This window comes from Protomyctophum bolini (assembly GCF_963924005.1).
Source record: "Protomyctophum bolini genome assembly, chromosome: 17".
In the NCBI taxonomy this organism is placed as follows: domain Eukaryota; kingdom Metazoa; phylum Chordata; class Actinopteri; order Myctophiformes; family Myctophidae; genus Protomyctophum; species Protomyctophum bolini.
Window position 1 is genome coordinate 5,336,664 of NC_137878.1, and position 70,124 is coordinate 5,406,787.

General features: G+C 44.4%; 2 protein-coding genes across 3 annotated transcripts in view; both read left to right on the forward strand.

Moving 5' to 3' along the window:
- vps28 (VPS28 subunit of ESCRT-I) overlaps nt 1–2,632 on the forward strand; it is a 14,041-nt gene extending 11,409 nt beyond the window's left edge. For both annotated transcript variants that reach the window (XM_080786970.1, XM_080786971.1), the window contains exon 10: nt 1,248–2,632. In XM_080786970.1, coding sequence (XP_080643096.1) covers nt 1,248–1,368 — 121 coding nt within the window. In that variant the 3' untranslated portion in view covers nt 1,369–2,632. The remainder of the gene's footprint in view (nt 1–1,247) is intronic.
- Nucleotides 2,633–15,738: 13,106 nt separating this feature from the next.
- Nucleotides 15,739–60,574, forward strand: mapk15 (mitogen-activated protein kinase 15; the record flags this gene model as incomplete). Its single annotated transcript, XM_080787043.1, has 14 exons — nt 15,739–16,135; nt 27,695–27,793; nt 29,843–29,872; nt 31,368–31,458; nt 32,986–33,116; nt 38,350–38,516; nt 50,633–50,772; nt 53,756–53,813; nt 54,122–54,259; nt 54,740–54,845; nt 55,548–55,926; nt 56,860–56,966; nt 57,331–57,495; nt 60,389–60,574. The coding sequence occupies exons 1-14, from the start codon at nt 15,983–15,985 to the stop codon at nt 60,572–60,574; spliced, it is 1,950 nt and encodes a 649-aa protein (XP_080643169.1). The 5' UTR covers nt 15,739–15,982.
- Nucleotides 60,575–70,124: the final 9,550 nt, after the last annotated feature.

Here is a 70,124-nt window from a genome sequence, read left to right on the forward strand (position 1 = left end):
AGGAAGGGACTAGTGGACAAGAGATCCAGTATAAGTAAAAGACACAAGTCATTTTACACTTGGTTGTGTGCTGAAAATAGCAGATCTACAAGCTCACAGCGCGTTGCAGCGCGACGCGTTGTGAGCTTGTAGATCGGCTATTTTCAGCAAGTGTAAAATCAGCCATTACGACGGCATCAAGGCCCGCCGAAACACATTTTAGTCGACTAAATCAGAGGTTCCCAACCACCGGTACGCGGACCGGTGCCACTGGTACGCGAGAGGGGAATTTCATGTTTTCCCGTCGTATATAAAAATCCATTTGAAAACACTGAGAAAAGAGAGAGGACAAACACCAGAGCTGATGGCCGTTGTGAGTAGAGCTCAATCACCCGTTGGAATGCAAATGCTTGCCTTTCAGGCTTCCTTTGTATCCTATACTCGTCTCTTTGAACGGCTTCGAGTCAGTGTTACTTCCATGTTGCGTATAGCACTGTGCAATCTTTGGTATCGTTACCGTTCATGTATGCTCTGCGGGCATGCAGCAGCTGTAGGCTATTTTGTCACGATCGCGCTAATGAAACCAAACGCTATACACGGTGACGGTACAGGATTATTATTTCATGTCAAAACGAAAAGATGATGTTATCCAGGTAAAGTAGTGGCCTAAATGCCTAATGTGTCACTCTGCATGTTTAACTAAGTTTTCCACATGTCCAAACTCCAAAGCAATTTATGAAAAAGACATAAGCCTAACCCTTTTTTAACAATCATATACTATCATTGTTGATAATGATATAACGCCATTTAGGTCAATGATATATAACAATAATAGGCCTATAGCAGCGAGCCTATTTAAGGGCCAGTCTGTCTTCCATGAGGACGTTAGACCCCCCCCTTCCCTGGTCCGTGAACATTTTATGAACTGTCAGCCGGTCCGTGACACTATAAAGGTTGGGAACCCCTGGACTAAATCACCTGTAGATTTAGTCGACTAAAACCTTATGATATGTAGTCGACTAAAACTAAAACATGTGACTAAAACTAAATGAAAACATTTCAATAAACTAAAATAGGAATTTGCTTGCCAAACACAACACTGGGCCAAGGACAAGCCTCTGGTGAGTCAACAAAGTGAACTATTTCACTAGTCCTAATCATCCCCCCCGGTCCTTTGTCCTGTATGTTGGACCTCTAACCTCTCTGGCTGTCCTCTCTCCTGATAGGTGGACCTCTAACCTCTCTGGCTGTCCTCTCTCTCCTGATAGGTTGACCACGCTCAGCAGCATGTCGGCCTCAGACGAGCTGGACGACTCCCAAGTGAGACAGATGCTGTTCGACCTGGAGTCTGCTTACAACGCCTTCAACCGCTTCCTGCACTCCTCCTAGACCTGGTCCTACCCCTCCCCCCCCCCCACACACTCCTCTTAAAAGAAAACTTCACCCTTTTTGCAAAAAATATATGTTAATGACGTTTAGAAGATTTAGAACACTTTCCTGGGGGTCTTTATGTGGTTTTAGATATTTTAGATTTTTATCAGTTCCTGGACTACATGTTGTCTCGATAAGACAGCCCTCCCCCCAATGCACAAGGAGGAGCAGTGAACCAAAGCATTATGGGAATTGCAGTCCAGGAAGGAAGTGAGCCCAGTGTCCATGACGATGGGCTCACTGGTGAAATCTAAAATATCTAAAACCACATATTACACACATAAAGACCCCCAGGAAAGTGTTCTAAACGTCATTAACATGTCGTTTTTTGCAAAAAGGGTTAAGTGTCCCTTCAACCTGGTCCTGCCCAACCCAATCCTCCCTCCCTCCCTCCATGCATCTGTCCATGTGACTCTTTGCCTTGTGACATCACCATCGGACGTCCTGTGCAGACCTCAGCGTTCCTGTCAAACGCAGACGCAGGTCTACAAATGGAACACTTCCACTTGTACCGCCGTCTGCGTTTTTAAAACGGAACACTCAGGACTTCACGGCGTGTTTTGGAAATGGGGAACACCGTACTTTTGTTTTGTTTATGCGTCGTCTCGGTGTGTTTGTGGCGCTGTCGGGAATATCGGTAGGATTTACGTCGGGGCTGACGTTGACGCCCATCTGAAGTCGGAACAACATTTATTATAATTTTTCACGTGAGTAATCGTCGGTATATTATTAACAGAAGCTATAGAGGGGATCAATCTTTTGACGCGGTGGTTTTAAGGATAGCCAGGGCGCCACTTTTTATTTTGAACGAACGCTCGCTCGCATTGAGGCGTCTGCGAGGTTATACCGGTATAACGTTTCTAATTTAGTTTCCATACATGGTTTTTGTGTACATTGTTGTGCGTCTCGCACTGTTTAGGGATTATTCTTTGCTCGGATTCTTCTTTAGATGTGAGGAACATGGAAGCGAGGTGTTTTCAGTCCTCGCTAGTTAAGGACCTCTAAAAAAAGAAGCCTTTGTTGTTACTGTTGTTCTTCTGAAAGATGGGAGACGGTGTGCTCGTTGGCGAGGGGAAGCGGTCGCACCATGGACCATAGAGTTAGGCTTTAGGACGGAGAACACCATATTTATTATTTAGAACGTATCACTGTAAATAATTCAACTTTTAATTGAAAAAGAAAGCATGTAAAACCTTTTTAGCAATAAAATAATTCAAAATAATGTCCGCTAAAGACGTGGGATTTGTGTTATGTTTGAGTAATATAACGTGTGTGTGTGTGTGTGTGTGTGTGTGTGTGTGTGTGTGTGTGTGTGTGTGTGTGTGTGTGTGTGTAATGAGACCTGTCCATTCAAACTCTAGAGGGAAAATAATGTATTTAGCAAATATCGAGTGAAAATTGCTTGGTCTTAATCCTATCATGAGGACTTATGATGCCTCTTTTAAAAATATATATTTCTGCAAGGTTAATAATTAATATTAATGATCTATATTTTAATTTGATCTATACGAGTCTAGTGGCATAATGTCTTTTACAGATCAGGAGATGGTGTTGTACCGTTATATGTCCATAGATGGCAGTATAGCACCATTCACAGAGAGCCTGGCCTCTACTCAATTCAATTCAAAGGGCTTTATTGGCATGAGAAAACATCCTGCTACCCTAATAGAAAGGGGTGCATGAGCACCTGGCCGTTCATTCGTGCTCTATCTCCGACCAAGCCACACTTCCACCACACATCTCTCTATGCAAAATAAAACCTGCACACTCCCACAAAAGACATAGACTACATTGCATTCGCCAAAAATGTCTTATTTACTGTTTAAATATTACTTTTCTGAAACACGCTATTCTTGCTCAACCTCAACAGCCTACGTCAGAATCGTCATGTTGGCGTCTACTACGCCAACTACGTTCACTTAATGGGGCCAGTCCTTCACAGTGACACACGCGTTAGATGAACCACGCGACCGGCATGGTTTATACCCCTCAATGTCGTGCCTACTCTACACTGCCATCCCAAGTCCCCTCCCCCTTTCACTGCTCCTGTGTGTGACCTGTGAACTACTCTCTGACTGCACTGTGGCTTGATTTATATGTGCGAGGTTGAAATGTAATGCACATAAATTAATTATAGGTCCAGCAAGCAAATCATGATTGGCTGTTTGTGCTCAATAGGTCACCATCACATTCCGATTTTAGCTGTTGTATTTTGTATGACATTTATTTGGGCCAGTAGTTTCATATCTATCCTTTTTCCGACCAACACAGAACATGCTAACGGTGTTAGCGCGTTAGCATCCATCTTGCTTTTGATTTATATGTGCGAGGTGGAAATGTAATGCACATAAATTAATTATAGGTCCAGCAAGCAAATCATGATTGTCTGTTTGTGCTCAATAGGTCACCATCACATTCCGATTTTAGCTGTTGTATTTTGTATGACATTTATTTGGGCCAGTAGTTTCATATCTATCCTTTTTCCGACCAACACAGAACATGCTAACGGTGTTAGCGCGTTAGCATCACACAGCTTACAGCGTCAGTGTTGCATGAATACTTTCAACCATGACAATGCCGACTACTTTTGCTACACACACTTCCAAAGGATTATGGAGATGTCTTTATATTTTTTTTAAGGTTGAGAAATGAAATAATTATGGTCGTTTCTAATCTCAGCATTTCACAAGAGAAAGACGTGGATGCCTTTCGCTGCGCTGTTGGCGTTGCCATGTCTCATAGAAACAAGTAAATAGGTCTATAAAAATAATCCCAAAACAAGCGCATATAACAGGGGTCTGTAACCTATTTTCAATGAAGTGCCATGTTTTTAATTTCTAGATAGTGAGTCAGCCACAAGCTCACATCACAACAATAATCCATGTAATAATCACAATAACAATACTAATAATAATAATCATAATAATAATAATAACAATAAACTTCTTTGTAAACTCACTCATTTACAAACAAGCTCACATCAGAACAATAATGCATGTAATAATAATAACAATAATAATAATAATCATTATAAGAAAAACAACACTAACAACAGTACAGTACAGTACAGTACAGTACAGTACAGTACAGTAAAGACGTACAGTAAAGTACAGTACAGAGGACAACATTACAGTACAGTGCAATACTAAGGAGTGCAGTACAGTATCCTGCTACCCTAATAGACAGGGGTACATAAGCACATGGCCGTTTATCCAACAGCTTTCTCCCACCGAACCACACTTTCACCACACATCTCTATATGCAAAATAAAACCTGCACACTCCCAGAAAACATATAGACTACATTGCATTCGCCAAAAATGTCTTATTTACTGTTTAAATATTACTTTTGTCAAACACGCTATTATTGCTCAACCTCTACAGCCTACGTCAGAATCGTCATGTTGGCGTCTACTACGCCAACTACATTCACTTAGTGGGGCCAGTCCTTCACAGTGACACACGCGTTAGATCAACCACGCGACCGGGATGGTTTCTACCCCTCAATGTCGTGCCTACTCTACACTGCCATCCGAAGCCCCCTCCCCCTTTCACTGCTCCTTTGTCGCCAACTACGTTCACTTAATGGGGCCAGTCCTTCACAGTGACACACGCGTTAGATGAACCACGCGACCGGGATGGTTTCTACCCCTCAATGTCGTGCCTACTCTACACTGCCATCCCAAGTCCCCTCCCCCTTTCAGCGACTCGAACAGCAGCTCCGTCCGAAAGCCCACAGCACTACTGCACAGCCCCACACATGTCACACACCCAAATGAATCGAATGAATGAATAAGGCGCTTATATCGCTTTTGCTCAGTGGATGGGACATTTACATTAAAAGCAATCGGATGGACGCGTGGATAACGGCATGGTTGTGTGCAATCGGAGGGAAAGCTTCCATAATCCATATAGCTTCCATGCTAGCTGCTTCAGACACAGGGGAGGGAGATGGCCCGGTCTCGAGTGCGAAATAGCGCTTATGCAACAATTACCCTAAAAACACAAACACATCAACTCGATGTCATTGTGAATAAGAATTTCGAGCGACAAAATAATTTTTGGAAGGACACTTTCACCCAGTATGAAGCTATATGTGGTAGCCGTCTGTGTCACACCAAAACTGGTGTCCTATACAATCCTGTAACGATCCTCTCTTGCATCTGGGCTGAGGCACTGCCTGCGAGTTGGCTCCGTCTAATAAGCAAATTTAGAAATTCCTGTTTGAGAGCTAGCTAATTTAAGACATCCGGTTGCCTTCAGAATAAAATAAGGTCATTTAATTCGTTAATTACATAATTATTACATTACATTATTAGTATTATTGTTACATTACAGTTATTGTAAAGACACACATTATGTTCCTGTGTAAAAATAAGTAATTCAATATATCTAAATGGATAAATGCTATTCACTACAGTGCATGGACTTTAAAAAGTGGAAATTATACTTCTGGATTTGCAGGCCTGGCGCCACGGGGGGGGGGGAGGGGTGTTTGCCCCCCTAAATCAACCTCTCTGCCCCCTTACATCAAAAGTGGAAAAAACTCGACAGTTACAGACAAAACAATTACAGGTACATTTCCAGGCATTCAATTAAATTCCCTTGCTTGAAAGGAAGGAAGTAAGGATGCATCTTAATACAGGATCCAGCAGCATCTTAATGATCTCCCATCTACAACTGGAAAAACAACATTCCTCACCTATAGGCCATCCTTGGGGTGGGGAGGGGTGCTAATGTAATTGTTGCAGTGGTCAGGGTGCTTAAGTGGCCAGCTACTGTAACTAGCCAGGGGTGCTAATGTCATTGTGCTGGGTGTGGTCAGGGTGCTTAAGTGGCCAGCTTAGCTAACAATAAGCTTCTTTGTAAACTCACTCATTTACAAACAAGCTCACATCAGAACAATAATGCATGTAATAATAATAACAATAATAATAATAATCATTATAAGAAAAACAACAATAACAACACTAACAACAGTACAGTACAGTACAGTACAGTACAGTACAGTACAGTACAGTACAGTACAGTACAGTACAGTACAGTACAGTACAGTACAGTACAGTACAGTACAGTACAGTAACGACGTACAGTAAAGTACAGTACAGAGGACAACATTACAGTACAGTGCAATACTAAGGAGTGCAGTACAGTACTATAATAATTTATAACCCATCCGTTACTACATGTGCAGGGCACACTACTGAGTTTAAAAACACAGCTGAAACATGAAGTGGAGTCTGTCAACTCCTTCTTCCCATATTGCGCTGCAACGACACTGGGATGAGGCCCCCGAAGGGGGCCGAAATTCTAGTCTATTTATACAAGTGAGAAGTGGTACCCATACTCATTCTTTGTGCTCTATCTCCGACCGAACCACACTTTTACCACACATCTCTATATGCAAAATAAATTCGCCACGCTCCCCGAACTGACATAGGCTATTTTTTCGCCGTTCAAGTGTCTCATTTACTCTGCAAATATTACTTTTATGAAACACGCTGTTATTGCTCAACGTCAACAGCCTACGTCACAATCGTCATGTTGGCGTCTACCAAAATCGTCATGTTGGCGTCTACTACGCCAACTACGTTCACTTAACGGGGCCAGTCTTTCACAGTGACACACATGTTACATGAACCACGCGCCCGGGATGGTTTCTACCCCTCAATGTCGTATTTGCTGCGCCCTTGGCTGTTGCCACAACACGCGAGAAACAAGGACTTTAACCACGCTACTTGCATACACTGCAACTCGCTTACAATTCGCAAACCTGGCAACACTGCCCTCTCTTACCAGCCCCGCCCCCACACTAGCTTGACTATGTCATCTCGCGCAGCACAGAATCTGCTCTCGCGCAGGACATTGATGAGAGACAGAAGGAACAGGAGAGATTATACGATCGCTATTTCGCTTATTCCATCTAAATCTCTTTATTTACAAAATAAATGACTCGACGATTCCCTTAGTTACATCAACATTGTTCTTTGGCATTCATCGGATTGTGCCCAAATATCACCCTTACACCGATCACTTTGCCTATTTTCGCCACACAGCCAATTTACTTCCGCGAGCGGCCGGCCCATTCCGCCCATGCAAATGCATGGAGAGAAAAAAAAGACGAAAATCCAGCTGTATCGGAGCAGTGCCACACACACACACAGTCAGTCACACACACACACACACACACACACACACACAGAGAGGAGTTGACAAGTGAGAGAACGAGACGGCTGTTGCGTTTCACCATGGCCAGTGCTGTTGTAGACAGCGACGACGATGATACACGGAAATAAGTGTGGAAAAGAAAACGAGTGCCGTATCCCAAAGGCAACACGTCAAATATGGGCCAGCATCTTAGCAGACATCACAAAGAAATCGATCTGTCCAACGACGATGGTACAAAGACAACAACACAGCCAACTATATTCTTATAGAGAAAAGCTCTCAGCTAATTCGCCCCGTGCAAAACAATTAACGCACGGAGTTGCGGTCTGCATAGCTGCAGACATGCGACCACTATCAGTGGTGGAAAACGCTGGCTTTCAATATTTAATGAGAGTTGCAGAACAGCAGAACCACGTTACAAAATGCCATGCAGGTCACACATGTTTTCACTCCTAAAATGTATAAAACTAATAATACATGTGAAACGTTGCCCGTTAAAATCGTTTTGTGTAAAAGATCGTCAAATATATGGCCGTTAGTACTGTTAATTCAACATCCGGTGAGGGGAGGATACGGATTGTGTATGGAAATCAGCGCATACAGTGGGTGGGCTTTAGACCGGATGTAAGCCACATCCACTAAATGTACACTAAATAGAAATAGTATAAAATACTGCATCAAATGGTGTAGCCTACTGCAGCTATTTATAACCAGGTAGTGTATAAGTGAAATTGAACACTTAAATTAGTATTTAATACTTGAACTAACAACAGATGGGTCTATATACTATTTGTCTTTTTTTTTCTTTCTTTCTTTTACTTACTTAGAGCTTAACAAGAATATTACAAGTCATCTCATCTTAAAGAAACATTTAAAAAATGTTAGGGCATAAAACCCAAAGTTGTTAAACCTTTTATTATTCTCATTCTGATTTGTTATTTATAGAAAATAAATGTGACTTATTGGGAAACAAGTGTTTTTCTTTACAAACCAAGATATTGGCCTAAATTATAATGAATATAGCCCTCAATGCTGAAAAAGAAGGTTTTAAAAAAATAGATTGCAAAAATTTAATCGAACATCGAAGCAAATCGTGAGCTTCAAATCGAAAATTGAATTGAATCGTGGACTAGGCGAATCGTGATAGCGAATCGAACATCCAATCGAATCGTGAGCTGCAAATCGAAAATTGAATTGAATCGTGGACCAGTGTTGCCAACTCTCCAGTAACGGAAGTAGCTAGTGGCTCCTCGAAAAGTCGTTAAAAGTCGCTAGGGGTGGGATATGCGCGCGCGCAGCGCGCGCCGCCCCTAGCGACTTTTTTGCGTCCCTAGCGACTTTTAGGCGCCCCTAGCAACGAAAATATGTAGCCAGCCCAGAAAAACATTTGTCATTTATGTGCACTTAGTTTGTATCATCTCTTCATTTGATAACACATCGTTTAAACTCATTGTAATATTAAAAAAAAACATACCTCAATTCAACTAATGTTTAGAACGCTATTTTGTTCCGATCCATACAGGAATTAGAAGGTTAATACTTTATGCATCCGAGTGTGTATTTTATTTTTACTAGCAGACTAAACTGAGCTGCCAGTGCTTCCTCCTTTCTTGCTCTGTCGAGCTCGAGGGGCGCGTTCGGAAATACCGCACCGGAGCGCACTCGCCTAGGCAGAGCAAGAAAGGAGGAAGCACTGGTAGACAGTCTGTGCAGTGTGCACATAACCGAGCCGAGGAAGCCACTGAGCCTGCTGTGACCTGTGAGCCAGACCAGACGCGCCGACCACTTTTAGTTTTGCCAATTTCGCGGATTTGAGGCTGAGAAAAAAAAAAAAAAAGATTTTATCTCTGGCGCATATCTGGCGCCTGTCAACACGATTTGTCCCCAATTCACCAGGGGGAAAAAGCTAGATTTCTCGCCAGAAGCTTTTCACTAATTCAGTCGCTAGGGGGGTCTGGAAAGAAGCTAAATATGACGACAAATCCGCTAAGTTGGCAACACTGTCGTGGACTAGGCGAATCGTGACAGCCCTAATGTATACATACGCCTGCACGCACACACACGCACATGCACGCCTGTAAGGCCCCCCCCCCCCCACACACACACACACCAACATGCGATTCATTAAATAACTATTTCTCCGCACGCGCGCACACAACATTATTCACGTGAAGCCTACAGGGAATTACCGACGGAATGTATATACACACACACACACACACACACACACAGTCCCGGCTCACACGCTTAGAATTTATAGATGCGCGATTACATAACAGCTGGGCGTCATTATAGCCACACACGTCTCTAACTTGCGGTCACAGTCGCGAAACTTTTCAGTTGTGTGGTACTTTTATATTGATTTAACTGCAACAGAAAGTTCCCATCTCCCAGCCACGGAGCTGAAACAAAAAGCAACACTGTTTGTTTCTGGCCAGTGTTGCCAAATAAGCGATTAGTAAGTAATGTAATTTAATTTATCAGCGATTTTGGGAATATTTTTGTAGATTGAAAAAATATTGGGGGTCCTTTGCTCTTGCCATGACAATGTTTGAGAACCACTGCTCTAAAACAATATTAGACAAAGTTTGAGACACAAACACATTGCTCTCTCTCTCTCTCTTCTCCTTTTGTATAAATTAAATAGGCCTATTCATGATTCTGCTTATAGAGAAGTAGCCTATGTTAGTTTGTTTTATGGACTTGAGAGCTACTTTCAAAACCACCAGCTCAACATACCCACCAAATAAAACTATCATCCCATTGCTGCAAATAGTGACAAAATGTAATTGAGGGGCCTTTCATATAAACGCACATGGAATGGGAAATAGAGGGGGAAAAATGCAAATCGTAGGCTTTTATTTTTGTTGGTATTTCACTTTGCTACTGATGATTGTAAGCAAGTATTGCATTGTGTGTTTGAGCTGACAGGCCCTTTTTGATGTCAATCAATCAAGTCATCTCAGGTCATCTAAAGCGGCAGATGCAAAAATCGTTTTTTATATTAAAATTAAATATATTTTTAGTGCCATGTCATGTGGTCTACCTGCAAAGCCTTTGTAGATCCTGATCTACCATTTGGGCACTTAACGTCAGATCAGGGGTTTTTCTCGGCCAGCGCCAAAAATGCTCCCCGAAAGCATAATCGCAGCAAATACCGGCCACTGTGTACGAGCCTTAACATGTTGACTACACTACACTACACATAATAACTAATAACCCGTTTTCAGCTTAAAGCAATTATATTTCATTGAAGCAACTCCTTAGCATTGTTTTCATACCATGGATGTGATAAGAAAATGTATCAAACATAAGGGAAATATTAAATAGTATCGGGTGTACCAGTTTGGCCTTTTCTTTTTTTTCAATGGGGCAATACATTGATTAAACAAACGTTTGTTTGATTGATTGAGTTGTACAATGTTATACAACCCTAAACTACTTTTAGAATACACTACACAATACAATACAATTTCAGAACATAGAATATTGGCCAATATGTCAAATATGTAAATATTACATATCGCATTGAATGGAAGCGGACCATTTCTAACACATGTTACAAATGACCCGCTTTTGCAAGTTTTCTTTGCAGTTGCTTACAGACCAGAATGAACGTGAATTCCGTCTAAACACGATGCAAACGAATGAAGAACATAAGCATGAACACATCCATGTGGATTTTTATTCACCAACACCAAAGACAAAAATTGTAGCACACATATACTCCAGGTGTAAAATTATACGCATTTTGAAGGTAAACACTTCAAACTTCAAACTCCTGGCCACGTAGAGTACGTTGCTGTACACATACTGACGCGATGGCGTCATGGTGGCGTTGACCAATCAAGATATAACGTCCATGTTACAACCGTGAAGCGTTACAACCTTGGCGGCTCTCCCCTACATTTGTTACTAACATTAGGTTGTGGCGAAGTAGAAACGTGGCCAGCAGATACTGGGCCTGATTCATTAAAAAGAAATACGCCACCGTTACACTGTGGTGGAAACAGATATCGTATTTATCCGTCCGATCAAGCTACGTTGAGATGACGTGTTATTCAGAGAGCGGTGTGTACCACAGGTGCGCTGGCGTATCGCAGGTGTATGTCATACTGAATGCAGTGGGTGCAAAGTGATCGGAAAAGCACCCGACAACCTCATTTGCATTGATCCACGCCCCATATCGCACCATAAAAGGCTTCAAGCATGACTCAGCAGACAGCAGTTTGGTCTGTCAAAAAAAGAAAAAAGGCTTTGCAGCCGCAGACTATGCGGCTTCATAGTCGCGGTCAATGCATGAATATAGCCCGCACTCTATTAAAATGTCCACAACGGTGCGTGCTCCGCTGCTGAAGCAATATCATTATAATTGATTTAATTAAGTTCGGGACCAAGGCGGGTGCTGCACTCACACCTTTGCAGTCAGAGGTAAAATATAGGCTATCCGATATTTAAAATATCGGATATATGTCAATGCAAAAGTCGTCTTTTGAGAGAGAGAGAGAGAGAGAGAGAGAGAGAGGGGAGAGAGGGAGGGGGGCATGGCTTGCGCGATAAAGAACAGTAGCCTACAAGCATATACATTCGTGAATAATTGGGATCCTCTTGTCTGAAGAATTTAAGAAATTATAATCCAGTGAGTTTATCCAGTGAGTTAAACTATTCTGTGTGTGGCATCCATGCATGTGATCAATATCAATACATGATATTAATTTGTACTGTTCACCACACGACCAAATGCTATATTACAACTCGGCAATGATAAGCCCTTATAGGCTACTGATGAATGCACCTGAGGGTTATAAAAAAAGAAACAACACTCGCCTGCAGAAGTAAAATAGATATCCGATGTATCAGATGTAAATTAATTTCATGATGTCGTCATATTAAAATGATTCGCGGGACACGGCAAACTCATGATGAGATCAATGTAGTAGCCTACAGCATATAGCCTACACAGCTACAACGTTTCCCATATTATAATTAATTAAGGTGAGCTGGCTTAAAACTGACTGGCCAAATTGCACGCTGTGGATTTATAGCCCTCGTCGTGACTGCTGTCTGTCTGTCAGACCGGCATGTCTGTCAGTCTGTGAACCATAGAATGCCATAGATAGACCATATAACAGTCGGGCCAGGCCGTGTTCTGTCCCTGCCGGGCTCACCGCGCCGTTATATTAATTTTCCAATGTAAATTTCACCCAGATTGGACTCGGTTCAGCGGCCGCATGCTGCTGTCCGCCCCCCCCCCCCCCCACACACACACACACACACACACACACACACACGCACACGCACGCACACACGCACACACCGACAGTCAGAGAACTGACTCACTAAACAACACTAACACACACTAAACAACGTTGGATTCGTACAGTGCAGAATGCAGATAAGTGTAGGCCTATGTTCTTATTATAATTGTGAGTTTGTTTTTTAACATGCAGCGCGAGTCCACGGGAGCCGATCTACAAGCTCACAACGCACTGCGAGTAGCCTAGAGAAGGCTGTCAAGTGAGCAGCGCAATCGCGCATGCTATAGAAATATCCTAATAAATAAATAAAAAGGTGTCGCTTGCAGGGGCAGTTTCCTTATGGGACTTGACTCTAGAATGCATGCATAGGATTAGGCATACAAGTGCAAGTGCACTCGGCTTTTATATATCATTTTTTTATGTGCTGAACAATGTTAGGGTCGGGACACATGCCTACATATTTTATCTGCGATTTGGGAACTATTTATTGATTCAGCATGAAGACTAAAGCCTTCTGAATATATCCGTAAATTCGTCCGCCACCTAAAGAGGTCCCGTGGGATTTTACGGAGTTTCCGACCAACCTACGTGAGCGTCAAGTTCACGGCCATTTCCATGAATTCCAAATTAATGTGGGAAATCCACGTAAATGCCTTTCCGCTAGCTTCACGTCATTATATCAGCGTAAACGCGTTGAAGAATCAGGCCCACTGTGTTTTGGACAAACAGGCTAGGTATTGGTGTTGATTTGGGTCAACTGGACAAACAGCGTGGTGTTGTTTTGTGTCTGTGTTTGTGTTGGAGCGCCTCAGTGTGGCCGTACAGGTCATGTGCAACCTCTTCCACAGAGAGATGGAGACACTAAATCTCAGCTGGACAAACATGTTTGCATGCATGCATCGCTGCCTTGCATGCTGTGTGCTACTGTTGAGTCTGTCACTTACTTTGACTGATTTATGGCATTGTCTTTCTGTTAAAATCCAACTATGTTAATTTAAGAACTCTGGGCATATAGGTCATTGTTTATTCACTGTGCACACGTGTAGCCTATTGTAGGCAGTCACAATCCTTTAGTAATTAGGCTGTGGAAATATTCAAGACAAAACAATGCTACATTTCCAATAACCCATCCGTTACTACATGTGGAGTCAACTCCCGCCATTTATTTCTTCCCATAGTGCGTGGCGAAGTAGCTCTGGGATGAGTGCGCGCGAAGCGCGCACGAAATTCTAGTATGTTTACATTGCCAAAGCAGAAAGAACACTATGCATGTGGTTCCCAAACTGTGGCTCAGGACCCCCAAGGCGGGTCCCCCAGACGATTAGCTTATTAATGTGCAACATTGTTTACTCAACAGTAAACAAACCAACATACAATATAAGTATAATAAAAACCAAAATGTCAAATATTATGTAATAAAAGAGGCATAGGCCTATAGGCTACGTTGTGAAAATAGAAATATTTTCAGCTAAATGTAGGCTAATGCCTACAATTCCAAATGCTTCTGGGGGTGAGGTTCCCCAGTTCAAATAGGATTATTTTGTGTTGTTTTTTTGGGAACCCGCTTGCACTATGCTACTACTACAATGCATATTTCATGATGCTTGTACAGTCGATGTAACTGTTGTTTTTGGCAGCAGATTTCTATTTTAGTTTACGGCAGTCATATAGTACTTTGGAATAGTTTTATTCACCTGGAATGTTTTAGTGTTAGTCTGGTTTTAGTCGACTAAATATCATGCTATTTTAGCTTGCTGCTATTTCCAGCATGCAACCAAGTGTAAAATGATGGATCTCTTTTCCACTAGTCCCTTCCTAACATTTTAGTCTAGTTTTTATTTGACGAAATTGTCAATTGTCTTAGTTTTAGTCATCATAGCTTAGTTTCCATTTATAGTTTTCCTCTGTGAAAAAGTCGACGAACATTTTTGTCTTTAGTTTTAGTCGACAAAATCAACACTGCAATGTAACCATACTACCATAGAGATATCATATACGCTATATCTATGAATGTAAGTATAACTACGGATTCTACTATTTATTTTTCCAAATGAGAGCAAATGTTGATGGGGGTTTTTTATAGAGAAAATGATATGTTGATGTTTCTGTCTGTTAACTACAGTGTAGGCGCTGGACGATTTGTGAGACGTTTTGATCAATTCCACAAAAGTCTCATATTCAAAATGTACACAAGTAAAAGTACAAAGGTATTGCTGCAAGTTTCTTAAATCTACAAAGTATACCTAAAGTCAATAAATTAGTACAGCACTTGAGTGTAGGCCTATACTTGATTGATTGATTGAATACTTTAACAGTTTGCAAAAAATCACATATAGGCCTACAAGGTCTAAGACGAGTGCATTTAAAACCCCTGTTTGTTTGTTTATTTGGAATTGCAATAGATGATGATAAATCCCCTTGAGTTGCAGCAACTCGTTTCCATTGGGGTCCTGCATGTTCAATTCATCGAAACACTATGGTTAGTTTCAAAGTTAAACCGTCCATCATTTATAGCTGATGGTGACCCTCTGGGGGGCCCGCGGGCCACAGGTTGACAACAACCACACTGGAGCTATAATAGAAATGGAGGAATGGACGCGCGTGTGTGTGTGTGTGTGTGTGTGTGTGTGTGTGTGTGTGTGTGTGTGTGCGCGCGCGCGTGTGTATGTGTTGTGTGCGCGCCAGTGCCAGTGTAGCAGCAGCAGCAGCGCCTCGGTCTCCCAGACGACCAGCATGTTTAGTTTAGTCACTTGTGTGTCTGTCTGTGTACATGTTTAACATTACCAACCACAGACAGTATAGTTTAGTAGTTACCGCGGTGCTCTGACTGGACTTTATACTTTTATAAGCCGTTGAAAACAAACTACTGGATTATCTGGATATTGATTCAATTCTGATCTGATCTGTCCCAACTTGAAGACGCAAGCAGGAGGAAGGAATGGATCGCCAGATATAAAACTATAAGAAAAGAAAACATTGGCTACATCGTGAGCTTATAATGTTGAATCCATTGTTCTTTTGCCGGTGTTGTTGTTGTTGCCAAACAACACTCTGAAAACACCTGCACTGAGAGGAGGAGGAAGAGGACAGCTTTCTTTAAAAAACAAATCAGATTTATTTCTCTGCATGACGATGTGTAAACTGTAAATGACCACCTCGATCCAGCCCTCGCCGAGAGAGAAAGACAGACAGACAGAAAGAAAGAATCAAAGAAAGATGAGCAAGAAAACGTTCTCCGTGTCTGAGGTGGAGGAACACATCTCCCTGAAATATGACATCAAGAGGAGGCTGGGGAAAGGGGTGAGTGCATAGTCTGAGACTGAGAGTGGAACAAATTAAACGAGTCAATGAAATAATCCTCAACTGTGTGTGTGTGTGTGTGTGTGTGTGTGTGTGTGTGTGTGTGTGTGCGCGCGCGCGTGTGTGTGTGTGTGTGTGTGTGTGTGCACGCGCGCGACTGCGCCCAGCTTGGGTAAACATGCACTTTAGCTGCTGTATAGCTGCTGCTGTTGTTGCAGCGTCTGTCTGGACTGTGGAGAGAGATTCAACAGAACAAGCAAACACACTTTGTGTCCATTTAGTGACAGACGGCTGCATGGGCTCTCTCTCTCTCTCTCTCGCTGTGTGTGTGTGTGTGTGTGTGTGTGTGTGTGTGTGTGTGTGTGTCAGTCAGCTGCATGGGCTCTGCAAGCTTTTTGACATGAACTAAGTCCCATAATAAAGCAGTGGTTCCCAAACTTTTTAATGTCAAGGACCCCCAAAATTACCCGAATTAGGCCGTAGACCCCCCCCCCCCGTTGAAAATACATGCCGGGACCCCCATAAGAGAAGATTTTTTACGGCTCTAGCAGTGATTCTCAACCCGTTTAATTTCAAGGACCCTGGCCCCAGTTTGACATGCATTAGTCACTCTATACGGACCCCCCCCCCATTTAATGGCATATATCTATATCTCTGGGACCCCACTTTATATTGTAAAATCAAAGTTAATTTAACTCAAATGGATTTGCATTTGTACACTCTCAGAGTTACAGATCCATAAAGGGACCCCCTGGAACTCCCACAAGGACCCCTGGAGGTCCACGGACCCCACTTTGGGAACCACTGGGTGTTTCTTTCTATCTTCTTGATAGTCTGTCAGTGTGCCGTGTCAACATTACGTTTAACTGTGACACAACCACATCCAAATGATATGTCCAAATATACACTTTGATTGTCCATATAGGCATATTTAACAATTATGTCTTCTTTTTAAATATTTGATTGATTGAATACTTTATTAACAGTTTGCAGGGGAAAAAAAGCACAGGAATGTACAGTTCAGTACAAGGTCTGCTAAGATGATTCAAAACCCAAGAAAGCACTACAGTATGCATGGCTTAATTGTTTCCATTGGTGCGCGTCGTCATACTCAATTCATCGGAGAATTATGATTGCTGATGATCATTATACTGTAAGATTCAGAGCAATAACCTCACCTATCATCTCTCCCAGACTCCCAGATCCCCCCCACTAGTCAGGAGTTAAAATGGATGTGGAATTAGGTGTGCATGCTGGATGAAATTACAGATATGAAGGGACTTGGTTCAATTGCCTATACATTTAAAATAAGATACAAATCCTCACACCTTTACGCTGTGTCAGTGCACCCTCCCCTGTGACAGTGTTGACACCCAATGCCTTTATAAGGTTGCCCTATACCCCTGATTTAGTCAGGGTTCCTGGTCATTTATACAGACCTTTACAAGTCCTTGACTCTGAACAGTATACAAATGGAACCAAAGGACCCTCCCAGAGTCCCAGGTCCATTTGGTTCCATTTGTATACTGTTCAGAGTCAAGTGGGGTCCTCCAGAGATTAAAATAGGGTGCATTTTGCATCCCAAAACGCAGTTTACAGTTAAAGGTTTTATGACATTCATTTTAATTTATTTCTATTTTTTATTTTAGGTTTTATGACCTCAATTACACCCAAAAAACCTGAACTTTGAACATTCAGTGGATTTTCTGTGGTCTGAAGTTTTCTTTGGGGTTTGGAAGCCTTTTGAGCTACAATGAAAACAGGCAAAACAGTGAAAACAGTGACATCTGCTGGCAAATCCCATTGACATATATGGGATTTGCAGGATCTTACATCACAAACAGCAGGAAAATCAGAGCACCTGTTTGAGCCAGAAAACCCCAGATCACAGAAAATCTACTGAATGTTAAAAGTTCATGTTTTTTGGGTGCAATTGAGATTAGAAAACCTGTCAAATTAAACGGTTGAGAACCACTACATTTTATTGATCCAAGTGTTCACCCTTTCCCCTCGTTCTTAAGATGCATTCCTCGAGTGAACACCCAAAGTTACACACAAGAGCTTTATGTAACGTAATACTTTTATCTGAGGACTAGCGGGAGCTTAACTGGACTGCTGCACGGGGCCATAATCCAAGGGTTATTTATGAATGACTGTTTTATTGCATGTATATTGATAGCCCTGCTCGCACTGGAGTCCTACTAACACCAGGCTATATAAATGGACTGCATTTATGTAGCGCTTTTCTCCGAAGCGCTTTCTTTGCATTACAATGTACTTCCAACGTTCACACATTCACACGCCGATGGTATAGATGAAACCATGCCAAGGCACCACCGACCTGCTCACCGGGAGCAGTTAGGGATTTAGTTCAATTCTGATGAATTGAAAATGGTGGACCCTGTTGTGAACAAGTGTAATGCTTTATCATGGTCCTGCAGTAAACAGTTTTTGCATTGAGTCGTGCTTTCGATTGGAATGTATACCTATTCTGCATACTTTAGGCTTCAATTGTTTCCATTGTGTGTATTCAATTCAGAATCAGAATAACTTTATTTGTCATTTTCCTATGTACTTGGCACTTGCATACAAAAAAACATGAAATACCGTTTCCCCTCAGTTATTGGTGGTGCAACATGAAACATAGAGAACTATTTAAAAACATATAAGCTAAAAACGTACCAACACCACGCACAGCCTATGAATAAATAAAGTGGCATGGTGCTGTACAAGAAAATGTTACCAGCACAGTTTTATTAAAGTGCTGTTAATCAATAATTTATTGTCGAAAGTGGTCAGCACTTTAGTTATGATTGTGCGATGTCAGTCACTATCCTTTTCATCACGATTGCTGTTCAGCTTTCTCTTGGTGTCACCAGCTTGTTCTTACAGATAACAGCAGTGTTTGTTAAGCGGAGGCAGAGTGATGAACCCAAAATGCAGAGTCACAGGAAACGGTGTCTAATTCAAAGTATTTAATAAATCAAAATATCTTACAAAGAAGATGAAACTCTGGAATCCAGGCATAAATCCTACAACAGTAGATTTCAGGAAACAGGACAAAAACTCACACTAGAGCAGCACGTAGGAATCAAATCAGAAATGTCCAAACTGTCAAAAACCAGGAACAACAGGAAAACCAGGAACATGCATCTGCTACAACAAAATAATGAACTGACACTGAATGTTTGTCATGAGTCCAGTCTTATAGGGGGAAGGTTGATTGAGGAATTGTTCACAGGTGGAATGACGAGGGAGTTAGAAGCAGGTGAGTGAATGGGATGAAAATGAGGGAGTGGCCAGGGAGGAGACATGGTCTGTGGAGTGACAGATCATGACAGTACCCCCCCTCTCAAGGGACGGATCCCAGACGTCCCAAAGCCTCAATGAGGAACGAGCAGGGTGGGTGGAGGGGGCCTGGAGGAGGGAAACTGAGGCAGGGCCAAGGGGATCTTCAGGTGGGCGGCCAGGACGACGGCCAGAGGCAAGTCTGGTGATCTCAGGGGGACGTCCAGGAGGATGGGCGGTGGCAGAACGAGCGCCATCGGGGGGACGGCCAGGACGCTGGGATGAGGCAGTGTCACCATCGGGAGGGCGGCCCGGAGGTCGTGACGTGGAGGCTGAGGAGGTGCAGTCAGGAGGGCGGCCTGGAGGCCGAGACGAGGCGGAGGACCGTGGAAGCGGAGCCGGGTATGCTGCAGGAGCTGGACGTGATGCTGCAGGCGGAGCAACAGGAGATGCTGCAGGCTCTGGGGCTGAAGCTGCAGACTCAGGAGGGAGGGCTGCAGACTCAGGAGACGACGCTGCAGACTCAGAAGCTGGGACCCAAGAGGCGAGCTGCAGCGGCGGGGCCTCAGAGGCAAGCTGCAGCGGCGGGGCCTCAGAGGCAAGCTGCAGCGGCGGGGCCTCAGAGGCAAGCTGCAGCGGCGGGGCCTCAGAGGCGAGCTGCAGCGGCGGTGCCTCGGAGGCGAGCTGCAGCGGCGGGGCCTCGGAGGCGAGCTGCAGCGGCGGGGCCTCGGAGGCGAGCTGCAGCGGCGGGGCCTCAGAAAACGCTGCAGACGACGGGACCGCAGAGGAAGCTGCAGGTGGAGGCGACGCCGGGAATGCTGCAGGCTGAGGCGACGCCGGAGATGCTGCAGGTGGGACTGCAGGCGGAGGCGGAGCTGCAGGCGGGACTGCAGGCGGAGGCGGAGCTGCAGGCGGGACTGCAGGCGGAGGCGGAGTTGCAGGTGGGACTGCAGGCGGAGGCGGAGCTGCAGGCGGGACTGCAGGCGGAGGCGGAGCTGCAGGTGGGACTGCAGGCGGAGGCGGGACTGCAGGCGGAGCTGCAGGCGGGACTGCAGGCGGAGCTGCAGGTGGAACTGCAGGTGGAGGAGGCAGAGCTGCAGGTGGAACTGCAGGCAGAGGTGGAGCTGCAGGTGGGACTGCAGGTGGAGGAGGCAGAGCTGCAGGTGGGACTGCAGGCAGAGGCGGGGCTGCAGGCAGGACTGCAGGCGGAGAACAGGAGGAGGATGCTGCAGACTCTGGAGACGGGACCCCAGAGGACGCTGCACACCCAGGAGACGAGGATGTTGGGACCCCAGAGAACACTGCACACCCAGGGGATGAGGAGGGTGCTGCAGATTCTGGAGATGGAGAGCCAGCAGACAGCAGCTGACGGAAGCAGCCGAACAAAAAGCCCAGGGCCAGAGCTTCCATAACGTCAGGCTGACGCCGGTCACCACTGAAGTTGACTGCCAAGGACTCTGGCAGGTCACCGGCTGAAAGGACTGTTGAGGGTGCAGAGGGCGCAGGCAGGACACCTAGGGAGATGGCCTGCAAGGGCTCTGGCAGGTCAGCAGGAGGTACAGTCGGTGAGGGTGCAGAGGGCGCAGGCAGGTCACCAATGGAGGCCGCCGGGAAGGGCTCGTGGACGCCGGGCAGCACAGCATTCAGTGGAGTGCTGGGCAGGCTGGGTGGTGGAGGAGACAAAGTCACTGGGAGCGAGGAACAGGGGTCAGGTAGCTGAAAAACACCCCCGGGGTCCCGCTGCCGTAGTGCAGGCCCGTGACGGGGCTGCACCGCTGCAGGCGGGAGTGCAGCAGGGCGTGAAGGGGCTACAGGCGGGACTGCAGCAGGACGTGACAGGGCTACAGGCGGGACTGCAGCAGGACGTGACAGGGCTACAGGCGGGACTGCAGCAGGACGTGACAGGGCTACAGGCGGGACTGCAGCAGGATGTGACGGGGCTGTCCGGGTGGGCTTGGTGGCTGGGAGACCCCGGGAGACATCCCCCCGCTTGTTGACACAACGGGGACCTCCCCGAGCCAGGCGGGTGCCATAATACGGATTTGTGGCATGAAGTTGTTCTGAAAGAACTTCTTCACTGCCTCGAAAATGGGGAAAAAAATCCATATAGTGGTTCTTCTGCTGATTAGCATCAGGGGCAGGGCTAGTGGGATGCAAACTCAACACTCCAACCCTAATGGAGTGGGTAGATGGCTGAGGAGTATGTGGTAGTGAGCTGGTTTCAAAGTTCTTAAGCCTCCCACAAACTCCCACAAAATGGGGAACAAAATGGCTCACCCATGGCCTCTCTGTAAACCACTGCTGCTGGATTGAAATCTCCCTTCGAATTTCAGCACGCAGGTTAGGAGGAGAGGCCACCAGACGATTCACCACACTTTCAAAAATCAACACCTTCTTTGTTAAAAGTAGTAACTCTGCTGGGTTCATGATTATGGTCAGTTCATTCTGTTAAGCGGAGGCAGAGTGATGAACCCAAAATGCAGAGTCACAGGAAACGGTGTCTAATTCAAAGTATTTAATAAATCAAAATATCTTACAAAGAAGATGAAACTCTGGAATCCAGGCATAAATCCTACAACAGTAGATTTCAGGAAACAGGACAAAAACTCACACTAGAGCAGCACGTAGGAATCAAATCAGAAATGTCCAAACTGTCAAAAACCAGGAACAACAGGAAAACCAGGAACATGCATCTGCTACAACAAAATAATGAACTGACACTGAATGTTTGTCATGAGTCCAGTCTTATAGGGGGAAGGTTGATTGAGGAATTGTTCACAGGTGGAATGACGAGGGAGTTAGAAGCAGGTGAGTGAATGGGATGAAAATGAGGGAGTGGCCAGGGAGGAGACATGGTCTGTGGAGTGACAGATCATGTCAGGCATATGGGCAGACATTATAGTATAGCTATAATGTCCGCCTCTCTTCTCCAGCCTGCAGGGGAATCTGCGGAGATGACAACAGTGTGTAAAGCAGGTGGCCGTCTGGAACTATGCTGTTGTTATCTCACCTTACCCACAGGCCAGGCCCAGAGGAACGTTGTCTCAATTTACCCCCAGGCCCATGCAGGGGAGCTTTCCCATTACACAGCTGTCAGACCTGCTTTCTGCTGGATGTAGCTATCAGCTAAGCCATGCTCATATGCTGTATAGCTTTCTGCTGGATGTACAGTAGCATACAGTAGCTAAAGCGTGCTCATAACTAGAAGGAAGTACAGTTGGCTGTTGAACCAACGCCCTGCCTTTCAGCTCTGGTTTTTTATAAAGCTGCAGAACAGCAGTGTTGTCCTCGTTTTATATATACTGTAGAAGTGTTTTACACTTGCGGAAAACAGCCGATCTACAAATATGGAAGGATTGTGAGCAGCTGAGACGAATAGAGCGGACGTATACGCACATGGACAGGCAGACAGATGACGTCAGATTCCAGATATCTGACGTCAGATTTCTCAATAAAGAAAGTATTTTTGTACCTGTGGTGACATCATCGGCAGTTGAGACAAATAAGTCAGAGTCAGAATAAGTCCATAATTTGCCCTGACCCCTTATATTATCCATGATAATGATGAATAATTAGTATGGACATAAAATGATCATGCTTACTTTATTTTATTTTATTTTTACAAATCAAACATTGGCTTTACTACAGTTAGTTCTCCCAACTCTCCTTCTCTCTGCCTCACAGGGTCTGGATAAAACATGACTTTATCATCAGTTAGTTTATAACAAGTTTAGTAACTAAACTAACTAGAGATAAAGCATGACTTTATCATCAGTTAGTTTATAACGAGTTTAGTAACTAAACTAACTGATAAAAAATGACTTTATCATCAGTTAGTTTATAACAAGTTTAGTAACTAAACTAAACTAGAGATGGAATAACAAACTTTAGTTCTTCCATGTCTCTCTCAGGATCTCTCACCATCTGATCAAACTAACTGCTTCCCAAGCACTTAATCCCTCTATATCAGTGGTAACCAACCTTTTCAAGCCCAAGAGCCCATTTTATTCCCAATTGTAAGCCAAGATCTACCACTAAAACGTGTTAGAAAAAACACTTGTTTTTTTGCTATTTCTGACAGGCTTAATGCATGTGCACACATCCACACAAAGACTAAAGCTTAAATTAGAATAAATACTTATAGTAAGTTATATTATCAATGTCAAATAATATTAAGACAAATTAGAAATAATTAGTATTAGAAATATTTTGTTTCTCATTTCAATGAATATTCACATTGGCAGATGTTCAAATGACATAGGCATAACATGACCATATATATTTGCACAGATATGGTGACATACTCTCAGGGTCAGCCCACCTTTAATGAGACTGCTGTGACTGCACTTTATCTGCAAGCGTTTTGAAATCTGGTTCATATTTAGTGATTGCCAGTCTGAGGGTGTCATTAAGATGTGAGTCAGTCATAAGAGTTCTAAACTTGGATTTTATTATTTTCATTTGTGAAAAGGCCATTTTACAATTTTACATAAGTACGTGGAACCAAAGTAGGCATGCAGCTTGAGTGCACACGACACAATCAGGGGATACTTCTCTGCTCACAAGAGACCAAAATTCCTTCTCTTTAGCTCTGACCTGCAGGTGACAGTCACTTACTAATCCAATAATCTCCATTTAAATATCTGAAGTTAATGCAAACACATCCTGCATTTTATCGGACAGCAGTTCAATGACAGTAGGCTCAGTAAAGAGGAAAGGGTTTGATACAAAAGCAGCTACTTGACTCATGCGTTGTACTTCAACAAGTTTTCATATTTCATATTTATCATATTTTTTGCTCTATGTGTGCGTGTGTACAGAATTCAAACTGTAGCATTGATTATTGTCACGGACAGAAGTCATTCTTTCCCTTTGCATATGCACCGGAGTGCACTCGCCTATTAGTTTGCATTGCAGACTGGTATATTCAGAACGCGCCCTTAATTAAAAACCAAATGCAGCTGTGTATGTGGCTCTCAGCGTGCGGTGTCCCACTATTGACTGGCTGAAGTCTGTTTGAACTGCGCTGTGTCAGAGAAGTAACAGATAGAAGCCGCAAACGTTACCCCCCCTCACCTCTGTGCTGGAAATATAACGTCTGGGTTTCCGAGGCTACATCCATGCTGACGCAATGACTGTCCTGTTCTGGCTAAGCTTTACGCGCAGGGCACATGAACCTCTCCGTCTCCAGTCAGTGCTGGTTGTTGTTTATTTGCATGGCTCAGAAAATGAGTAACAAACTAAAATGAGAACGTTATCGAGTTAATTGTTGGAGGAGGAGGAGGAGAATAATAATGTTATATTTCTTATTGTGTTCTCGGGCCGCTGTGCTGCGCTGCTGCTGCTGCGCTGTGTGCCAACCACATCATCATCTTTTCATTTTGACATGATTCACATGAAATAATAATCCTGCACCGCGTGTAGCGTTTGGTTTCATTAACGCGATCGTGTCAAAATAGCCTCAGCTGCTGCTGCCAAAGATACCAAAGATTGGACAGTGCTACGCAACATGGAAGTAATGTAGGCTATACGGTGCTGCGTTGCTACTTGGCTATCGTGTCATGACTCGAAGCCGTTTATAAATCAGTCAGTGAAGTCAACTTTTCACCGCCGTTTGGTCCCCGTCATCCGTCCGTCCACAATCACAATCAGAAGCGTTTTCAAAGAGACGAGTAGGATATAAAACAGCCTGAAAGGCAAGCATTTGCATTCCAATGGGTCTGACACTTCGCGATCGACTTGAAAGGTTCCCGCGAGCTACTAGTAGCTCGCGAACCTCTGGTTGGTTACCCCTGCTCTATATACTAAGTAAACTAATGCTAAGGTGACCGGGGTTGGCTTGGCTATACACATACTCTCCGGGGCGAAAATAGCCGTGGGCTTGTAGATCAGCTATTTTTGTCAACCCCACCCCCAGGATGGGGCAGGATACTCAAGTTCAAGGTTCCCTTGGGAGAAGCTGTTGTTGGAGCCAGGGAGGGACTAAGAACTGCATTGCAAGACGCGACAGAGGACAACATTACATAAAACAAGGACAAATAAAAAGGACGGTGCATAGAGTGACACATTACATACTGTAGTGTACGTACAGTAAGTACAGACACTAGCGGAACACTGTTGGAGTCCCCAGAGGGACCAGAGTTCAGTCAGTCTGACCCCAGTGCCCTCCATCACTGCAGCTCAACTCAGGGGGTGCTCCAACACCAGTGTTGTTTTTAGATTTTAGTTTTAGTCATATAGTCTCTTGAATAGGTTCCGTTTATCTTTTAAAGTCACATTGTAGTCGCCTGGAATGTTTTAGTGTTAGTCTAGTTTTAGTCGACTAAATATCATACGACTTCAGTCGACTAAATCTACAGTTGATTTAGTCGACTAAAGTGTGTATTGGCGGGCCTTGATGCCGTCGTCATGACTGTTTTTACTCTTGCTGAAAATAGCCGATCTACAAGCTCACTTGTAGATCTGCTATTTTCAGCATTCAAACCAAGTGTAAAATGACTTATAGTGGATCTCTTGTCCACTATAGTCCCTTCCTAACATTTTAATCTAGTTTTTATTTGTTGACGAAATTCTCAGTGTATTTAGTCTTACTTTTAGTCACCGTAGCTTAGTTCTCATTTAGTTTCCATTTAGTTTTCATCAGTGAAAAAAGGTAGGTTTTAGTCGACGAAATCAACCCTGCGTCACTACAGCTCAACTCAGCAGTGTTCTGCAGTGCTCAGGGTGTCCCGGGAGCCTGTGTGTGTGTGTGTGTGTGTGTGTGTGTGTGTGTGTGTGTGTGTGTGTGTGTGTGTGTGTGTGTGTGTGTGTGTGTGTGTGTGTGTGTGTGTGTGTGTGTGTGTGCGTGCGTGCGTGCGTGCGTGCGTGCGTGCGTGCGTGCGTGCGTGCGTGCGTGCGTGCGTGCGTGTGTGTGTGTGTGTGTGTGTGTGTGTGTGTGTGTGTGTGCACGCACCACACGTTAGTGTCAAAGTGTCCTTGAGCAAGACTCTGAAGTTCTGAACCCCTAATTTCTCCTGTGCGTGTGCGCGCGTGCGTGTGTGTAATGCACAATCTATGTAAAGCTGTATGAAAGTGTGTGCGAATGGGTGAATGTGATGCACAATCTATGTGTTTTGGATAAAAGCACTATTTAAATGCACCATTTGCCATTTTACACTGCACTGTTGCTGTGTTGAAATGTGAGACATGTCCTCTCATAATGGCCATGCTTAACAAAAGCTATACCAACTGTCAGTGGCGTGCGTGCACAGACATTTAGAGGGGCAGGTGCTCAAGTGAAAAAAAGGGCACCTTGTGCAGCGCGTGGAACCGGCCGGTTGCCTTAACCCATTCTGGGCGGGAACCCCTGTTGGTGTTTCAAGCATGGTGTTCTACTTTAGCTATTGAAAAATAGCAGCTCCACAAGAGCTTGTGGGTCTGCTATTTTTGAAAAATCGTGAAAATGTGGCCCAAATCTTTGAATATATATTTACAATTTAGGCATTTAGCAGACGCTCTTAATCCAGAGCGATTTACATTTAGGCAAGAACAAAAAGCATGGGAATACATCACATATACATGCATTTATCATGAAACATGCGTAAGCTAAGAACGTAATATCTACATAATCTCAATAAAAGCTCTCGTATAGCCTGTAGCTTTTATTGAGAAAAATCTGCTTGAGGGAAAAGGAAGTTGCCGCCTGTTGTTCCTGCCTGTCGACTACAAAACAATACTACAACATGACGTAACGATATCATCCGCTCCCGACAGGATCATATACCCTAAACGAAATGGTGCCCAGGCTAATTTTAGTTTAGTCATAGTCTGTGGAATGAAAGTGGAATCAAACTTTTAGTTTTAGTCATATTTTAGTCACCTGGAATGTTTTAGTGTTTAGTCTAGTTTTAGTCCACTAAATGTCATGAGATTTTAGTCGACTAAATCTACAGTTCATTTAGTTGACTAAAATGTATTTTGGCGGGCCTTGATGCCGTCGTAATGGCTCATTTTACAGCATGCAACCAAGTGTAAAATGACTTATACTGGATCTCTTGTCCACTAGTCCTTCCTAACATTTTAGTCTAGTTTATATCTGTTGACGAAATTGTCAATACATTTAGCTTAGATTTAGTCATAATAGCTTAGTTTTCATTTGGTTCATCAAAATGGAAAAGGTAGTCGACGAACATTTTTCGCCTTAGTTTTTGTCGACAAAAACAACACTGGAGGAGACTTGACATGGTGTTGTGTTGTGTGTATTGTGCGTGCGTGTGTGCGTGCGTGTCACAGGCCTATGGCATCGTGTGGAAGGCGGTGGACAGACAGACTGGAGAGATCGTGGCTGTAAAGAAGATCTTCGACGCCTTCAGGAACCGGACAGACGCCCAGGTGATACTAATAATTAATGAATTGATTAATACATAATTATAGTGTAAACTAGATTAACCCATTTTTGCTTGTAGGTCTGCTATTTTTGAAAAATCGTGAAAATGTGGCACAAATATATATTCTTTCAGAGCGAATGTTTTTAACTCAAATCTTTGAATATATATTCTTTCTAACTCAAATCTTTGCTTCTGAGGGGTTCCTGGAATAACATATTTTCAGATGGGGGTGGCGGCCAATTATGTATAATTTTTGGGGTCCTGGACATGAAATATTGAGCACCACTGGTACTGTATTTCAGAACTAGATCTTGTCTGTTTTAAAATTTCAATTATCTGTTTTTAGTCTGTTTGTATACATCTTTGTGTGGACCCCAGGAAGACTATAGCGACCACTTTGTGGAAGCTAATGGGGATCCGAATAAAGAATAAAGAATGCATTTGTGCTAGCCTGCATGGTTTCTGAAGATTACGTCATGTGGCAGCCAAGTCTATGGGATTTCTAATGTTTCTTCAGAGTACTTATATTATGACACAAATCGTTTGCCAGCCAAACGAAATAGGCATATACTGTAGACACCGAATTTACAAAAGCAATGCCTCTTTATTCCAAAACTAGAGACGCACCGTTATTGAAATGTCGGCCCATATCCACAACATAAACATTTTTTTATTGAAAAATGTTTCAACTTGGTTGACTGTTTTGAAAGCTTCCCCAGAAAACACTGATAGAATCCGCAGCCTTCATCATCACAAAAGGCTTTTTTTCCCCAACATAATTATTATAAAATAAAATAATATTACATAAAATATAAAATATATACCGGTATACTGATATCGCATTTCCGTCGTCCGACACTGATATGATGAGCGAATTATTGTCCATCCCTAGAATTAAATGAACAGAACATCCTCAGTTTCGTATAGCTGTTAATGTGTGCTAACACTCTATCGTATTCTCTTACAGAGGACATTCAGCATGTTCATTCATTCAGTCCTATTTATTTTCAAAATTACACTGAGAAATTAAACTCATTTTCAGTGTCGTCGAGTATTACAATCACGTAGAAAAACATCACAATACATCATAAGATCAGGAAAAGGAAAACACAAGGTATACATGTGAATTACATATAGTAGGGTACAAATAGAAGCTAAGACAAATTTCAAAACGATCTAAAAACTGTGACATATTGTTACATACTGTGTGCTCTCCAAGTTCAGAGTTAACTTTTGGTACCTTGAATTTGGGGAAATGACTTGATCTGGTGTGGTCGTGTTCAGAGTCCCATTTCAGAAATGATTTTACTGTATGCTGGTAGCTAACATTCTATGTTCTTTCAGAGGACATTCAGAATGTTACTGTATGCTGGTAGCTAATATTCTATTGTCTTTCAGAGGACATTCGAATGTCATGCCACTTTGGCCCATCCCACAGGGGATTATATACATTTCACAGAATACACTGAATACAACTGACACTACAGTCCTTCCTGTTCATACATATTTGTACATTATTCGAACAAAAGAAAAAGATAACTAAACGAAAACAATCATAACAAGGCCATTTTACATGTAAATGGCCCTCCTCCTCATTGACCAGGCCTTCTCAACGAATGAGGCAAATGAAAAAGCGTACTTTTGAAACAGGCGCTTCAGTCTCTCGAAGTCCTCCAACCAAACAAATTCATGGTTTTCTTATTAAAAAAGTCTCTCTCTAATGGAGTTGTAGAATGGACAATAAAAAACAAAATGCATTTAATTTTCGATTTGCTTTAGATCACACAGACTACATAGTCTATCCTCCTCCACCGTGCCTACATAGCTACCTGTCTCAATATGCAGACCAAGTATGCCAGCTCTAATTTGGGCACACAAGGATCGTTTATTCTTTGACATATTATACCGTACATAGTTTTCTGTCTCGTAGACCTGTTTTATCTCACAGTATGTTACTGTATATGCTGGTAGCTAATATTCTATTGTCTTTCAGAGGACATTCAGTATGTTACTGTATGCATGGTAGCTAACATTCTATCGTGTTCTCTTTCAGAGGACATTCAGAGAAATCATGTTCCTTCAGGTGAGAAATAAAGTGTCTTTGTTTTGAGTGTTTGTTTTGGGTGTTGTCGGCGGAGGCAGGCATGCTGTTTAGTTGACCTTAAAGATCTCTTTGTGATTACCTACAATACATACACAGTGAACTGAAATCATCAGTGTGAATGTAACTCTGAGGGCGTACAGTTTTGCTTATTCAATATTTCAGCGTATACAGTAAAGCAAAGAAATAACACAATGTATGTGACACACCCATACAGAACATACCAAAAGAAAATCATATGCTGACATATAAAATGTCATATGACCACTATATGCAAAATTGTGTGGTGATATACTGTATATATATTTTTTAAGAAACAGTATAGTCCTACTATACACTAACGTGACACTGACAATTACAAACAGCATATCCTGAATCAAGTTTTGAAACAAAGCCAACAAGACAAATACACGGCGACAAAACAAGACATAACGTGGCATATGGCCACCCCTCGAAGCAGGTTAAACTGTCAGGGTAAGAAAAGTAACGCACATCCTCCATTCATTTGGTGCCGAGCCAAAACTGTAGAAACAGTGAAATAATGAAAAGAAAGCAGGGGCTCGCAACTCACTTCATGACGCTCCAAACTTTATTTAGCGACAGGCAGGCAAAAAATACGACTTTTCGACCTTACAGTCTTTGTCAAGTATACCCTCAAAGCAGGACATACATATAATGGACGTAGCATTGCACCCACACATATAGTTCCTCATGATACATATACTAAAACAAGCCAGCTGCGTCGGAGACGTCATGTTGTAGCTTTCGGTGGTTACCTTATCACCTATAAAACTGGACTATATGAACAGGCCTTCTAAGTGTTTTGAGTAACACACATATCCTATTGTGCAGCTTCAGCCGTAACATTTCTCCATGCAGGACGTTAAGTTGCAGAGTTCATGTGCTCTATGAGTAATGTTGACAACAATTTACAGTTAATCCATTCTGAGCGGGAACCCCTTTTGGTGTTTTAAAGCATTATGTTATACTTTAGCTATTGAAAAATAGCAGATCTACAAGCTACAAACTTGTAGGTCTTTTTTAAATGGGCCTCAAATCTTTGAATATATATTATTACAGAGTGAACATTTTAACTCAAATCCTTGCTTCTGGGGAGGTCCCTGGAACAACATATTTTCAGATGGGGGGCGGAGGCATATTACATATAATTTTTGGGGTCCTTGACATGAAATATTGAGCACCACTGATACAGAAACATAAGGTTTTTCAGAAAACCGTCAGGATTTTGAAGATTTTTTTAAAATTTCAACGTCAGGCCTAAATGTGTTAAACTGCTTAGTGATTAGCCTTGTGTTGTTGTTGTTGTTGTTGTTGCGGTAGCCAAATGTCCACAGGGAAAACATTCCTAGTAACACAGCGGCTTTCTTCTTGTTTCCTTGTTTCTTTGTGTGTGCGTGCGCTCGCGTGTGCGCTGTGTTCATGCGCTAATAATGCTCCAAATGGTGTTTTTTTACAGGAGTTTGGGAATCATGCCAACATCGTTAAGCTTCTAAACGTCATCAGAGCACAGAACGACAAGGACATCTATCTGGTGTTTGAATACATGGGTGAGTTCTGTTAGGACTATCCTCCTCCCAGTGTTGTTTTCGTCGACTAAAACTACGACGAAACATGTTAAACTGAAAATGTTGTCAACAAATAAAAACTAGACAAAAACGTTAGGAAGGGACGAGTGGACAAGAGATCCACTATAAGTCATTTTACAATTAGTTGCATGCTGAAAATTGTCTATTTTCAGCAAGTGTAAAAACAGTCACTACAACGCCATCAAGGCCCGCCAAAATACAGTTTAGTCGACTAAATCAACTGTAGATTTAGTCGACTAGAATCTTATGACATTTAGTCGACTAAAACTAGACTAACACTAAAACATTCCAGTTGACTAAAATGTGACTAAAACTAAATGGAAAACTATTCAAGAGACTATGACTAAAACTAAAATCTGAATTTGCTGCCAATAACAACACTGCCTCCTCCTATGAATACGTGGGGGAGTTCTGTATAGGATTGCACGTCGAAACAGCTGTTTTCCAAAACACACACTTTCACACGTCGTCTTAAGAGCCACGGTTCTCAAAGTGGGCGTCGGAATGGGACCCTCGTATTCCTCACAGATCTGTAACTCGGTACAGTTCGAGGGGTTCCTTGAAATATGCAAAGAAATACAAGTTTGAGAACCGCGCTGGCCTACACACGACAGTACGAGCCGAGACCAATAATGATGGCGGAAACCACTCCATCTCGCTGTGTGCATGTTGACATAAATAAAAAGACGAAGGGCACGTGACAGCGCACATTGAGCCCTGTGGCTGTTATTTAACGGTGGTTTGGCCAGGTTTTCTCAGTAGTATAGTAGCAGTGTGTCACGCACGCACGCACACACACAAACACACACACACACACACACACACACACACACACACACACACACACACACACACACACACACACACGTTTTTCCTCCTGGGCTGTTGCTGCTGCTGAGTATACATTTTGGAATCTGGGCCAGTGTCCCCAAGCACGCCACTTACACACACACACACACACACACACACACGCACACACACACACACACACACACACACACACACACACACACACACACACACACACACACGCATGCGCGCGCACACACTCTCGTCGTCCTACAAGAATAGCGGGCGCCAGCTAAATATATCGTGATTACATCTATGTCGGCTCAGCTCTATATAAAACATTGCACTCTTTCGGCGCTTCCCATATAGTTTGCATGTGTCTCGTATAAAAGTCACATTAAATCCTGTTGGTTTTGACCAGACACACAGATAGACGTGCACGTTTATTGATGCTATTAAATAAATGTTCTTTAATATGTTGTGTGTTTGGACCATTAGACACATGCCTTCACGCTATCGATGCTAATAAACATTGTGTTTTTTTAAAACAGATACAGACCTGCATGCTATATGCTCTTAAATAAATGTTCCATCATTTCTCGTGTGTTTTCTTTCACCACCAGACACATGACACCTGCATGCTATGCTCTTAAATAAATGTTCCATAATTTCTCGTGTGTGTTTTCGTTCGACCACCAGACACGGACCTTCACTCGGTCATAAAGAAAGGGAACCTGCTGAGGGACGTCCATAAGCGCTACGTCATGTACCAGCTGCTGAAAGCCACCAAATACCTGCACTCTGGGAACGTCATACACAGAGACCACAAGGTACCGCAGTACTAGTACACCAAATGCCTGCACAATGTACGTGTGTGCGTCCATTTAACTTAATTAAGGCTGCAGACGATCAGAAATGAGCAGAGAGTGAGCAACGTTAGTGCTACTGTATGCCGAATTGAAGTGGACTCGGCCCCAGACTCTTTTTTTCCTCCCTGGAAATAAAAACGTCTGGGTTTCCGAGGCTATACTGCAGTACTAAGTACAGTGTCATACACAGAGAACACAAGGCACTGAAGTACTAGTATTTAGTACGCAGACTGTCTCTCTATACGTCGTCCTCAGACGAGCCCTCCATCGGCGTCTCCAGTCATCTCAGTTCTCCCTACATCTGGCCAGCTCATTTGTGCTTTCTGCACCAGCGTCTTCCTTTAGTACGTCCACATACGTAGGTAGGTGTGGGACGTCCTCTCGATCGATGCCCGTGTGTTGGTTCCCACAGTAGAAGCTTTTTGGCCGGGAGTTCTCGGTGTCTATGACTGTAGTGAGGCAATTTGTGACCAAATTTGACTGAGGGACTTCCATTCATGTCATGTGAAAGCAGGGAGTCATAGCTTCAAATTGACATATTGGTTGTTCAGTTTGACCCACCAGTTTTGGAGATATGGCTTATATAGAGTAATGTCATGCAGAGCAAACAGCGAGTTGGCTTGAAAGGTTCACTCTATAACATTACACCTAGTATAGCTACATGTTTTAAGCATTCATCTCATATTTACATGTCGATTTCAGCTCAGATATGTATTTCAAGAGTCTGCCTGTGCTATTAACTCATTTCCGGAGGAGAGCTTCTGACTCTCATCTGATGAAAAGCTGGAGGCTGCACGATGGTCAAGTCTGGGCACATTGTCGAGTCGGCCATTGAAACAACCCTGGTAGACAATCTGTTCCTAGATCGTATTATTGTGTAAAAAAAATCTGTTGATGAATTGAATACATTGGGCCACAGGGGGAACAAGTCCCCTGCAGGTCCTTTTCAGCTTCAATGTCTGACTGTACACCACACACTGTTTGACAGTTATTTTTCTTTTTACATTTTTATCCCACAATTTTTGTAACCCATCTTTTTCACCCAGTGTCAATGGTCTAATGTAATCCTGGGCTCTACACTCCCTCCGCCAACCTGGGGAGAGCAACGGACTTGACCTCATGCTTCCGTCAATGCATGAGGAGTCCAAGACGCTTCTTATCACCTGACAGGGTGATACGGAAGACAGTTGACTGGCCCTTAAATAGGCTACCCGCTGCCATATTATTATTACATCACATTATTATATCATTGACCTAAATGGCGTTATATCAACAAAGTATAATTATTTATTTTAAGGTTATAGCTTATGTCTTTTTCAGAAATTACTTTGGACATGGAAAACCTTAGTTAAACATTCAGAGTGACGCACACATTACTTTACCTGGGTAACATCATCTTCTGATACTTGAATGTTTTGACATGAAATAATAATCCTGTACCGTCACCGCGTGTGGTGTTTAGTTTCCTTAGCGCGAGCGACCGTGATAAGGCTGCAGCTGCAGCTGTTGTTGTTGCTGCTGCTCGCTCGCTTGCTGACCACACATGAACGGTAAAGACAGACACCAAGGATCGGACAGCGATGTCACTGTTATGCTACGCAAAACACTGAAGTAACACAGACTCGAAGCCGTTTATAAATCGGTCGTCCGCTGACGAATCCTTGGCATTTTCATTCGAACGGACAGTGACGAGGAGTGATTAATAATGAAACTGTCAGGATGTAATAGACATTTTTTGAATCTGATCTCAGGTCAGAATGGGTTAAGGGTCGCGCAGACTCGTGCTCTACGTGCAACGGCAAGTCCGCTGCCCACTATAGTACTCAGGTCTGGACGTTTGTCCTCTCGTTTTCAAATGGATTATTTTATATACGACGGGAAAACTTGGGGATTCCCTCCTTGCGTACCAGTGGCACGTGTCCCGCGGACCGGCACCGGTTCGTGCATCGGTTGTTGGGAACCTCTGCCCTATAGGCGACACGGGGAGAACATGTGAGGGTACTAAGGCTGTCCCCGAACATTCGGGGTTCGACCGTTCGCTCGTTAGGGTTGGCACTCGAATCTTAATTAATGGGCTTGAACCATTCGTTTTTTTTTTACGTGCTCCTCTCATAGTCATAGTGGTATAGTCGCTAAACCACGCGGCCATAATTATTTACAATATGAAAACCATGCATCAATGGGATTATACTTTGCAGCAGTAGGTGAGTAATTACTTTTATCATATGTTGGACGTTTGTTTTGGTTTGGTTGAGCTGCTAACAAAATGTCCTCCTGCTGCTCAACAACTAGCCTACACTTTTTTACAATTTTTCTGTAAAGCACTTTGAGCTGCATTTCATGTCATGAAAGGTGCTATACAAATAAAGTTTTATTATTATTATGTGAGGGTACCACTACCTACCCTAGGGGACACGGGGAGAACATATGAGGGTACTACTACCTACCCTAGGGGACATGGGGAGAACATGTGAGGGTACCACTACCTACCCTATAGGGGACACGGGGAGAACATGTGAGGGTACCACTACCTACCCTATAGGGGACACGGGGAGAACATGTGAGGGTACCACTACCTACCCTATAGGGGACACGGGGAGAACATGTGAGGGTACCACTACCTACCCTATAGGGGACACGGGGAGAACATGTGAGGGTACCACTACCTACCCTATAGGGGACACGGGGAGAACAGGGTACCACTACCTACCCTATAGGGGACACGGGGAGAACATGTGAGGGTACCACTACCTACCCTATAGGGGACACGGGGAGAACATGTGAGGGTACCACTACCTACCCTATAGGGGACACAGGGAGAACATGTGAGGGTACCACTACCTACCCTATAGGGGACACGGGGAGAACATGTGAGGGTACCACTACCTACCCTATAGGGGACACGGGGAGAACATGTGAGGGTACCACTACCTACCCTATAGGGGACACGGGGAGAACATGTGAGGGTACCACTACCTACCCTATAGGGGACACGGGGAGAACATGTGAGGGTACCACTACCTACCCTATAGGGGACACGGGGAGAACATGTGAGGGTACCACTACCTACCCTATAGGGGACACGGGGAGAACATGTGAGGGTACCACTACCTACCCTATAGGGGACACGGGGAGAACATGTGAGGGTACCACTACCTACCCTATAGGGGACACGGGGAGAACATGTGAGGGTACCACTACCTACCCTATAGGGGACACGGGGAGAACATGTGAGGGTACCACTACCTACCCTATAGGGGACACGGGGAGAACATGTGAGGGTACCACTACCTACCCTATAGGGGACACGGGGAGAACATGTGAGGGTACCACTACCTACCCTATAGGGGACACGGGGAGAACATGTGAGGGTACCACTACCTACCCTATAGGGGACACGGGGAGAACATGTGAGGGTACCACTACCTACCCTATAGGGGACACGGGGAGAACATGTGAGGGTACCACTACCTACCCTATAGGGGACACGGGGAGAACATGTGAGGGTACCACTACCTACCCTATAGGGGACACGGGGAGAACATGTGAGGGTACCACTACCTACCCTATAGGGGACACGGGGAGAACATGTGAGGGTACCACTACCTACCCTATAGGGGACACGGGGAGAACATGTGAGGGTACCACTACCTACCCTATAGGGGACACGGGGAGAACATGTGAGGGTACCACTACCTACCCTATAGGGGACACGGGGAGAACATGTGAGGGTACCACTACCTACCCTATAGGGGACACGGGGAGAACATGTGAGGGTACCACTACCTACCCTATAGGGGACACGGGGAGAACATGTGAGGGTACCACTACCTACCCTATAGGGGACACGGGGAGAACATGTGAGGGTACCACTACCTACCCTATAGGGGACACGGGGAGAACATGTGAGGGTACCACTACCTACCCTATAGGGGACACGGGGAGAACATGTGAGGGTACCACTACCTACCCTATAGGGGACACGGGGAGAACATGTGAGGGTACCACTACCTACCCTATAGGGGACACGGGGAGAACATGTGAGGGTACCACTACCTACCCTATAGGGGACACGGGGAGAACATGTGAGGGTACCACTACCTACCCTATAGGGGACACGGGGAGAACATGTGAGGGTACCACTACCTACCCTATAGGGGACACGGGGAGAACATGTGAGGGTACCACTACCTACCCTATAGGGGACACGGGGAGAACATGTGAGGGTACCACTACCTACCCTATAGGGGACACGGGGAGAACATGTGAGGGTACCACTACCTACCCTATAGGGGACACAGGGAGAACATGTGAGGGTACCACTACCTACCCTATAGGGGACACGGGGAGAACATGTGAGGGTACCACTACCTACCCTATAGGGGACACGGGGAGAACATGTGAGGGTACCACTACCTACTTTAGAGGACACGGGGAGAACATGTGAGGGTACCACTACCTACCCTATAGGGGACACGGGGAGAACATGTGAGGGTACCACTACCTACCCTATAGGGGACACGGGGAGAACATGTGAGGGTACCACTACCTACCCTATAGGGGACACGGGGAGAACATGTGAGGGTACCACTACCTACCCTATAGGGGACACGGGGAGAACATGTGAGGGTATACCTACTTTAGAGGACACGGGGAGAACATGCAAACTCCTACACGGAAAGGGTAACAAGACTACTCGCCCCGTTTCTGTTTTCCTCCCAGAATTTTCCCCAGTGAGGGGTGGGAGAGGCTGGACAGCAGACGGCTGGACTTTTAATTTCTCTAACTATATAAACTTTCATGAGAGCAGACAGCCTAAGTACAAATATAATTTAAGTCTGTTATTAATAATTTAAGTCTGTTCACAGAAGTTGTTGTAGGATATGTGGGGATTATCTGACGAGGTACCATTTGAGTGGGCAAAACCTTACATATACTAAATAATACTTAATTGTTTATAGTGTCAATATAAGTAAAATAATATAGCCTTTCCACAGGAGTATCTTTTTATATTTTTCCAAAAAGAATACAAACAGCCAATAGCATATTACAAAGTTATCCCCATCACTGGTGAAAATTCCGGGAGGAAAAACGGGCAAGCACCGGGGCGAGTAGTCCAGTATTCCACGGAAAGGCCCTTTCGCCGAACCCGCCGCACCCTCTGTTTTACATTTCTCCCCCTCCCCCCCCCCAGCCCTCCAACATCCTGCTGGACACGGACTGTTGTGTGAAGCTGTGTGACTTCGGCCTGGCCCGCTCACTGTCCCAGGTGGCCGAGGACAGCGCCGGGAACCCTCCGCTGACCGAGTACGTGGCCACGCGCTGGTACCGCGCTCCCGAGATCCTCCTGGGGTCCACAAGGTGCTTATTTAACCCATTTACGCGTCCGTGTCACCTTATAGCTTTTAAACACCACTTGGATCTGCTGTTCTTCCACAGCGAACGTTTTCTAACTCACATATTTGCTTCTATAGCGGGTCCCTGGAATTTTCAGATGGCGGCCAATTACATGTCATTTTTGGGGTCCTTGGATATGTAATAGTTTGAGAACCACTGATATAGAAACGTGAGGTTTTTCAGAAAACGGTCAGGATTTAGAAGGCATTTTGTAGAATGTGGTCTCAGGTCTCAGGTGGTACCTCCAGCGGCGGAGCTACCGGGGGGGTGAGGGGGGTGGTCACACCCCGGCCCGGACCTCCGGGGGGCCCGGGCTGTCAGATGATCGATTGACGATTTTTTTACACAGTCACTCACGACTGATAAAACCAGCGGGCCCCCACGAATCCCGCAATTAACCAGATACAGAGCTTATATAGGCAGCCTATAATAGGCTTTAATAGCCTACACTTTAGCAAAATATCATGTCTGATGAGAATGTACTGTGCTGGACTGTACAAGCACCGTGGAGTCTGTCTCACACTCTCTCCAACAGACATCCCAGCCACGCTCCAAAAGTGCAAGTCTCTCTCTGACGCCCTGTGGAAGTCCCTTCCGCAGCCCTCTGGTGATATTCTCACTCCCGTGCGCAGGTTTTCAAATCCCAGCAAATAAACAAAACCACGTAACTACTCACCAACACAAAGCCTGCTAGACCTTGTTAAAAGTCTATTTTCGTATCTGGGAAGCGTCTCAGGTCCCCAGCTTCTCTAAAATACACTTTGTGCCATCTTAATAACGCAATGTACCCTGCATTTTACCGGGCAGTCATTTCTTCTACTATGGCATTTTCGGGTTTTGCCTGCGCCGATCTAGTTGGATTAATTTTATTTAATGATTAAAATAGTGCATTTTATAGAGAAGCTGGGGACCTGAGACGCTTCCCAGCTACGATAATAGACTTTTACCAAGGTCTAGCGGTCCAGGGCTACAAAAGTGGCAGCACCTGTCACTCATTAGTAGGCTAATCACTCTGTGAGAATTTAGGAGTGCATATGTGTGGACTTCCTTTTCTCCACAACGGACTGTTTCGATTCTAAACCCCTTCTTGTTGCTTTTCCCTGTGTGCGATCACTCAGCAATAAGGTGAAACAGAACACAAAGATGAGTAGTAGCCTATTTATTTTTTAACACGCAGCAGCACCTCTCTCTCTCTCTCTCTCTCTCTACGTCTCTCTCTCTCTCTCTCTCTCTCTCTCTCTCTCTCTCTCTCTCGTGTGTGCATTGCTGCGCAATGTCACAGACACAGACGCGATCAACCAAATATAACACTTTCCCTCTATCTGTGACTGTGATCAGCTCCTCACACACATCTACGTCTCTCTCTCTCGTGTGTGCATTGCATTGACGCGATCAACCAAATATAACACTTTCCCGGCCTCTATCTGTGACTGCGGCTGTTGGGAGTCTGTTTCGGTGAGGCCCGGTCGTGCTGTCTCACCCCCCGGCCCGGCCCAATGTTGTTCCGCCACTGGGTACCTCCGACACACTGGTAGATCAACAACACATTAAACCCGTGGTTTTCAACCATTTTCATGTCAAGGTCCATTCTTTATTCAGCATTTTAAGCCACGGACCACCATTTGATGACATTCAGCCTCTCAGACTTAAAACTTTTAATATTTTGTTGTCACTGATCACGATTGTGTCCACAACGTGCTGTATTGATGTTGGTATACCATTAGGAGAGATAGCAGGCAAACGTTGATTAAAAAAAAAAGAAACTATCCTTCTACATTCTCTCTTAAATGTCTAGACTTCTTGTAAATTATGTAATGTAGATGTTTAACAATAACTTAACTCTTGAGAGTGTAAAACGTTTCATGTTTATGCTCTCAAGAGTTAACCCATTCTGACCTGAGATCAGATTCATACGAGGTTTCCACTGGACACACACTGGTCTGATTAACCCATTCTGACCTGAGATCAGATTCTAAAAATGTCAGTCGTTCTTCGATTTTTCAAAAAATAGCAGACCTACAAGCTCGTAGCGCGCCACTCGGTGGCGCGCTATGAGCTTGTAGATCTGCTATTTTTCAATAGCTAAAGCATAACATCATGCTAACACCAAAAGGGGTTCCCGGTCAGAATGGGTTCTATAAAGGGTACATTTGGTTACCAACTCTCCATCATTTAGCTGGGGACCACCTGGAACCCCCTCAAGGACCACTGGTGGTCCCCAGACCACATGGTTGAGAACCATTTAGACCTGAAACCAGATTCTACAAAATGTCTACTGAATCAGTTTCTCAAATCAGGTTTTTCATGTCAAGGACCCCAACGATGATATGTAATAGGCCGCCGACCCCCCCATCTGAAAATATGTTGTTCCAAAGATCCTCCCAGAAGCAAATATATATCAAATATTTTCAAAAATAGCAAAGTGCCGCGCTATACGAGCTTGTAGATCTGCTATTTTTCAATAGCTAAAGTATAACACAATGCTTAAAAACACCAAAAGGGGTTCCCGTCCTGAATGGGTTTAATATTTGGTTAAAACTAAAAACAGTTAAAACTCTATATTCTGATAGTAGGCTACTAAACTGTACCATTTACAGGTGAAAAGGCGCGTGGAATTCAGCTACAGTCTCAAGAATACCACGTTAAAGGCTCAGTGTCAAGAGTATAATCTATGTTAAAACTAAGTTGCTTAAATAACTATAATCTCTAAAACTGCCTAAAGTGCAAATAGCTCAAGTGCAAGATGCCAATACATTAGCCACAGACACGTGGCCATTATAGTCCGGGGCCGTGCAGTGTTCAGTGTGTGTTCATATAAGTCTGATGGATGCCAAAAAAGGATTGCAAGGCTGAGAAACCGGTTGCCTAGGCCGCGACCGCTTCCATGGATCTCACAGTCCTTCATTGCCATCCCCAGTTCATGCTTTCTGATGCATGTGTCCCTATAGCGATGACATCAGGGAACGATTTCTACCTCTGGTCTGCTTTGAGGCAGGACTCCAGAGAAGAAGGGAAGATATATATATATATACAGCTCCCAGACTCTGGAAGAGCTTGCCCCTTCACATTCGCTCTGCCCCCTCCATTGGTGTTTTTAAGTCTCACCTTAAGACTCATCTTTTCTCCCTGGCTTTTAATCCCTCCTGAGTCCATTTTATGCTTTCATGCTTACATTTTTGTCATTTTTATTATTGTGTTTCTCGTTTATATTCTGTGTTCTCCTGCCTGTTCTCTGTTTTTGCCACTGATGTACAGCACTTTGGTCAACCTTGGTTGTTTTAAAACGTGCTCTATAAATAAAGTTTGATTTGATTTGATTTGATATAACCTCATTGTCAGCTGACTTAGCTCTGTAGCAGTGGCCGGCAAACTGTGTTCTTCTGGATCGAACTAGTGAAGAAACACGGGGAAGGTTGCCGTATATTAGAGAAGTCGATGGGTGCCTCTTCCCAGAGAGATTTTGCGCTCTCATTAGAAGGAGGGTGTAAGTGCTTTGCAGCTGGATGCAGTACGTTGTTGTTGTTGATGCAGACACAGTAGTAACTTGTGATTTTATAGTCGAGTCGAGGGGCAGGTGCTCAAGTGACAAAAGGGCACCTTGTGCGGCGTGTGGAACCCGCCGGCTGCTTTAATAGTGTGTGAGATTTATAGATTTTGGGGCATAAATAATATAATAGACCCTTTTTTATTTATTTATTTGCGGCTTACGCCTTTTTATTGGGTTTTTGAAGGGACAGACAGTAGGCTGACAGGAAACGGGAGAGAGATGGGGGAAGACATGCAGTAAAGGCTGTGTCGGGCTCGGGAGTCGAACCCGCGGCACGCTGCGACTGGATTACCAGTCGGGTGCCCAGACGGTTACGCCACCGCCTGGGCCTAATAGACACTTTTAATCCAGAGTTGATCGATGCCACCATGGGCCACATATACTGTACACTGTACAAAAATAAAAAAATAATCATAATAATAAAAATAAATCAAATTAACTTTCAAAAGGGCACTTTGAAAGTTTGACATGCATTTGGCTACAGACAGACTCAGACCCCCATTTATGGCATTTCTATCTCTGGGACCCCAATTCATATTGCAAAAACCAATGTTAATTTTGAGAGTGTGTACAACCAATTGTACACTCTGAGTTACAGGCCCTTAAGGGTCCATTTGGTTACTAACTATGCCATGTGGGCGTGTGTGTGTGTGTGTGTGTGTGTGTGTGTGTGTGTGTGTGTGCGTGTGTGTGTTCTCGTATAACTTACCTTCTTAGGACCAAAAGTCCTAAAAGGAGCTTCCATATTAGGACCGTTGGACAAGTTAGGACCAAAATCATGGTCCTTATAAGGATTACCACTGCAACAGATACAGGGTGCCATTTTAGCATGCCTGGTGTTGAAATTGGGATGGTCCTAAAAAGTTGTCATTTTTACATTTGAGATCGCCCCCCTCTGACCAACCCATGTAATTACAGGTGTGTGTGTGTGTGTGTGTTTGTGTTCTCGTATTTGCTACCTACTTAGGACCTTTATGAGTAAAAAGAGCTTAGGCACTCAGGGAGGCACTGGGGAGGCACTGGGGAGACACTGGGGAGGCACTGGGGAGAAACTGCAGCCATTGGGGAGACACTGGGGAGGCACTCAGGGGGAAACTGGGGAGGAACTCAGGGGGACACTGGGAGGCACTGGGGAGGCACTCAGGGGACACTCAGGGGGACACTGGGGAGACACTAGGGAGGCACTGGGCAGACACTGGGGAGAAACTGCAGCCACTGGGGAGACATTGGGGAGGCACTGGGGAGACACTGGGAGGAACTCAGGGGGACACTGGGGAGGCACTCAGGGGGACACTGGGGAGCCACTGGGCAGACACTGCAGGGCAGACACTGGGGTGGCACTTGGGGAGGCACTGGGGAGGTACTGGACATTTCATATCACCCTTTTTTGGCAGCTTGGCATGGCATATATGATATGGGCATACAAGGTTTCTGCCCGACAGCAGCAATATGTTACACTCCGTTTAAATGTTTTTTTACTGCTCAGCAGAACAGATGACTTCAAATGGACGACGCTTAAAAGGCAAAATGTACACAAAATACAAACACATTGTTTTTATACAAATACAGTATGCTGCTGCCCTATATGCTCCTACATGAATAAGTCATGCACAAATAGTACATATACAGACTTATTGGATTCCATGTCAAATTGGTTTGTGTTGCTTTGATGCATTCTGGATCTGTTCATAGCCTCTGCAAATGGGATACCCAGGTCATCACTTCCTGTGTTCAAAAGTGTTCGAGAGAGTGAATTTGTCCTACTGAAAATGGCTCTAGATAACCTCCTAGATATTCACCCCCAACTTACTGAACAATATAAATATCAGATCCTACTAGAGACCATCTTCATCACTCAAATTGGCCAGATTCAGCATGCAAGACCATATTCCACTGCTTGTGACCAACTTTTTATTTAATTTGTCTTTTAAAAGCTTTTCAGGGGAGGAGACATTACATTATTTATCTGAGCATGTACATACGAAATCACAATAACTTACAGGAGTAAATGTTTTTTTATTTTTAGAACACAAATTGTCCTTATGTGATTGTTTATGTACCCGCATGGTTTGCCTACTGGCAACATTTTTTGTCTCTTCCTCCGATAGTGGCGGTTCTGTGGTTGCTAAGCAACCCAGTCCGCTTCTTAACCCCCCCACCTTACCCCCAGGATCGCACAGACTTTTTTGGAAAAGGGAAAAGGGAGACACATGATGTACATATGCATATTACACACTTATTTTTATCCATATTCCACTGCTCTCTGAGCACTTCAAGAACGATATGGCCTGCCAAGGCTGCTATTTCAGAGTGAAATTGTCACATTATTGAATTCCCCTATTATTCGCATTAGTAATGTTAAGGCCTTGGATGATTTTTTCCCTTATCCATGTTCTGGTGGGAATGTTGCTGTGCTTAGAGGGCCCTAATGGCAAAAACATGTTGTAATGAGGATATCCTTAACTCTGTCCATAGTTCTTATGTTGATAATTGCCTTTAAAATTCCCCTTCATCTCACAAAGCCAAGTCCCTAATTGACAAAAATGAGACCCCTACTTGCTGATGGTGGGTTTGACATCAGATAATGAGCTAGCAATGACACAGCTGCAATAAACCATCTCTCACCAGATCCTAAAAGTGAACCGTGGCTATCAGAGAATGGAGGAGACCCCAAGGAGCTAACATTAGGCCTCGAACGGAACTGCTCTACTGACATACTGAGTTATAAGAACAAGTACATTATTTACCATCAGCCTACAATGAGGAACATTTAAAAAAAATAGTGTCAAGCCATTATGATCCTCTGGGCTGTATGACTCCTTTCACATCTCGTGCAAAAATCATAGTGCAGGATCTATGGAACCAGGAAAGAGGATGGGATAACTTCATTAAAACGTATAGCTTTAACTTTAAAACCTCACACTGCATATGTAACTCAGAGTGCACAAATAGGCCCTCCTCATTCCTACAATAGCAACATATAACAAATGCAGGTAAATGCAAGGTTATCAATTCTCCTGTATAATATACTGTATAGGTACATGACACTCAGACTGGTGTCCTGTGATCTGTCACAGGCCCCTGTTGCTAAATAATTAGCACTGTTTGGCTGGAGCCAAGTAGCTTCCAAAAATCACATTCCTACCTTTTGATACGTTCTTTCAGGGGTAGCATATAATGTGATCCTTTATAGTCAACCATAATAACGTCGTTGTGTTGAGGAATGCAGACTTGTTTATTTATTTTACTCACTCATTGACACAGAGAAATGTGTTTCCTGCCACTAAATGAATGAAGTGGAACCTTACTGTCTTAGTGTATCACTCCGCCAGCTTTTTTTATTAAATTTTTTTTATTCGATGCAATTGTGAACAATAGCCAAGTAATACATAGTAAGATACATATCCATTGGCCAATCAAATGGTTCACTGCAGCTCAACAGTCAGTGTGAGGGGTGGTGATTGTTTACCCACAGGGCCGAGTCCCTGAGGGTGGCCTGGTCGCAACGAGATTCCCCCTGTCCGAAACGGACCAGAGACGGCTGAGATACGCCGGGGACCCCCGCGGACCCCCACCCGGGCACGAGACCCACGGGGCCGAGTCCCCGAGGGCGGCCCGGTCGCAACGAGATGCCCCCCAGCCAAAACGGACCAGAGACGGCTGAGATACGCTGGGGACCCCCGCGGACCCCCGCGGACCCCCACCCGGGCACGAGACCCACTGGGCCGAGTCCCCGAGGGCGGCCCGGTCGCAACGAGATGCCCCCTGTCCAAAACGGACCAGAGACGGCTGAGATACGCTGGGGACCCCCGCGGACCCCCGCGGACCCCCGCCCAGGCACGAGACCCACGGGGCAGAGTCCCCGAGGGCGGCCCGGTCGCAACGAGATGCCCCCCGTCAAAAACGGACCAGAGACGGCCGAGATATCCATTATTTATGGAGCGCCAATAACCATTTGAGAATATATTTAAATTTCAATAGCTGTCTCAGTAGAAATTTGTAAATGGCTTTTGGGAGGAACTGGTTGCTGGTCCTAAGAAGACCCATGGGGGAGGGTAACACATCACACACACACACTCGGTCCTAAGAAGAACCATGGGATTTTTTTTTATTTTATTTTTTTTAAGGGGGCTAGTGAATCATGGGGTGTGTGTGATATGAAATGTCCAGTACCTCCCCAGTGCCTCCCCAAGTGCCACCCCAGTGTCTGCCCTGCAGTGTCTGCCCAGTGCCTCCCCAGTGTCTGCCCAGTGCCTCCCCAGTGTCTCCCCAATGTCTCCCCAATGTCTCCCCAGTGCCTCCCCAGTGCCTCCCCAGTGTCTGCCCAGTGTCCCCCCGAGTGCCTCCCCAGTATCCCCCTGAGTGCCTCCCCAGTGTCTCCCCAGTGCCTCCCCAGTGTCCCCTCAGTGCCTTCCCAGTGCCTCCCCAGTGTCCCCCCAGTGACTCCCCAGTGCCTCCCCAGTGCCTCCCCAGTGCCTCCCCAGTGTCTCCCCAGTGCCTCCCCAGTGTCCCCACAGTGCCTTCCCAGTGCCTCCCCAGTGTCCCCCCAGTTCCTCACCAGTGTCCCCCTGAGGGCCTCCCCAGTGTCTCCCCAGTGCCTCCCCAGTGTCTCCCCAGTGTGCCCCTGAGTGCCTCCCCAGTGTCTCCCCAGTGCCTCCCCAGTGTGCCCCTGAGTGCCTCCCCAGTGCCTGCCCAGCGACTCCCCAGTGCCTGCCCAGTGTCCCCCAGTGTCCCCCCAGTGTCTCCAATAGCAATACAAGAGCAATAATACAAATTAATCTTAATTTATTAATGTTATTTAATGAATTAATCAAATTAATTAATGAATCAAAAGTTGATTGAAGTTATTATATACTTAAAGCAGCATTAGTATGTAACTTTCCTCTTCTACCCTGGATTTGAACCCGCTTTCCTGCGTGCTGAAAACTTTAGCATTGAGCTAATCGAGCCGAACTGCTTGCTCGGGGGATACATTTAATCTTGACCATAAGGTCAAAATTCGAGTCAGATCCTGTGGCTAGGTGAGACATGACCTTTGACACGATCTAAATGTCTCAACAGAAGAGCAGGGAGACAAAATACAACCAGCCCAATTGTATAAGTTATATTGTATTAACATACTCTACCATACAGATTGGACAAAATGTAATTGTATTCATTAAAAAAAGAGTTACATTTTCCACCACTGCAAAACTACTGCCATTTGAGGCATTGATTTCTCATTTCTGCATTAATGGTTTTACTCCTAGGTTTAGTTTAGTTTATTTAGGATCCCCATTAGCTGTTACACCTGGCAACAGCTATTCTTCCTGGGGTCCTCACAGAATAATATACATACACAAATTTAAATAAAAACAACATTACAGATATCATAAAAGAAATACATTAAAGCATAACAACCACGGTTAGTGCATTCACTCTAGATTACATTAACTGGTATATTGACAGGGTAAAATGCCTTTTACCCTTAATTTCTGTGATGCATACTGGTAGAGAGTTCCAGAAAGTCATTGCCCTGTACATGACTGTATTCTTCATTGCATCAGTTCTTGGCTTAGGCACTGTAAATCGACCCATTGCAACATGTCTGGTATTACAGTATGTACATGTCTATCACTGGTATAATGAATATTTTTATATAAGCATTTTGTTTTTTTATTTGAACAAATGTTCCTAAAAAATCCAGCCAGACTGGCAGCTAATCTCTGCTCCACCAACAGCCATGACAGCTTCTGATGATTTAACAGTACTAGATCTAGTATTGCAGTTCAGGGCAAGGCGAGCTACCTTATTCTGGGCTATTTGTAATTATGCAGGTCCTTTTTAGGACCACACAACTGGACAATAGTCAAGGTGGGATATCACTAGTGCCTGGATGACCTGGACAGCAGATGTTGGAGTTAAAAACTCATCTCCTAATCATGGACAAACCCCCTCCCATTTCTTAGTTATGTTTTGAATACGAGTAGACCATGTTAGATGACTGTCTAATATAACCCCAATAAGTTTTGTTTCATCTACCTGCTCAACTGCTAGATTGCTCAGATTCAGATTCAATTTGGGTTTTGACTTGAGCATATGCTGTGATCCAAATACAATGGATTTAGTCTTTGAGATGTCCAGGACCATCCTATTGTTCACCACCCACTCTGATATGTTCTGTAGTTCCTTGTTAAGAGCTACAGACAGATCTTCCACATTAGTGGCAGACATATACAAAGTAGTGTCGTCAGAATACATGGCTATATTGGCCCCGACCAGTGGCATGTCATTTGTAAATATAGTGAACAACAAAGGACCTAAGCAACTTCCTTGTGGAATTCCACAGTGAATATGTTTAGTATCTGAGAGACTCCCATTATAGTATACTCTCTGTGATCTGCTGGATGAATAGCTTTTTATCCACCTTAGTGCAGATAAGGTAAAACCATAACATGAAAGTTTGTCAAGCAATAGATTGTGATCAATAATGTCAAACGCGGCACTAAAATCTAACGGTACAGACCCCACTATAGTCTCTTAGAATCCACATTCATTAGACAGTCATCTATTAACTGTGTCAGTGCTGTACATGTAGAAAGCCCATCTCTATAGGCGTGTTGAAAGTCAGTATTCAATACATTCTCAGAGAAATATGATTGAATTTGGTTAAATACATATTTTTCCATTAATTTAGCAAGAACTGGCAGAATGCTAATAGGGCGGCTGTTAACTCCTGTGATGTTTGTTTTAGAATCTTTTGGTATTGGAATAACTTTAGCTTCCTTCCATATTTGTGGATTTTTGCCTTTCTCGTAAAAGCTACTATGTTGTGGTCAGTGCATCCAAATTCAACAGAAATCACCTTTGAGCATAGATCAGCTGCATTTGTAAAGATATGATCAATACAGGTGGAGGAGATGCCATTTATTATTTGTGTTCTTGTTGGCTTGTTTGCTAACTGTGTTAAATTGTATGTATCTGCAATAGCATGGAGGGTTTTCTTAAGTGAGCATGTTGGAGAGAACCAGTTAATATTCATATCTGCAGGTATATACAATTCCCTATTACTGTCTGATGCTCTGTCCACCATCAATTTACAATTTACAATTTAGGCATTTAGCAGACGCTCTTAATCCAGAGCGATTTACATTAAGCAAGAACAAAAGCACCATCTCACATACACTGCTGACTACTACTGAGAATTGGAATCCGGTAGTCTGTAACAGCAACACAGCAATATAGGTTTAATATTAGGCAAGTGGACTTGTAGCCATAGAGCTTCAATGTCACTAATTATAAGGTCATCTCTCCTCTTTACTGGAATATCATTTAAAATATAAAAAGCCACACCCCCACCATGAATATTTCTGTCTCTCCTGTAGATATTATACCCATGTACCATAAATTCCTTATGACATGTTTCATCTAAATGTGTCAGATATGGCAAGTATTCTATATCAGGGGTGCCCAAACTTTTTTCACTGAGGGCCACATACAGAAAAATATAGGAAGGGCTGGGCCACTCACTAGAGATGAGATATATCACCTCACCTGTCGTGTATTAAAGCAGGGTTTACTGCACAATGTTGTTGGCATGGCGCTGCGCCATGCTTGAAATAAATCGTGCCATGCCAAGCTGCCCAAAAAAAAGGAAGAAAAAAAAAGAAAAAAGGGGGGCTATTGAATCATGGTGTGTGTGTGATATGAAATGTCCAGTACCTCCCCCAGTGCCACCCCAGTGTCTGCCCAGTGGCTCCCCAGTACCTCCCCAGTACCTCCCCAGTGTCCCCTGAGTGTCTCCCCAGTGTCCCCTGAGTGTCTCCCCAGTGTCCCCTGAGTACCTCCCCAGTGTCCCCTGAGTACCTCCCCAGTGTCCCCCTGAGTACCTCCCCAGTGTCCCCTGAGTGCCTCCCCAGTGTGCCCCTGAGTGCCTCCCCAGTGTCCCCTGAGTACCTCCCCAGTGTCCCCCTGAGTACCTCCCCAGTGTCCCCTGAGTGCCTCCCCAGTGTGCCCCTGAGTGCCTCCCCAGTGGCTGCAGTTTCTCCCCAGTGTTTCCCCAGTGCCTCCCCAGTGTGCCCCCAGTGCCTCCCCATTGTCTCCCCAGTGCCTCCCCAGAGGCTCCCCAGTGCCCCCCCAGTGTGCCCCTGAGTGCCTCCCCAGTGCATATAGATGATTAAACTCATAAGAGCCAATGCAGTGAAGTTACTGACCAAAAGGTTTTAGCTTTCTTTTGTTTGGAGACGGTCCTAACAAGTAGGGTAAAAATGTGGTAATTTATAGTTTGCCCTTCTTTAAATCTGATGTGATTGTATTAAAATAGATTTTTTTCCACATTCAGGAGTGTAGTTTATATGTTTCTACTATGTCTAGAAAGTGTGGTCCTAACGAGGTAAGCAATAACCTGAAAAAAAAGTGTGGTCCTAAGTAGGTAAGTTATACGAGTATGTGTGTGTGTGTGTGTGTGTGTGTGTGTGTGTGTGTGCGTGTGCGTGTGTGCGTGCGTGTGTGTGCGTGTGTGTGTATGCGTGTGTGTGTGCGTGCGTGTGTGAAGGTATACCAAGGGTGTGGACATGTGGAGCATTGGGTGCATTCTGGGAGAGATGCTGTTGGGCAAGGCACTGTTCCCTGGAACCTCAACCATCAACCAGATAGAGAAGATCATGAGTGCTATACCCCATCCCCGCCCGGAGGGTGAGACACACACACACACACACACACACGCACACACACACGCACACACGCACGCACACACACACACAAACAACCAGGAGTAAACAATACATGTTTTACGATCGCTAGTACGGCTAGTAAAATAAGGGACAAACATTTCTCATGAGCATCATCATCTTATATAAGTCACGCTACAATCCTATTAATAATTTAGAGGACCGTCTGTCCGTCAGTCAGAGTACTTCCTTAGCATAGAGCAAGACAGCTGCTCACTTTCTGCGCCATCTCACGACGCACGGACCGCCTCACGGAACCTAGCGCCGCACAGCCCTGTCCTCCAACCTCAATCTGCCCTGCATTACACACGCCAAACATTCTAACAATCATCAAAATTTAATTAATTTGCGTAACAAAAAAAAAAAACATCTCCCCGCAAATCACGTGTCACCAGTGTCACCAGTGAAATGCATGTTGGGACGGACACAGATTAATACTGGGACACACTTTTCCGCACAACAGACCCACACGGGTAAACAATCCCCCCCCCCTATCACATTACCCACACTGAACATAATTTGCTGTTCATATTCAGAACGGGTAAGGACTAGTATAAACTAGAACTGCACTCTGTCGAGTGCATACTTGCTTGTTGCACACTAGTAGGCCATACTAGTGCGCAAGCAGAGCGCGCAAGTACGTTCGACCGCTACAAACTGTCAACCAATTACATATACTATGTATATGTAATTTGTAAGTTGATTAGCGGTATACTGTGGTTACTTTGCGCCGTACGCAGTCCCAGCCGTCCCGCCACTTTTGATGCGTATGCACCGTCCCAGAAAACTGTGCCTGATACGGCAGTGGTGCCAGATTACATACAGTACATGTATACACAGGAGCATTACCTTTAATCCTCCCAACACTAAAACATATCGTCATTACGTCACCATCGAAAACAATTACACTCTGGCATTGGGTCCTTCCAATCCACATATTTCTTACGTCATCATTGAGAGCTAGTTATACATATTACACACCATGTAATCTGGTCCCAGCAAATCAGGCACAATTTGCTGGGACGGTGCATACGGATCAAAAGTGGCGGGTTGGCTGGGACGGTGCATACGAGCCGGGCGAAACTATTACTTGCGCGCTCTGCTTGCGCAAGTAATTCATTTGATTACCATGCAAGCGAATAGTATACACAAAGATGTTATAATACATAGCCGTTAATAATCACACTTGTGTGAAGTGAGGGGCGCTCTTATCATCACACATCATCATTCATCACATTCCGTGATCAGCCAATCAAGTCATCACAAAAGTCATTCCGGCCAATCACTTTTCTCACTTTAATCCTCAATATGTACTTTGCTCAGCCAATCAAATCGTCGCTATGGGGTGATCAGCCAATCAAATCATCGTGTTTGTGTTCACACAAACAGACAAAGCTGTGGCGTAGGAGGGGTCAAAAATAAGAAAAAAACGTAAAGAGAAGATTAAAGAAACAGATAAACTTGGCAATAGTACGTTTAAAAACCACTTCAGCAGATTGAAAAAGAAAACGAAGTTGGCAACAGTCTAGCTGAAAGCACTTGAGCAGATAAAAAGGTTGGCACTAGTACAGACTATCCACTTTAAGACGCAATGTGCATAATATGGCGGGATTGCAGCCTATAGTGCCCTATCTTGCACTTATACCCTTACCCCTTATCGCTAAACTTTCTTTTTTGCCATTTCTTTGCCAATAGCCGGTCAACAAGCTCACAACGGTCAACGTTAGTTGAACAAATTTAAAATGTTTTAAAATAGTAAACAAATCCCAATTCGTTTTGGGATAAGGGGTAATCGGTGAACACAAGATAGGGCCCTAAAGCCATACGACTCGCAGGGGTGCCCACACTTTTTTGACTTGAGAGCTACTTTCAAGATCTACCAACCGAAAACATTATAATACCATTGCTGAAAATGGCTTTGGAATAGCGGTGCTGGCATTACATGTAAGACATATTATACAATGGGGAATGGGAAGGGAAATAAATTGAATAGGTAGAGATTTTGTACTTGTGTGTAATTCTACCGACATTTGTGCACAGCAACAGCAACAAAGTATCGTTGTGGGTTTGAGCTGACAGGCTTTTTTTTATGTCAATGAATCAAGTCAACTTAATTCAAGTGGCAGATTAAATATTCTTTAGGGACATGTCATGTGATCTACCTGCACAGCCTTTGTGATCTACTGGTACTGTAGATCGCGATCTACCTTTTGGGCACCCCTTGGCCTACAGCAGGGGTGGGCAACTTTGACGATGGCGAGGGCCACTATATTTCCACACTCACTCCAGAGGGCCACTGTGCATATTACTACTGTCTTTGCAAAAATAGCCGATCTACAAGCTCAAAACGCGTCGCACTGCATGCGACGCATTTCAAGCTTGTAGATCGGCTGCAATCAATACTATATCAAATCAGCGTTCTGATATTAACCTGAGGGCCACATTAAGTGAAGGTGGGGGCCGCATGTGGCCCCCGGGCCGCCAGTTGCCCACCCCTGGCCTACAGTATGTGATTATGTCATTCATACACGTTGCACCAAGGCAGTGAAAAGAGCAGATCTACAAGCTCACAGCGCATCACAAAATGTGAGCTTGTAGATCGCAGCAGGCATTATGACTATATGTTTGGGGTATTTAGAAGTTTCAATATGTTTTACTTTATACTCCACTACATCTCTGAGGAAAATATTGTACTTTTACGCCACATACTAGTATTTGAAAACTTTAGTCACTAGTTTTTCTTTTTTTTATTACAATTTGTATTTACTAAACTTACATTACCCACGTATAAGCTCCATATTTCAGCTATTTAGAAATTGTCAATCTGCATCATCTCTTGTGAATTTGTAGATTTTCTATTTTCAGACATTTTTATACTTACTTTTTCTACTTCATGTGCATTTTTATGCCAAAAAACGTCTCTCTCTCTCTCTCTCTCTCTCTCCCAGACATCGTGGCCATCAGGTCAGAGTACGGTGCGTCTGTCATCCAGAGAACTATGATGAAGTAAGACTCTCTCTCTCTCTCTTTCTCTCTCTCTGTCTCCCTCTCTCTGTGTCTCTGTGTATCTGTCTCTGTCTCTGTCTCTCTCTCTCTCTCTCTCTCTCTCTCTCTCTCTCTCTCTCTCTCTCCCTGTGTCTTTGTGTGTCTCTTTCTCTCTCTTTCTCTCTCAATTCAATTCAATTCAAAGGAGCTTTATTGGCATGAGAAAACATACGTTTACATTGCCAAAAGTGAACAGTAAACAGAGCTCTCTCTCTCTCTCTCTCTCTCTCTCTCTCTCTCTCTCTCTCTCTCTGTGTCTCTCTCCCCAGGCCTCAGGTACCATTAAAGGACCTGGTCCATCCATCAGTACCTCCTGAAGCAGTGGACCTGCTGATTGGCCTGCTGGTGTTCAACCCTGACAAGAGACTGACCGCCCAGCAGGCCCTGGAGCACCCCTATGTAGCCAGGTAGCTCCTCCCCTTTCACTGTAGCCCCTCCCCTTTCACTGTAGCTCCTCCCCTCTACCTGGAGCACCCCTATGTAGCCAGGTAGCTCCTCCCCTTTCACTGTAGCTCCTCCCCTCTCCCTGCAGCACCCCTATGTAGCCAGCTAGCTCCTCCCCTCTCCCTGCTGCACCCCTATGTAGCCAGGTAGCTCCCCCCCTTTCACTGTAGCTCATCCCCCTCTCCCTGCAGCACCCCTATGTAGCCAGGTAGCTCCCCCCCTTTCACTGTAGCTCCTCCCCCTATCCCTGCAGCACCCCTATCCAGGTAGCTCCTCCCCTTTCACTGTATCTCCTCTCCCTGCTGCTCTGCTCTCCTCTCCTCTCTCATATTGTAGTTTGAGTGTCAGTCAGTCCTGCTGTACTTGTCTTACTGTGTGTGTGTGTGTGTGTGTGTGTGTGTGTGTGTGTGTGTGTGTGTGTGCGTGCGTGCGTGCGTGTTCAGGTTCCATAACCCGTCCAGAGAGCCGTCTCTCCACTATGAAGTGGTTCTGCCTGTCGATGACGACGTTCAGCTGTCTGTGGCTCACTACCGCAACAAGCTGTATGAGGTACCTGTCTGTCATAACAACCTGTCTGTGTAAGAGAAGATTTGTTGAGGCTTATCAAAGTTTTTGTGTCCACCTTTGAGTGCCATTGACGATGAATGGCCAGTTTTGAGTGTTTGTGTGAACACAAACATTGATGACAAAAGTGAGTTGAAGTGATTGGCCCGGAATGAGATGATGTATGATTATAAGAGAGAGATTTTTCAGAAATAGAAAATCAAGCTGTGAGCTTGTAGAAAAAAAAGAAAACTGTAGAAAACTGTTCCTCATTTTGCTGGGTGACTGCCTGGAACCTGGAAACCACTTTATGAATGTGAACCAATGTTGCCAACCCATTATCAAGGTCCATTATTCATTCAGCATTTGAGCCCCGGACCACCCAGACAACTTCAAATGTTGGTGTTGTTGTTGCTGAATAAGATTGTGTCCACAGCTCCATGCTGTACCATTAGGAGAGATAACAGGCAAACGTTTGGTAAATTAAGCAATGCAGATTATGTAACAATATTGAACAATAAATGAACTCTCGTAAAATGAAACGCTCTCAAGAGGTAATCTAATGAGGGTGCATGTGGTTACCAACTCTCTATCATTTAGCTGGGGACCCACCTGGAACCCCCCGAAGGACCACCGGACCCCACTTTATGAACCAATGCACTCAATGCTCCGTCTCTTCTGTTTCTGGGGGGGGTGTGGCGGGGACAGATGATCCTTGAGAAGAGAGCCAATCAGAGGATCCAGCGGGGACTGCCGGCCAGCCCGCCGCGGGCGGGGGGGTCGGCTAGGGACGGCGGTGACGTCACAGGGAGTGGCCCGCTCGCCGCAGGGCACGGGAAGGAGGGTGCAGGAAGTGACCCGCTCGCCGCGGGGCACGGGAAGGACGGCGCAGGAAGTGGCCCGCTCGCTGCGGGGCACGGGAAGGGAGACGGGAATGAGGAAGTGCTGCCGGAGGACGCCAAACCTCCCGTCCTGGTGAACAACTCCTCCTCCTCCTCCTCCTCCTCCTCCCAGAAGAAGAAGAGCAGTCCGACATCTAGTCCAGTCCACGGGAGACTCACCTTTAACCCCATCACACACTCCCCAAGTACGCACTACCTACAAACCCATCACACACTCCCCAAGTACGCACTACCTACAACCCCATCACACACTCCCCAAGTACGCACTACCTACAACCCCATCACACACTCCCCAAGTACGCACTACCTACAACCCCATCACACACTCCCCAAGTACGCACTACCTACAACCCCATCACACACTCCCCAAGTACGCACTATCTACTACAACCCCATCACACACTCCCAAGTACGCACTACCTAAAACCCCATCACACACTCCCCAAGTACGCACTATCTACTACAACCCCATCACACACTCCCCAAGTGCGCACTACCTACAACCAGGACTCTGAGTTTTTTTTATGCAGATAGATAGATAAATAGATAGATAGATAGATAGATAGATAGATAATCAATTCATTTTATGGAATGCTACTCCATGGTGCAACTATATATACAGTATTGTAACATTCTCCTTGGCTTTGACTGGAGGTGGTGGGGCGATCTTTGCCTTTTTTCCGTCGCTCGTTATGCAGGCTGAGGCCACTGACTAATATGTATCCAGCCAAGTCGGTCATTCGTATTATCATTTGCGCTGCGCACACGCTTGGTGCTGAGCGAGGGTTGTTTTGGTATAGAATCCGTCCACTCCATGTGCGTGCGCACGTGCCTTTGCGTGCACGGCCGCGCGCTGTTTCACCCACGTTTGGTTAAAAAGTTATATCGAGCGATGTTTGAACATTAAACTTTCCAAATAACTTTAGCATTCGACGTGTCGGGGTCCAAGCAACTCTCTGTGCTATCATGCTGATACCTGCTGCGTTCGCTCCGCCGCTGACAGGGAAGAGAACTGAGCACGTGACCGCAGTCCACGTGACACTCTCTCTATATGAAAACACACACTTCACCTACAGCTCTCCTAATCTGTCCTCTGGTGTTTTCATTTTAAATGTCAGATGGTTTTGCCAAGACCAACTATCGGTATGGCACAGCGGGCCGCAAGCCAGCACAGCACACCAGCAACGGCACTACATCGCCAGGAGATGGCGCCAACGGTAATATAGTAAGTAGCTCTGGGATCCAATCATCAAACCCATTGACTTTGATTTGATTTGATTTGATTTGATTTGATTTGATTTGATTATTTACTGTTTATTACATTAATTTATCCATATATTTTTTATGTTTGCGCAAGCAGAGTGTGCGAGTATTGTGGTCGACCTTTCACCTACAACTGTATGAATAGGCCTTTACAGGTGTGTAACTCTTCTTGAGAGTGTACAACTGGAACCAAATGGACCCGTATAAGGGCCCACACCTGGTGAAGGAAGAGGCCCAGGTTCCTTTCAAATATGGCTGCTGTGCATCGATCCTATTCCCTTCCCACTCTAAAGTGTATCTCTCTCTCTCTCTCTCTCTTTGTCCAGTCCATGGGTCAGATCGTGCAGAGGGGGCGCTCGGCCCCAGTGGCCCGGACCACCAGCTCCTTCTCCCTGACCCAGAGCCAGGCCCAGAACAACCCTCTGGTCCGCAGGGACGAGCCGTCGGCGTGCGCTGCAGCTGGCATGATGTGTGTGACCTCTGCACGCCTGGTCAGTGTCTAAAGCTCCTTCAGAACAAAGTTACACAACGTGCTTCAGAACAGGATAACATTTTGCACTGCACGTTTAACTCATTTTGGGGGCGGCAACCTCTTTTGGTGTTTTTAAGCATTATGCTTTAGCTATTGAAAAATAGCAGATCTATACAAGCTTATAGCGCGGCTCTTGAATATATGGCTCAAATCTTTGAATATATATTCTTTCAGAGCGAACGTTTTTAACTCAAATCTTTGCTTCTGAGAGGTTCCTGGAACAACATATTTTCAGATGGGGGTCGGCGGCCAAATACATATCGTTTTTGGGGTCCTTGACATGAAATATTGAGCACCACTGATATAGAAACAAAGGTATTTCAGAATCATCATGATTTTGATAAACATGTCCTGGATTTCACCACAGTGAAACGCTCACGTTTAAAACAAGCCCTGGCTTTCACCAGAGTGACGCTCACGTCAACGTTTAAACATTTGGTTTTAGCTGGACATGAACGATCAACTGGCAGCTGTTGCCTAAAACCTGGCGCTGTCCCGTCATGCCACGAAACTAGCTCACAAGGCAGAGCTGCTACTTTCACTGGCCAGGCGAGCATCGGCCATGACCAAATGACTAAATTAAGCATTTACGCCTAGGATATATACATATTTTAAGTTTGCCTATAGACACGTTCAGAAGCGGTTCTCATGGTCGCAGCTAACGTATTTCCTGTAGGCAGAGGACACACCTGCATGGCTGCGGTGTAAACGGGCACCTCTTCTACTACAGTGAATGGAAAAGTGACTCGTGTTCGTCGGCTCAAACGTTACTCTTTTACCTGCTTTGTACTAATACACTATTAAACTTTACAAATATGCACAGAACAGGATATACTTTAAATGCTTAGTATGAGGTATAAAGTACAGCAGCCTTGTGTTCATACAACAGAAAGATTGAGTATTGGTTAAGACTGACGTTATGTATCTTTCAGGACCTTTCACTGCTTCGTCTCAACCATTGCTCTATGGCTCTGGTCTCAGCGACCGCGGTGTGTTCTTTGACATTCCGTTTCTCTCCAAAGTCGAACGTTATCACTACCGTTGGAGCAGCCATAAACTACACAGGTTCATCCTGATGTTCTGGGGCATCTTTGTAAAGTTAGTGTTATAGTAAAAAGCAGGTAAAAGAGTAACGTTTGAGCAGACTAACATCAGTCACTCTACCGTTCACTGTAGTAGAAGATCTGCCTCTTTACAGGGAATACGTTAGTGTTGACAGGCTGAGTGTACCAGAAAAAATCTGTCCCCCCTATCGCAGGTTCAATTTCGGTCGGTCACTCCTTCTGCGAGGCCCCCCCTCCACCACGACAGTGGAAGATCCAGGTATATTTTATGGTGAAGTCAGATTCCCAGGACAGTGCCGTGGCTCGCCTGTAAGGGCTGGGAAATGTACTGTACTGCTGAGTGAGAGAGCACCACTCCCCCCCTCTATGCGGCATAGAGAGTGGAGCAGCCCCTTTTTTATGGCGAGACCCAGGAAATAAGTGGCAAGAGCTCTTCAGCGGCTCGCCTGAGGAGACTACTTGCCTTTTCCCGTGCCGGGGATCCTGTCGTTTTCTGATTCACAGTGACCACTGATCACCCAGAATGCACCAAAATACACGTGCAGAAATATGACAACAGAAATAGGTAATGCAATGGGGCAGAACATGGGAAACATCTAAGTATAATGTGTATCATTGCAATATGGGTTATCATGTTGTTATCATAATCAGTATGCAGCTACCATTATATTTGATGCAGTTACCATGCTGCGACCATGAGACCCGTTTCTGAACGTGTCTAACCACTTCCAAACTATAGGGACGGGTTATGTGGTTACTGTCTTATAGCAGTACTTTTGTCTACCTGAACCTTTATGAGAAGAATGTTTTAGAATGCATTGCAAAAGTAATGCTTCCCCTGAATAAAGTAGTAGCCAGTACTTTTAGTAGTATTTCTAATTTCCAATACTTTTACTTCTACTCCACTACATCTCAGAGCCAAGATTTGTATTTGAAAACTTTAGTTACTAGTTACTTTACTACTTTATTTTAATTTTGATTAGAAAACATACATTTACCACTTCAACCCTATATACATTCCGGACCATTTGAAAATAGCCGATCTACAAGCTCACAATGCGTCGCAAACGCGATGCATTGTGAGCTTGTAGATCTGCTATTTTCAATAGATTTTGTACACATTTTGAACTTGTGAAATGGCACATTCTGCACAATGGGTTCAAGTACATTTTGATGCCGATACTTTTGTACTTTTACTCAAGTACATTTTCAATTGCGTACTTTTACTTGTAACGAAGTACTTCTAAATTGCAGCATTGGTAGTTTTACTTATGGTGTTATTTTGTGTGCATGTCCTCGTCTATATAAAGTACCATTTGATTTGACAAAATAGCCGAACTTGTAGATCTGCTATTTGTACGAGTACGGCGCTGTCCCACGGCAAAATATAAATCACGCTTCAACCCATTCTGTACGGGAACCCCTTTTGGTGTTTTAAGCATTCGGTTATACTTTAGCTATTGGAAAATAGCAGATCTACAAGCTCATATTTTTTGAAAATGTGGCGCAAATCTTTGAATAATATATATTCTTTCAGAGCGACCGTTTTTTTAACACAAATCTTTGCTTCTGGGGGACATATTTTTAGAAGGGTTTTGGCGGCCAATTACATTATATTTTTGGGGGGTCCTTGACGTGAAAAGACATTTTGTAGAATCGTGCGCAAGTCTAAATGGGTTAATCGGACACTTTCCCTCTGGATAAGATAAGATGCCTGAAATAAATTTTAAACTTTATCTCATTCTTGTTTCATCGTATACTGCTCTTCTTCCCCTATATGCTTCCCAGAACCAGCGCTCCCACGCTCAGATGCGCGAGGCGCGGCCGCCGCTGCGCTTCAGTAAGAAGGTGTTCCAGAGCAACTCCAACGTGTCGACCTCCGGAGACCCAAGAGCTAAAATGGGCAGCTACTCCCAGGCCTACGGGACCATCAACAAGACACAGCTGGACAACCTACTGAGACCCTCGAGCTGAGGCTACTCCCAGGCCTACGGGACCATCAACAAGACACAGCTGGACAACCTACTGAGACCCTCGAGCTGAGTCTACTCCCAGGCCTATGGGACCATCAACAAGACACAGCTGGACAACCTACTGAGACCCTCGAGCTGAGGCTACTCCCAGGCCTACGGGACCATCAACAAGACACAGCTGGACAACCTACTGAGACCCTCGAGCTGAGGCTACTCCCAGGCCTACGGGACCATCAGCAAGACACAGCTGGACAACCTACTGAGACCCTCGAGCTGAGGCTACTCCCAGGCCTATGGGACCATCTTAATTTTTTTTCTTTAAATCTTTATCCCACGATTTTTGCAACCCATTTTTTCACCCAGTGTCAATTATCTAATGTAAATCCTGGGCGCTACACTTCCTCTGCCAACCTGGGGGGGGGGGAGACAGCGGACTGACCTCATGCTTCCTTCTATGCATGAGGAGTCCAAGCTGCTTCTTTTCACCTGACAGGGGTGGGGGGGGTTTCCCCGGCCAGACGTAGTGCGTGGACGGAACACGTTATTCCGAACAGTTCCTTTCCCCTCCATCAGGCGCCCCGGATGGCCAGGGGAAGGTAGTTTTAGAGACCAGGATTACTGCATGTTTTTTGTGAGGGTTCTCCCCTAGGGGACACGGGGAGAACATGCAAACTCCACACAGAAGGGCCCTTTCGCCAACCCCGCCTCGGGTATGGGCACTGATGGAGGAGAGAACACACCCTCAGCGCCCACAGCGTCCCCAGCGGGAATCGAACCCGGGACCTTCTAGCTGTGAGACGACATGCAGCGCTACCGACTGTGCCACCGTGCCCCCCTCCTAAGGGACCATCAACAAGACAACCTACTGCGAGGTCGCCCCTGACACCAAGAATTCCTTTCCGGGTTCCTGATCCGGGCGGGAGCGGATGATATCTATGTCGTAGTATTGTACTTTCCAGAGACTATTTAGCGTCGTCTGTATACCGTTGGAAATTATTTTTTATTGGGTAGGTCCTAAAATGTTGATTGTGTGGAGATCCAGGTGTCTCTTAAGATTACCTAACTGACTGAAACTCTTGTCACACTGTTTACAGTGGTAGGGTTTTTCTCCAGTGTGGATACGCAGGTGTCTCTTAAGACTACGTAACTGACTGAAACTCTTGTCACACTGTTTACAGTGGTAGGGTTTTTCTCCAGTGTGGATACGTAGGTGTGTCTCAAGACTAAGTAACTGACTGAAACTCTTGTCACACTGTTTACAGTGGTAGGGTTGTTCTCCAGTGTGGATACGCAGGTGTGTCTTAAGACTATCTAACCTACTGAAACTCTTGTCACACTGTTTACAGTGGTATGGTTTTTCTCCAGTGTGGATACGCAGGTGTTTCTGCAGATTACCTAACTGACTGAAACTCTTGTCACACTGTTTACAGTGGTATGGTTTTTCTCCAGTGTGGATACGCAGGTGTTCCTGCAGATTATATAACTGACTGAAACTCTTGTCACACTGTTTACAGTGGTAGGGTTTTTCTCCAGTGTGGATACGCAGGTGTGTCTTAAGACTAAGTAACTGACTGAAACTCTTGTCACACTGTTTACAGTGGTAGGGTTGTTCTCCAGTGTGGATACGCAGGTGTGTCTTAAGACTATCTAACCTACTGAAACTCTTGTCACACTGTTTACAGTGGTAGGGTTTTTCTCCAGTGTGGATACGCAGGTGTTCCTGCAGATTACCTAACTTTCTGAAACTCTTGTCACACTGTTTACAGTGGTATGTTTTTTCTCCAGTGTGGATACGCAGGTGTTCCTGCAGATTACCTAACTGACTGAAACTCTTGTCACACTGTTTACAGTGGTATGGTTTTTTCCCCGTGTGGAGACGCAGGTGTGTCTTAAGACTATCTAACCTACTGAAACTCTTGTCACACTGTTTACAGATGTGGGTTTTCTTTCCTGCATTGTAACTCGGCTGATTTGTCTTTACGTCTCCCGCCAGAGCAACATTCTTGGTAAACTGTTGATGACTGTTAGATTTAGGCTCAACTGTGTCTCTTGGTTTCTGGCTGGTTGCAGAGCAGTTTATTTGCCGACAGGCGGCTGAATGGATGTGTTCGTTCCTCGGCGTTTGGCAGTAGAGGTCGTTGTAGCTCCTGCTCTTCACGTGTTGATGGAGGAAGGTGCCGGCATGTGGACACTCGGAACAGAAGACCTGAGTACTCTGGACATGTTGGGACTCACTCCTTCCTTCCATCATCAAATGCAGCTATAAAGTGGACTGTGATGAGAATTGGAGTTCTTGGTTCCTCTGTTGGGGTCGGGACAATAAGTCTTTTGTACTGTATGCCTCTCCCTCTTCTACGTTTCTCTCTTCGCTCACTGACGACACCGCGTCCCGGGGAATTCCTTCAGGATATGGCTCTATACTTCGCATCGGGATGAGTGAAAGAAGACAATTCACATAATATCTATGCTGACCAGGAGCTGCGGGTCTGATATCACACACAACATAAACCGTTGTCACGCAAGCCCAGAAATGCAGATATATGCACGGGCCGTCCATTTTTGAGCGACTTCCCGCCCTACACTATATGACATCACCACTATGACCATGATGTCAGAGATCCACATATAGGCTAATAAGCCAGACCGAATCAGCCGTTGGCAAAAATAATTTTCCTGCCGGCACACGACTTGTGTGATTTGAGTCTGGCTTATCAGCCAGGCTAATAGGAGCCATGCCCGGGATGCATCTGTCTGTCCATCTCTGAACAGCTCATCTCAGACACCACTGGGCTGATCGCCGTGAAGCCTTAGTACAGTATGCGTGTATACACTCCCCCAGTACGCTCAAGAAGAACCTCTGTCCCCTCATGGTGACTTTTGGTATAACAGCTATAGGGCCTCTTTCCCCTTTTGGTCTACTAACACTCACGGAATCCTGGCTTTTCTTTGATTAGGACAAAACCGCCCATATTTTTCAGTTCATTAATCATAATAATGATATTAATAATAGTAATAGCTGCAAGCAGACCTTCCGCTTCCCACTCTCCCCCGTCATCTGCACACCGGCAGGCACATACAGGGCATTGGGTCAAATTTGCACTTTGCAACACTTGACCTAATTTCTCCTTTCATGGTAATGGCAGATATTGAGACGTGTGGGGACAAAAGCTGTATATACCAGTAAGACGCGCAAACGCGGGAAGCGAACGCAGCTCGTACATATTTGGGTTTTGGACGTATAGCTCCTTTGGGGACTCCTTATATGGTTATGGCTGAGTCATGGTGACACAAATCACTCAGCTCCATATATGGGGACAAAAGCTGTATGAATTGAAAACGGTGGACCCTCTTGTAGACAAGTGTAATTAATGCTTTATGGTGTCGTCTACTCACAGTTAACAGTCTTTGTATTGAGTTGTGCTTGAATGTAATTCTGCAAACTGTTAATAAATAATTCAATCAATCAATCAATATGCTGCATTGGGGACCTCCTGGAAGCTCCTCAAACGATGCCCGGACCTCACTCTGCTCACTTTGGGTGTAACAGCTTGTTGTGTATATATAGGGCTATTTGAATCGTTAATTAAACCTGATGCAGTGCCTTTGCTGTCGAGTGAAGAAGAGACCTTTATGAATATGAATTAATATAGGTCTCTTCTATGCAAGCGTATATAGCGTATGCCTATGCAATAAGAGAGATCGCTGGTGTGCGGAAATCGCCTTTGCGTCTGTGTAAATGGTCACACGCCCCCCCCTCCTAGTAGGGGATAAAGTACAGTTTTGGACCGCGACGGAGGGACGTGCAGAGAGTGTTAGAGAGGCAGGGGCTGAAATCTCATAAAGAAGGCACTTTTGGGACAAAAAGAGCTTGTAGATCTGCTATTTTCGGGGAGCAACCCAGCACTCTTTAGCTAGTGGAGATGTAGTGCACAGCATGGATTTTGAAACTAATTTGTTCAACACAAAATGCTGCGTTCAAGTTTGAGTTTTGTTTTTTTGCATTTCTTTCACCATGAGTAAATGCTACGAGAGAGAGAGAGAGAGAGAGAGACCACTGAGCGAGTTGCAGTGTCGAACGTTGCGAAGTTCGCTTAGCCGACTCTCCATTCATTGTCAATGGGAATGTAATGTTTGTGTGAGGCGAAAATAGCCGATTTGTTCGTCCACATATGACGTAAATTCTCCATTCATTTTAAATGGGAATATAAATGTTTGTGTAGGACAAAGATCTACACCATAGCTGAATATATAGGAGGGGCTAGCGCCACTCAAAAACCCATCTGTTTATTGTAAGTTTTCCTCATACAAAAGCATTGATAAAAAATAAAGGAACACAGGATTAACGGAAAAACCATCTATTATTATTATTATTATTATTATTATTATTATTATTATTATTATTATTATTATTATTATTATTAAATGCCACAGTAGAGTAGGACATTAATTTTATAATTTTCCAAAACACTTAAATATGGATGAATATGTGGTTTCTGTTTTTGTAGAACTTCATGTCACTGAGAGAATGCAATACGTAACGTATGTGATGCTAAAGTGGTTTGTTGTTCTGTTTAGTGGTGGTGAAGTTAATACTCCAAACCACAGCCTCCAATCATCAGCTATGCTAAAGTTAAAATATGTTGTGTTATATCTTGATTTCCTGCAATAACGATGTGTAAATATATATTTTTTAATAATTGTTACTTAAATTTAAAATGATGCAAACGTATACTTGACTTACTTGACTTATTCCGTATATGACAAACGTATATGTCTGTGTTAATTTATTGTTTAATAAAATTATACACTCACTCACTATAGTAATGATTCCATATTTAAATTAATCATAGGCTTATACAATTACACAATCTACAAGCTATACAATACTATATCTACTATAGGCTATATATACAGTTATATATAAAATGTTCTCCCTTGTGTTAGTGCCTACTATAGTGTCTCATGGTCTAGTCTTGCTTAGAATCATGCTTGGAACTGGTCGGAATAACGTGTCCCTTCCACGCGCTACGTCCGGCCGGGGAAATTCCCCTCTGTCAGGTGAAAAGAAGCAGCTTGGACTCCTCATGCATAGAAGGAGGCATGAGGTCAGTCCGCTGCCCCCCCCCCCCCCCCCCCCCAGGTTGGCAGAGGAAGTGTAGCGCCCAGCATTACATTAGATAATTGGCACTGGGTGAAAAGAAAAACTGGGTTACAAAAGTCGTGGGATAAAATAAAATTTAAAAAAAGAATCATTTTTTACCAGATTTGACTGAGAGCCTGCCATCGCGCAACCTCCAAAGGGACAAAAACTGAATTTATTTATATTTTATCCAAAATGAGTTAATAGCACAGGCAGACTTCACATATTAGAGCATGTCTGAAATAAACAGCTGAAATCGTCATGTAAATATGAAATAAAGGCTTAAACATGTATAGCTATAGGTGAACAGAATAAGTGAACCTTCTCAACTCGCTGTTTTCTGCAAAACATTACTCGCCATATCTCCAAAACGTGTGGGTCAAACTGAACAACCAATTTGTCAAATTGAAGCGATGATTCCCTGCTTTCATATGACATGAAAGAACGAAAATGTAAAAATCCAATGGCAGTCCCTCAGTCTAATGGCTACATTTTTCGTATAACTAACCACATTTTGACAGAGCCTTTGTATGACAACTTCCACTGGATGCACGTTAAACATGTCATACCAGAAGCAGACAGCAGAGGGAGAAAGTGCCATTTATTACACATTCATGGTTAGTAGCTTGACACTATGCTTGACACTCATTAAAAAGCTGTGGTTCTCTCAAACCTTATCACGTCAAGTCAAGGACCCCCCTCATTAGCCTAATGGACCCCCATTCGAAAATATACGCCAAGGACTCACATAAGAGAAGATTCTTTACGGTTCTAGAAGTGATTCTCAACCAGTTTAACCTGAATTATACAGTCACACAGGCTTTTCCTTTGGTCTTTGGACACCATTTATTACAACATTGCATTCATTTAAACACAATAGCTTCAATCACTTTGTCCTGAATGGAAAGTCATAGACATTGAGGAATTATTATGTGAGCGTGTAGTATGTGTATAGTACGTTTATTATTGAATATAAAAGCACCTTTTAAAACAAGCCAGGCGGAGGCCAATATTGTCAAAGCGACACATTGTGTGTGTGAAGCCAGGCCAGTCTGTCTGTGTGTATATAGTGCTTTGTAGGTGGAAATATTTCAAAAATCAATTCTACTGTAGAATTAGAGACAGGTAATCAATGTAGGTATCGGTTATAGGAGTCCAACATGGGATGTTGGGGGTAAACAGTATTCCTATGGATTTGTAGGCATATAGTGTTGTTTTTGGAAAGCAAATTTCAATTAATTTAGTTTTAGTCATATTTAAGTCATCTGAAATGTTTTAGTGTTAGTCTAGTTTTAGTCGACTAAATGTCATATGATGTTAGTCGACTAAATCTGCGGTTGATTTAGTCGACTAAAATCGTACCGTCGTACACTCAATTACCGTCGTAATGAGTGTTTTTTACACTTGCTGAAAACGCACCGCGCTGCGACACGTTGTGAGCTTGTAGATCGGCTATTTTCAGCATCCAACCAATTGTAAAAGGACTTATACTGGATCTCTTGTCCACTAGTACCTTCCTAACATTTTATTAGTTTTTATTTGTTGACGAAATTGTCAATATATTTTGTCTCAGTTTTAGTCATCGTAGCTTAGTTTTCATTTAGTTTCCATTTACTTTTTGTCAGTGAAAAAAGGTAGTCGTCGAACATGTTTCGTCTTAGTTTTAGTCGACGAAAACAACACTGTTTACTATATTTCTATGGACCCCAGTCCGCTAATATAAAGAAAGACTTTTAATTGAATATTATTGCAGGCCTAATGGCAATGGATGGAAACACAAACATGATTTTCTTTTTTACCAGTTGTTTTGTATTATATGAAAGAGACAGGATTGAACCAGCTTTCTTAACTCAAACACAATTATTGGCAGAAGAATAGAATAGACCCCATTTGCATGCAGTACTAAAAGACCCATTCATACACGGCCCCATTTTTTTATAGAGATGTTCTGGGGCCTATAATGAGGATGATAATAATAACACCCCTATAAATATAGGTGGCAAACCGGTGCAGGGGAATGGATAGTGCCAGTTAAAGCCAGCCATTGTTGAAGCCCCCAGACCCAGATTAAGCACCGGGCTCCAGGGGGCCCCAGCCAGTCCACAAGCACCAAGCTGTTTTTCTTCACACTGTTTTTCTTTCCATTGTGTGTGTGTGTGTGTGTGTGTGTGTGTGTGTGTGTGTGTGTGTGTGTGTGTGTGTGTGTGTGTGTGTGTGTGTGTGTGTGTGTGTGTGTGTGTGTGTGTGTGTGCGTGCGTGTGTGCGTGCGTGAACATTGATAATACACTGACTTGTTACAGCAGTATTAGAACATAATATCAGGAAAGTGCCCACAGTGTTTTGGGATTTCTCAACAACATCCAATCCCAGGAAACAAAATGGATTCTTTGTCAACCATTCAGTCAGCAATGCTCAGCATACAAATGAAGTATAGGCCTAGTTAGTAGTCTGCAAGATGGCTGTGCTGAAAAAAGGATTGGGTCCATTTCAAAGAATATGTTGACAATCACACCCGTGGGAAGTGAGGGGCGCTCCTATCATCATAGATCATCCATTAATTTCATTGTCAATGGGAATTTAATCTTGGTGTAGGACAAAAATCACACCTGTGTGAAGTGAGGGGCGCTACACATTTTATGAAGTTATTATCAGACAAAACAAACATTAGACTCTGTCCATGTCAATGGCGTTTTTATTGTTTGGTTAAGGAAAAACACACGTTAAACCTGTATATAGGAGGGGCTAGCGCACCGCAAAAATAGACACTATAGCTGAAAGGGGCTATAGTGTAAGTAAGGGAACAAGCCTTGGTCCGGCCGCCCTGCGGGGTCTATAGTCTTAACCTGGTTCTGGTTGAAGAAGCCAATGGAACGGTCAGTTCAACTGCATCAAAGACTGCACTATTGGGTCAAGCTAAGCAGCACAGGCGAACTGAACATTCTCCAACATCAGCAGCCACTGATAAAGATGTCATTCTGAGACCCAGAGGAGACGAGAGCCCTTCATTTCCTTTCCTTAGTTTCAGCACTGCACTGCAGGCTCTGACAGAACGCAGACACGACTTGAACTCATCAGATTGTTGTCCAGAAGATGGCCAGATGAATGTCGTGGGCCTGCCGGCGTGCAGCAGCGGACTCATTAACAGTAGGCGTTATGCCGATCTGTCTGTCTGTCTGTCTCTGTCAAACAATCTACTGGATTAACCTGTGATGTCATGCCCTACATTTTATTTGTGTTTTCTCTATTCACTTGGTCATTTAGGTCCACAGAATGAGAGGCCTGCTCTGCCGAAAACATCGCGAAAATACCACACCATAGACAACAATATGAGGCAAAATGTTGCAATGTTTCATCATGAGATGAGATGAGATGAGATAATACTTTATTAATCCCAGAGGGGAAATTGAAGTGTTACAACAGCATAAAGTGCATAGAAGCTAAAAACTACTGGACAGACAGAAAAACACAAAACAGACACAAATGGACATAATCACACAAGACCAGGACAACCAAGGACCATATGCCATTTGGGGGGGGCAGTTCTTATGCATTTGCATTGAGTAGTCTGATAGCAGTTGGCATAAAAGAGAGTCTGTAACGTTCCGTGCGCATCGGGGGGAGTGTGAGCCTACGGCTGAAAGTGCTCGTCCTATCCCGCAGCACACCATGGAAGGGGTGGGAGGGATTTGCCAGCATGGAGTCCAGTTTAACCCCGATCCTCCTCTCCACGACTGACTGCAGGCTCTCCATTCGGAGGCCAACAACAGAGCTGGCCTTCTTTATCATTTTGTTGAGCCTGTTGAGCTCACCGGCCTTGATGCCCCCTCCCCAGCATACCACTGCATAGAACAGCACGCTGGCCACAACAGACTGGTAGAACATCACCAGTAACCTGCTACACACACCAAAAGACTTGAGCCTCCTCAGGAGGTGCAGTCTGCTCTGTCCCTTCTTGTAGACAGCTTTAAGGTATAGCATGCGAGTCATGTCAAACTAGGGGGTTTTCATGATTCTGAATCCATTCCAAGCATTAGTTTTGCACGAAAAACAGCCATAGCCACTTGCCCAAATGTGCCCAAAATGTGCTGACCTCATCACATTTGTGCTGACTTCATCACATTTGTGATGACGGCTATGGCCGTTTAAAATGTTGCCTTTATGGTGTGGTATAGAAAAATGGTCATAAGCTTACGGCAGAGCAGGCCTCTCATTCTGTGGACTTTAATGTCCAAATGAATATGACGTCAAATATGACATCACAGGTCCTGTCGCATCACAGGTCCTGTCCAATTTTGGGTGCAGGCTGCACGGCTCCCCGGATATATTATCTGTTCTTAAAGGGACTGACTGTAAGTGATGTTTTTGTTGTGTTATATACTGCGATAGCTGTTTTACCAAAGACTAAAATGGG